Raw genomic sequence first — 60,948 nt, 5'->3', positions numbered from 1 at the left:
TTCTAAGCACTTCCTCTTTCTTCCCAGGCAACAGGGAACACAGTGTTGTGGTTACCATGGTAACCAGCCTAGGTCGCAGCATTGGGTGGGGATGATGCTTGATTTGTATGGGCATTTTGCTAACTGAATTAAAGGGAATATTTTTGGAGCCTGATGCTTCCAACCCCTGGTAGGATGCCTGCTGGCACCCAGGTGGGAAAGACTTCTTTTCTCTGGGGCTGTTGCTTAGTGACCCAAGTTTTTTCCTGGATTTTTTAGGGGTAAAGGGATGAACAGTTAATTTCCTAGACTAAGACCTTGTGTCAAATGAAAGATGAAGGTAAGTATAGAATAGTAATAGCTTGTTAGGGTTAAGCAAAGGTCAGGAGGCTGCATTCTCCTGAGTTGGCTGTTGGAGAGTTTAGGGCCGTCCAGGCCTGCTTATCAGTAAGGGCAGACATGCTGTCTCTCCTGCTCAGTGCCTGACTTCTGAGGTACCTTATATGGTCGATTAGCAGGGGTCCCTTTCTTGTTGGAAGTCCTGTCAATAAGGATAATTGTGGGGGACTAGGTTTATGTAGATTTGACTATGAGGACAAAGGTTTGGTTGAGTGAATGCTTTCACCCCAGGGCCTCACAGTGTGGGAGAAGGTCATCCAGTTTCAGTACAGGAAAAGTCAGGTTTAAAGAATGATTTATTGGCTGCTGGGATATTTCAGGATGAATCCCATTATGGAAGGGAGAAAAGCCGTGGCTTTGCAAGATTTCCACAGAATTGACAACCACTGTTCAAAAGACAGGTGTTCCCAAAGCTCTGCAAATCGGGGTTCCTGGTAGATTTGTCTGTGTGTACAGATTATACTCCTGTGGGTTTGTCTATGGACCTGTAAACTGTACTTTTATTGTATAATGCTTGCGGCTCACATCACTGTGTTATCCCAAGCGCTTCCCTGCTCCTGCATCATCCCAAAAGCCTTCCAGACCACTGCAGCCTTCCCTGGTTTCTGTTGAGAGTCTCTGGTTACTCTGATAGGCCTAGGCCTGTCTCTGCTATGTGGCTGTTTCTCTCTAGCCACAGTTTCTATAACTTTGTTTTCAGTAGTGGGTTAATTATGACATAATGAGAGGAAGTTCTTTTTTGGTCTTATCTGTGTTCTAAATGCCTCCAGTATCAACATAGGCACATTTATTTATTTATTTATTTATTTATTTATTTATTCTAATTTAAAGAAGTTTCTTCTGTGGCTTCATTTAAAATGTTTGCTATTCCTTTAGAGGGGAATTCGTTTTCATGATGTGGTTGTTGTATTCTGTGTGTTGTACAAGTCCTGTCCACACCTCTTGACAATTCATCTCTGTCTTTATTTGGAATGTCCAACTTCCTCACCTTGTCTTCAAGGCCATCTCCTCCCCTTGATCTATCCTATTGGTGAAGCTTTACACAATTTTTTTTCAAATTATTTTTATTGAGCTATATCTTTTTCTCTGCTTCCCTCCCCTTCTACCCTCTCTCATGATCCCTATGCTCCCAATTTACTCAGGAGATCTTGTCTTTTTCTACTTCCCATGTAGATTAGATCCATGTATGTCTCTCTTAGGGTCCTCTTTGTCTAGGTTCTCTGGGATTGTAAGTTTTAGGCTGGGTTTTCTTTGCTTTATGTCTGCTTATGAGTGAGTACATATTATATTTGTCTTTCTGAATTAGGGTGACCTCACTCAATATGATGTTTTCTAGATCTGTCCATCCATTTGCCTGCAAATTTCAAGATGTCATTATTTTTTTTCTTCTGAGTAGTACTCCATGGTGTAAATGTACCTCATTTCCCTTATCTATTCTTTGGTTGAGGGGCAATTATGTCATTTCCAGGTTCTGGCCATGACAATCAATGCTGCTATGAACAGAGTTGACCACATGTCCTTGTGGTATGACTGAGCATCCTTTGGGTATATACCCAATAGTGGTATTGTTGGGTCTTGAGGTAGGTTGTTTCCTAATTTTTTGAGAAATCACCATATTATTATCCAAAGGGGTGTACCAGTTTGCACTCCCACCAGCAATGCAGAAGTGTTCTCTTTACCCCACATCCTCTCCAGCATAAGTTGTCATCAGTGTTTTTGATCTTGACCATTTTTACAGGTGTAAGATAGAATCTCAGAGTTGTTTTGATTTTCATTTCTCTGATGGCTAAGAATGTTGAGCATTTCCTTAAGTGTCTTTCAGCTATTTTAGATTATATAACTAATATAATTGAGGGTTCTCTGTTTAGGTCTGTACCCCATTTTTTAATTGGATTATTTGGTTTTTTGATGACCATTTTCTTGAGTTCTTTGTATATTTTAGAGATCAATCCTCTGTCTGATGTGGGATTGGTGAAGAACTTTTCCCATTCTGTAGGCTGCCGTTTTGTCTTGTTGACCATGTCCTTTGCCTTTCAGTTTTAGGAGGTCCCATTATTAATTGTTTCTCTCAGTGTCTGTGCTGCTGGGGTTATATTTAGGAAGTGGTCTCCTGTGCCAATGCATTCAAGTGTACTTTTCACTTTCTCTTCTATGCGGTTCAGTGTGGTTGGTTTTATGTTGAGGTCTTTGGTCCATTTGGACTTGAGTTTTGTGCATGACAATAGATATGGATCTATTTTTGTTCTACATGTTGATATCCAGTTATGCCAGCACCATTTGTTAAATGCTTTCTTTTTTTCAATTTTATGGTTTTTTGCTTCTTTGTCAAAAATCGGGTGTTTGGATTAATATCTGGGTCTTCGATACTGTTCCATTGGCCCTCCTGTCTGTTTTTATGCCAATACCAAGGTGTTTTCAGTACTGTAGCTCTGTAATAAAATCTGAAGTCAGGGATTGTGATGCCTCTAAAAGTTCCTTTATTTTACAGAACTGTTTTGGCTATCCTAGGGTTTTTTGGGTTTTTTGTTTTTTTTTGTTTTTTTTTTTTGCTTTTCCATATGGAGTTGAGTACCGTTCTTTCAAGGTGTGTGAAGAATTTTGCTGATATTTTGATGGGCATTGCATTGAATCTGTAGATTGATTTTGGTAAGATTACCATTTTTACTATGTTAATTCTACCTACCCAAGAACATAAGAGATCTTTCCACTTTCTGGTGTCTTCTTCAATTTCTTTCTTCAAAGATTTAAAGTTCTTATCATACAAGTTTTCCACTTGTTTGGTTAGAGTTACTCCGAGATATTTTATGTTATTTGTGGCTATTACGAAAGGTGATAATTCTCTGATTTCTTTCTCAGCCCATTTATCATCTGTGTAAAGGAGGGCTGCTGTTTTTTTTTTTAAGTTAACCTTGTATCCTGTTACATTATTGAAGGTGTTTATGAGTTGTAGAAGTTCCTTGGTAGAATTTTTGGGTCACTTATGTAAACTATCATATCATCAGCAAATAGTGAGAATTTGACTTCTTTTCTGATTTGTATCCCCTTGATCTCCTTTTGTTGTCCTATTGCTCTAGCTAGAGTCTCAAGTACTATTTTGAATAGATACAGAGAGATGGACAACCTTATCTTGTTCCTGATTTCAATGGGATCACTTTTGAGTTTCTCTTCATTTAGTTTGATGTTGACTGTTGGCTTGCTGTATATTGCCTTTATTATGTTTAGGTATGTTCCTTGTATGCCTGCTTTCTCCAAGACCTTTATCATGAAGAGATGTTGTATATTTACACAAATTTATTTGACTTTTTCTATTTTGGTTTGGTTCCCAGCTTCCTTTTGAGTTTCTCTTCCACAATGGACACTAACTTTCCTATTTCATTCAGTGTTGTATTTTCTTGGGGTACTTTTAAGAGCTTTACTTTTTATTACTTGAATATATTTATAATCCTTACTTTAGGTTCTTTTTCTGGAATTCCGTCTAACTCATTAGCATTGGAGGCTATTTCTGTAGGATTAATTTCAGAAGGAGTTGGATTTCCTTGATTTTTCTTTATTCTTTGTCTTCATGAAAGGAGGAACCAGGTCATTTGTTGAATTTATTGTGTTTTATTTCTGATTTTTATTCTTTCAGAGCAAGTATTTAAACTGTTGCTAATGCCCTAGGTTATCGTTGTCCCTGGAGGGAAGGTAGGAAGGGGCAGTGGATCTTGGGGGCCTACTAAACTCACCTGGGCAATGGGTGGGACTAGAGCCTCTTAGGTACTCTGTTCTTACTGGAGTGATGGGGGGCACTGAAGCATCCTGGACACATTAACCTCACAGGGTTACTGGGACGGCTGTGCTCTTCCAGGCAGTATATGTGGCAGGGTCTGAAGTCCCGACAGCACTGGGGGCAACGGTTTGGACTTAAGCTTTCTAGATACACTGTGCTCATCAGAGCGCTTGAGGCTGCAGCCTCTTGAACACACCTCATTGCATTGACACATGGGGTAGAGACAACCTTGGGCAGGCAGGACTTGAGACACACAGATGTACAGCCCTCACCTGGGTAACAGGTGGGGCTCAGCCCTCTCAGGCATGGAGTCTCCTCGGGAGAATGGGCAAGTGAATGGGTGGCCCTATGTATTACTGAAGTCTCAGTCCGCCATGGGAGATGGCATCCCATCTAGGAGTTAGCCACATAGATGGAAGTCCTGGAAATCTTGTGAATTAATAGTTCTTGTTAATTTAAATTCTTCAACCACCAAAACTAAGTTTGGCATTAATTACTTTTGAAAAGTCGTCTTGGTGTAAACCAGTTTTTATAACAAATGCTCTCTTCCAGAATTCATCTGGATTCTTCTATAGCTCTAGTCAAGTTCGTAACATTATACAGCAAAGATTTGAGAAAATATTTTACTGAATATGAAATTTCAGAGTTAATCCAGAAATCTCAGGGCTAATCCAAAAATCTAAGCCTAAACTAGGTTTGAAAAAAGTAAAGGCTTTGGTATGACTTGGCCATACAATGTCTCCCATAGGTTAATGTGTTTGAGTAGTGGGTTTTCAGCTCAAGGCATGGTTATAGGAGGTTATGGAACTTTTAAGCGTTTGTACTTTGAACTGTGAGGTAGTGGTGTATGCCTTTAATCCCAACACTAGAGAGGAATATAAGGCAGGAACTCTCTTTCAGTCTGAAGATTTCATAGAGGTAAGAGCTCTCTAGTGACTTGGCTGTTTTGCTTTTCTGATCTTCAGGTTGAACCCCAATATCTGTCTCTGAGTTTTTATTATTTGTGTTACATGCAATAGCTAATTTCTCATTAAAAAAACATCGGGTCTATTATATTTTTTGAGACAAGGTCTTACTCCATCGCCCAAATTTTCCAGGAGCCAGCATACTGTACTCTAGAGTGACTTTAACTCAGTAATCCCCCTGCCTCAGCTTCCTCTGTGCTGGGATTGCATTCTGCCTAGCCTTTTAAAGACAAAGTTGTAATGTGACAATCCCACCCACAGCTTAAAATAATGAAGGGGGCTCTTTAAAATGTCCACCCTCCCGCTAAACTCTAGCCCTCATTCACTCCAAGTTCCTTCTACCTCCACCCCATCCTCTTGCCTTCCTAATTCTCCTGCCCAACCCTTTTCTGCCTTGGGATGTGAGTGGCTTCGATCAGACTTTGAGCATGCCTATTGAGGCTACCTTCATGCTGGGGCCTGTGATCTTCATCGTGTTGGAGACTGCAGCCTCTGACGACAAATGGCAGATGGTGATCCTCCTTCCGCTCCTGAGATGAAGTGGCCACTTCCTCCACCTGGGAAGACACTGTAAAGGTACCCGGGGTATTGGGAATCAGTGTCATACATACCCCCAGTGTATGGTGTAGTATGGTTTATCATATTTATGATATTTATGTATTAGTAGTTATGGTAGAGTATTTATAGTACAGCAGAGTATACTGTTACACTGTACAGTAAGTAGTGTCTAGTAGACTGCTTGTCTGATTGCTATTCAGTTTTCCTTGTAAGTGACGAACTTCTTAGTTTAACTTGGTATATAAATACTGCATTAATAATGTCACATAGCATCCCACTGCTTGTTGAAATGAATTAGAAATCTAAGATTCATCACTAAAATATCACTTTATTGGTAAAAATAATCCCCAAATAATAGACAACTTGGAATACCACATAGGCTCACATTTTTAGCTTCTTTGAGCCAAATAAGAAAAATTGTAACATGTTTTAGCATAAAAATCAATTTATTATACAACAATCACACAGAATTCTTTTTATCTAAAAGAAAAATGGCTTCTGCCTCCCTTTCTCCCCAGTCATGATACTGTGTTCTTTAGATGCAGTACTTTCAAAGGAAAACAAAAAGGAAAACCCTCAATTTTCAAAGTGCATGTACTTTTGTTCTCATGAATAAAAGGTAATTTACTTGGGAAAACCATTTTATCAGATTACAGAGATAGACATTTTTATACTTCTATTTTAGAAAATTCGCACTAAAAATAAATGGGTTAAAATATTTATCAGATCCCATTTTGCAGCTTAGGTTTCTTAGCTCTGCATGTCTTGCTGGCCCTTGAGTGGTTTAAGGCTTAGTGTTGTACGGAGCTTTGTTCTGGAAGGATTAAAGCTGGCTGGTTCTTTGAGCTGCCGTTATTGAAGTGCTGTACAGAGATGGTGTCCTCTGTGCTACACAGATGAAGCTGTGCAGACATCTCAGCCGCAGGTGTGATGCACAGTGAGACTTCAGTGCCTCACTCGCAAGTAAGAGCAACATGGGTGCAAGGACCAGTGACACCTCTTCTGCCTCATTTTTACCCAGAATTCATTTCGGTAACAGATTTGGAACCACGTTTGAGAAGTAAAACTGAACTTCAGTTTCACCATGGAGGTTGCTCCTTTGATTAACTTGTGTCTTGTCACAGAACAGTCCCATACTCAGCTGACCCTTTAAATGAATTCTTAGGAAAGAAGAATATGCTTGTTTAAGTCTAAGTCACTGGAAATGGTCGTTAAGCACCTGGGAGTTTGGGAAAATGAAAATCCCGTAAAAATACATTGACAGGAAGAATCTGATCAACAGGATGGCAATAGTGGATGCACAGGACTGTGGTGCTCACCAAAATACACCACTGAGAAGGGCGTGTACTTATGAGTTTAAAAAGTCAGCACAGTTTTTATATAGGGAAAAGTTAAAATGGGTGCTTGCCCAGGAAGGGAAGACAGGGGTGGGCAGGCACTATCGTTGGCACTTAAGAAAAGCCTACCATGTGCTAGATGCCAGAGCCATGACCCAAGTACATATTTGCTAAAATGGAGAGATCATAGAGTCCAAGTTACTAAGTCATGTTTTGTGTAAGCTTTAGAAAATGTACTGTTTCATGCTTGGTACAGTTTAACTGTGGTGCTCGGTCCATCAGCTGTAGGATGACCTGAAGGAAATGACCTGGGCCTTGGTCTGCCTCTGTACTGGCTTCTCAGCAGAGACCATGGTTCTGATCAGAGAAAGCATGTGCTTGGCCAGACACATTTTCACTGTGCCTTATTCCCAGCCCACAGGAGCTTTCCAAATGACTACATCCTTTTCTGTTTTCTGAAACGTAAACTTAGGAAGATTATATATAGCAACTACTTGGGATAATATTCATGAGTAGGTTCAGAAGCAACGGTTGACAAATGTGAGGTCTCTTTTGTCCCTGGGGCCCTGCTGATTATGATTTATAAGTAGTCCAGTTGCATTTCTGTGCCAGGGAGAGCTGTACTTGGACTCCAGCCTTTGTTTAGAAAAAGCCTGGCAGCTTTTGATATGTAACTCTATGAATCCAGACTAGCAAGGGAGATAGACAGGAATGTATGAATGACGAAGTGAATTGAAACAGAGCTAGCTCCTGCTGAAAGCCCCTGAGTTATGACCATTTGGCAAAAAGGATTTTTTTTATGGTTAAGACAGGGTCTTCTTGTGCCCATGTAGCCCAGGCTATCTCAATACCCAAACACTTGGAATCACAGGTATATGCTACCACACCCAGCTCAAGTTGTTTACAGAATGAGTAATCTTTAAACTGTGTTGATGATGAATCTCAGTACGACATCACTAAATTTAGACTCAGAGTGGTTAAAAACTGTAGCAGACTCCCTGACTAGAGAGGAGAGGTGATGCTAGATTCTGTCCTTTGCTAAGGATCCCATTTAAACGCTTCCTAGGGTTGATGCCTTAAGGAGCAAGTGGATTGATTATCAATTTATGCACTGACAGTTATTGCTTGACATGGACTAGAGCAGACCCTGGCGTTTATAATATAATTAACATTTTATTTTACATATTTAATCTAAAGAAAATTAACTCTGAAGACTTGCTGTGAAAACAAAGCCCATGTCTCCTGGTTTTCTGCGTGAATAAGGCATTACGAAGAGCTCAGGAGAGGGGGTGCTGCACCTGTTCTGAGGTTTGTAGAGGTCGGCATCGTTTCAATTAATAGAGTAACCTAATAGCAATATATTATAATACATTCTTGGTACAAATGATTTACAAACTCAAAAGGAATTAGTTTATGCTAAAACATACAACTTTCAATTCAGTCTTTGCTCTAAAACAAGCTCATCTATCCGGCGGGCTGCTGCACTGTGTGCGTCTCCCATCTCTTCATTGCACCTTCTTGTCTCTCACACCGTTAGCCGCAGTCAAGAGGGCTTTGGGCAAACCGTTCTTCACCTCTTTCCCTGAAGGTTGCTCGTGCATCTCTTTCTTCACTGGCTTTTTCCGGTATGTCTGTCAGAGTGTAGACAGGAGAAAAAGCAGAGAAGATGTTTTGATAACGCAATGTCTCCAACTCTCTGATGTAGCATGCAGTTAAAAAGCACTACACAGTTTTCCTTGGCACTGGGCCTTCTAATAATAATTTGTTTTTAAGCCTCTTGCTATAAAGCTCAGGCAAAAAACAAGGCAAATACATGAATGTCAGTATAAGTCATTTCACTTTATCTGTGTTACACCATAATTTGCTTAGCATTCAAAGCAGCTTATATTATTCACTTGGAAAATATAACTTCCTTTAAAATTCAAGATAAAAGGAGCTGTTATTTTGAGATTGTAATTACAACATCACCTGGTTCTGGCAGGGTTTTTAAATGTCCTCTGTTGTGCTGAAGATGTATATTAAAATGTCATCTGTCACAGAACTCCAGCCCTGTATGGTCCTCTCTTTCATTCTGATGAAAAACCTGATCTGTCATTCTGTCATCTTTCTTCCTTCCTTCCTTCCTCCTATCTATCTATCTATCTATCTATCTATCTATCTATCTATCTATCAAGACAGGATCTCACTCAGCCCATCCATCCATCCATCCATCCCTATATGGTCCTCTCTTTCATTCTGATGAAAAACCTGATCTGTCATCTCCTTTCTTCCTTTCTTCTCCCCCCCCCCCCCCCCCCGTCTCTATCTATCGAGACAGGATCTCACTCAGCCTGCCTGCCTGCCTGCCTATCTATCTATCTATCTAATCTAAATAATCTATCAAGACAAGATCACACTATCTATCTACCACAGGACAAGATCTCTCTCAGCCCAGGCTGGTCTCCAACTTGCTATATAGATCACAATCACCTTGAACTCTTGATCTTCCTGTCTCTACCCCTTCAGTGCTGGCATAACAGCATTTTCTCTTTTTAAAAAGCAATAATGGCATTAACAAGAGTCAAGACTAGAACAGTGTAAAGTCAGAGCTAAGATTCAGTCTCAACCAGTATATAGAGATAGTTTTCATAGCCCTTGCCTACCACTGCTGGGCTACCCTGAGCCCATGCCATTCCTTTCGAGTCCTGGTGTGCATGTACGGATCAACGGTTTGGTTCCACCAATGTGTCTTTCTTTAGACATCCTCGAAGGAAACTGATCTTTTACAAGGAGCAGAGGCCAGCAGTCCAGTTCAGAAACACACACTCTGCAGAGCTGTCACAGGCCCCGTTCCCACAGCGAGCCTTCACATCAAACCACTATCAACAAAAACTTAAAAATGAGAGCAATTATCTGGAGAAGAAAATACAGTTGAATAGAATTTCAAAAGTATGGCTTGAATATAAATGATGGTTTTTCTTTTTTGTGTGAAGCAGCCTTTCTACTTCCCTGGCCCTGCCATTTAAAATGTACAACCATCTGAGACTTTGCTGCCACAGCCTACACAGGCTCTTAAAGTCACTGTGAAGGACTCTCTCATTGAAATTGTTAATTGAAAGGAGAATATCATTTGCTTGACAAAGAGCGAGCCAGCATGCCCTGTCCATGCTGGGTTTGCCTTAAAAGAATTTCCTCAAATGAACACTGTCTCCATATGTCAGAGCAACTAATGGAGGCTTACTAAATACATTATTAAACACTAACCACTATTGTTCCTAAGTTTTTCTCCACACAAGCTCCCTGGGTCTGTGCTACTACACCTGTTCAGCTTTCTGACGTCAGATTTGGGTGGCCATGGGGCAAATACACATGTAGATATAATGTAACTCAGTCTTTCAGAGCGAGCTCTCAGCAAAGATCACCTGGACTGTGAGCTGGCTGTTCTTGGAGGAGGATGTGGGGGAAGGGTTAGGAACTTGCCCTTTACTTCCTCCTCTGCATACTGTTATCTTGAAGGCACAGTGAGTGCACTGGGGCAGCTAGTCACTTACCCCTGAACGTCTGCATCTTACATACCTGAACATAGAAGTTTAGGAACAGGATAACCAGTGTCATCATATAGGAAGACTGGAAGATGAGACAGCCAAAGGGGAAGCCGCAGGGCTTGACCACAGCACTGAGTGTGTGCGTGATGGTGAGCACAAACTGCACCTGAAAGGCAGAGGCCGCAGGTGAGAACAGGTCCTGCGGGAGGTGGGCCCCATGGCTCTGCAACATGGCTACTGTCTCTTGCTATATTCTGCAGAAGTGAACCAAGAAAAATGCCTCAGTAGTCCACTACCCCGCTCAGAGACTTTATTTGAAGTTATGTAAATATAGAAATTTGTCTATTTTCTCATTGAAAAGTAGCAGTTAGATTTTGATAAAAAAATGATCGAATTTGTACATTAACCAAAAACTGTTTATGTATATTTCAAACCAGAAAATTTCCATTTAGAAGCTAATTGCAAACACACAGATGCTATAATGGCAAAGTATGATTCTTCAAGGCCACGTTAAGATAAGTCAGACTAGTCACAGAGCCTGAGCTGCCTATTCCTTCCCTGTCAGAGCCACGTGGAGAAGCAAAGAAAGAACAGCATACCAGTTGAGCCTGTGTGAGGTATTTCTTCCACCAGAGGTACTTGTGCATGGACGGGAACACAGAGAGGCCGTAGTAGGAGTACATGAGGATGTGAATGAAGCTGTTCAGGGTTGGGCCAAAGAAGCCTAGGACAGTGGAGTGTATGAGTTAGTTCTCCCAGAAAGTGAGGCTCTCATCGTTATGTGATGGTCTCTGTCCTGACTGAAAAGTGCTAACGGGTATAGACAATCACGCAACAGCATCACATGGAGAGATCCCCAGCTGCTACCATCATTCCAGGATTCAGTACAACCTCCTCCACAGAGGTGTAAACCCAGAGAGATGTTCAGCCAATCAAACCAGCTACTCCGTATTGCAAAGGGCTTACTGTCACTACAGTGGTTGTTCTTCCCAGCTAATCAGGGAGGCAGAGAGAGGTGAACTTGAGTCTGGCTGCAGAATCCCACTAAAGGAGAACTGACTTTTCCTTCCCTAAACCTTGATTAAACCATACTGGTGACAGAGCCTCCTGTGGCCGGAGGAGCAGCACCACCTTTGCCTAGTAGTTTATGTTGTCTTGAATGTGCTGTGCAAGCTATCTTCTCATTTGAACCCACTGGAAGCTGTGGTGGAATTGAATGTACTGTGCATGAACTAAAGAACACTACCTACTACGTCTCAGTCAATTTAGCCTCCATCTCACTCTACGTTAGTAACCTAGATAACTGGGAAACAAAAGGAACAGCGTGATGCATACAGTAAGTTTTCAGCAAATACTGGCCAGTATGTGCTAGGACGCTTGGGTTTCTATGGAAACAAACACTTTGAAGTACTCAGCAGTGCAAGATGAGTGACATTTAATGCTCATCTGGGTTCTCATTTCTGAGTAGCTCTGTACTTATAATTTGTCATCATCTTGGAGATATGGCCCACAAATATTCACAGGACCATCTCTGAATTGTGCAATTGAATTTTAAATGTCTAATGAAACTATTAACACTGAAAAAAATCCTCAAACGCCTGCTCCTCTGACACTCACTCATCTTCCTCCACGTCCACAGGGAGCCTGTCATGAGTCAAAGGCCATCTGTCTTCTGTGCAGTTTCTTCCCTTGCACTACAGTTTTCACTTGACAGCCAGGGATAGCATGCAACTCAGTGATGGGTCTACTTCAAGATCTTTCAACTTAACGACAGGATCAAATGATAGACATTTGGCGGAAGCCATACTTTGAGCCTTGACTGCTGGCCTCTAGTAGCAGTGGTCTAGCGCTCTCTCTGGATGGTGGGTGACATAGGGCACCCAGGAGATGAGGCCACTTCGCACATGTCCTGTACTGCGGCTGTGGGGTGCTCAGCAGGCTAAGCACATCACATAAGCCCAACTCCTAAGAAAAATACAGTGTGTGCCACCACACCCATTTTAAGCTTTCTCCGAGTCACTCAATTGGACCTGGTTTTGGGGTACCAGTGACGGAGCGTCCTTGTACATACTAAGCCAGTGCTCTACTGGTGATTACACACTCAACTCTAAAATCCTTTTCTCCTGTTTTGTCCTAATCTTTGCTTTTTTTTTTTTTGAGACCGGATTTCACCATAGTTTTAGAGCCTGTCCTGGAACTAGCTCTTGTAGACCAGGCTGGCCTCAAACTCAGAGATCACCACCACCACCCAGCTTGTCCTAATTTTTCATAGAATATTTTCAAATTCATGGGTACATGGTTTAAATAAAAGCACTGTTCTCTTTAGTTCACACGGGAGCATCCTACCCACTCACTATGGGCTGTGGAGTCAATGTAAGCAGAGGTCATCAACTGCTTATAGTCATCATAAAGCAGGGTCAAAACAAGACAGCACAGTGTTCCAGCAAAGCCAGGGTCAACACAACCCACAGAGCTGCAGCTCCATCCAAAGTATGTGGTATCAATGAGCACACTAGTTTATTCCATGTATCATGTATATGGTGTACACAGGCAGACATGAACGTGTGCTCTAAGACAGGAGGATCCAGCCATGCTGCAGCTCCTCCTACACCAGTCTGCTAAGTGCCAGGACTACAGGTGTGCACATCACATCTGGTTTAAAATCTCTTTCTTTCTGGAGTTCTCATTTCTAAAAAAGGCGAAAGCTGTTTGCTTTGGTGCAGAGAGCGCTTAGTTTTCAGAACGTGAAGTCGAGACTCCCTAAGAGCTGAAATGATGGATGTGTATTACGTGAGGTGGTGGCTGTGGCAGGTGCTGTCTGAAGTGGCAAGGGTTGCCTTCTATGAAGTCAGGTGGCTCTGGCCAAGGCCTGTGCCTCTCTGCCCATCTGACAATTGGTGCAATTAAAAAAAATATTTTTTTTTAATTTAAGGTCTTGCTCAGATTTTTCCAACATAAAAATCCAGAAACCAAATAAGCTACCGGCAAATGTGCTTTCTGTGGTGCCAAGGGCACCACTTTAGGGGTCCCCATCGCTCCTAATCAGCGCATACTGGGTAGACTAAGAGGTGCAGCGGTGCTCTTGTGGGACTCGTATCACAGAACCATGAGTTAGCAAAAGACTTACTTTGACCACAAGGTATCCAGTTCAGAACACACCACCAGATGTTAAACATCGAGGCGTGGTGATAGACATGAAGAAAGGTGATCTGACTGGTCTTTTTTCGAAGAACAAAGAAAATCGTGTCCAGGAACTCCACTAGTTTGGAGAAGTAGTACCACCACAAGACCTTGGCTACCTACAACAAATTCAAGAGGGAAAAGGTGACAGTGTCCCCTACCCGGGGTACCCCCGCTCTGCCCCTTGCACAGCATCCTGCCTCCCCCTGTGCTTCCTTCAGACTGCAGAGTGCTGCTTCTCTGCTCTCTCCCTCCAGTTTCTTCTCATTCCATGCAATCTACCCTCTCAGCTGAAAGACGGGGTACTGTTCCCAAACATGCGTCCAATCGTGGTTCTGTTCATCATTCCCCACCTAAGGACAGGCTCTTCTGCTCCTTTCCATCAGCATCCTGTAGGGCTTCTATGTACCCTAAAAGCGGTCTCTTCAGCCTGTGTGGGCACTGAATCTCCCTCCTGCCTATGTCAAACACTCATCCTGCCTCGGATCACATTTTAAATGTGCCTCGGATGGCACATTTTAGTGCATGGTGTGAATCACAAGTGGATGCTCTCTTGCTCAGGTGACGTTTTACAAAGAGATACATCTTGTCTCTGATTCTACTGTGATTTACATATTTTTCTCTGGTAGGGAATTTTCCCTCCTTGTGTATTTGGAAATTCACATAGAAAGACATGTTTAATTATTTTCCTTAATTTCTGCAGTGACTTGGTGCAGCAACCTTTGAAAGGGAGCAGTGAGACTCCTTTTCTTTTTAAGATATAATCTCCCGTCATCCTTTTAAAACCTGCACTCCGTGTGTTTCTGCTCATTGCAGGCAGTGTTCTTTCTGTGTCCTGGATAGTCAGTGAGAGGGAGTCTTTCAAGGTGGTTCCTGTAACCACGTATAACCCCAATAGTCATGCATAGCTCCTTTGCTGAGGGCCACAGCTTCATCCTAAACACACTCCCTATCCCTTATCGGGAGCTGGCCTTGCCCCTGAGAACCCTCCTCCCTTCTGGTAGATAGCAACTCTGTAAAGTCAAGCTCAGCATCCTGGGCTGTCACAGACTAAAGGGGCCTTTTCTACAGGTAAGACAGATGAAATAGGGTCTCTTCCATAAGGTTCATCATGACATTTCTAATTTACATCTATGATTACTGGGTTTAATTTTCACTACTTTGTGCCTCACTGATAAAAGGTACCAAGCCACATAGCTAACACAGACATTATGGGCTAATATAAGTTAAAAGTGTTAATAAGAAACCTGAGCTAATAAGCCAACCAGTTTATAATTAATGTAGACCCCTGTGTGTTTCTTTAGGGCTGAACAGCTGTGGGACCAGGTGGGACAGGAACCTCTGTCAATGAATGGTGTCAACGTGGACAACTACATCCGCATAAACCTGAGAGAACTTGGGGAGTAATTCTAGACACAAAATAACAGAGTAAGCATGGCTTCTTGGTAGCATTTTCTCAGGTGGGATCTTATTGCAAATGCACCTAATTTAAGAGAGGCTTCCTGATTCAGCTTTAGAAGCAAAAACCTTACAGCTCTTTTAAGAGGCCCCACCACCAAACACTTAAATAGTGTTTATGAGTAGCCAACAGCAGGCTTCTTGACGTGTCTGTCACTAAGGCTTTCCATCAGACCCAGAAGCTCTCTATGTAATCCCAGATTCTAGCTGTACAGGGGAAGGAAACATGTCTCAGGACTCACCCGGATGTCACCTTCTCCTGCACTGTCCAGATTCTGACACTGCAGGTTGTAGCCTCCTTCCCAGCTGGAGAGGATGAGCTGCCAAAGCATGGAAGAAGGGAAAGAAAATCAACACAAGAATGTGACAGTGTTCAACAGTCTGACCAGCTTCTGCTCAGAGTGGGGGCAGAAGTGCCCAGGATCTGACTGTTTGTCCTCAAGCGTCAGCGAGGGGCTAGCTCCTGCTGCTGCACAGAAGCCAGGCTCCTGTCCCTCCACACACTGCGCTTCTAACCATTCAGACCAGAGCTTCCATAACTTTAGTACAAATTAGTGAGCTGTCTTAGAATTATAAACAAATGGAGGAAAACTACACTAAAATATTGTCTCAATAAATTTATAAAACATGCATTATAATTTTATAGATGTTAAAGGGCGTCAGAAAGTTCTTAAAACATGCTCTTCACTGTATCTGTGCTACTTGATAATCAAACTGTGTGATTGACACCTACCTTCCCCATTATTCTCTAATAAAGAGCTGCCACTTTTTAAAAGCCCATCATCTAGCCACCCTTGTCCCACTCCCAGGCGGTCCGAGCACCAGTAGTCCCTGATGAGTGGCTGCTGCTCCGGCTGCACAGCTAAGGAGTGGTGGCATCGTCACTACAACTCAGAGCTCCTGACTCATTCTTTTCTAGTCTTTCTATGACAAGAGAAAACAAAACTATTAAATTCCTCATTGAAAATTCCTCTAAAGTGGCTCTCTCCCTGCAACAATGTAAAATTCTAGAATATAAGGTTTTTCCAGGCAAATGCCTAGAACTTACTTCTGCCCTTACAATACTGATAACTAATGTTTGGAAGCTTGGGTTCCTCTTCACAGTTCTGATGAAGTTCGAGTATTTCTTGTCTAACAACACCAGCTTTAGGTAATGTAAATATAACTGAAGGTTCTGAGGACAAATGAGTCCAGTGAAAGCAGAACATTTGGGATTTCCCAATGTACTCCTGTCTTGAGTCAGGTCTCAGCAGCCTCCTGGGCTTTACGTTCCTGTCCTAAGCTCCCCACTTGTGGCATTTTGGGGGGGGAGGGGTGCTGGTACATTTTTTTTAGACTAAGAAAGATATGTTGCCCATAAATACAACTGAATACATCTGCAGGATAAAAGCTGTACTTGATGGGTTAAGCATATATTTTCTATAGTAACAGTACAACTGTGGGGTAACCCCTTAGTGAACAGGGTAGACTCTGTTTGCCCAGGGCATGTCCTGTATTAAGCACATTTTTCAGGCTGTCGCCAGTTCTGTGGTACCTATCTAACCACATAGTAACTGTGTAGCAGAATTAAGCAGCAAGCCTTAGAAAGCTGCCTTCTGGTCTATTCATAATCCTCTAACTGGGTTACATACCAAAGCCATCTAACCTTTGTACTGAAGGAATTAAACAAGGTTGTCAGTAAGATTAACGTGAAGCTACTGTGGACTGAATAACTCTAAAGCTCACTTAGAATCCACCTAACCCAGCTACTTGCAGCTGCAGCCCGTGAAGCTGTGCGCTCAGTCTCCTGGGACACTGATTCCAGCCTTGCTCCTCATCAACAAAGGTCTTTTTCCTTTCAGTCTTGTGAAGAAGCTAAATCTAACTGAGTGTGGTTACACACATCTTTAATCCCAGTACTTGGGAGGTGAATGGATCTCTGTGAGTTCATGGCCAAACTGGTGAGTTCCAGGATGTCAGAGCTACATAAAGAAAGCCTGTCTCAAGAAAAAAAGAAACTAAACCCATGCTTTATCTGGCCAGCTCACACCTAGCATGCTAAGCACACTTTAGTGAAGAACCTAGAACTGTCTTTTAGTGTCAGAAAACTTAGTGTGTCACCTGTGATGTGATGCTGAAACTTTACATGGCATTCCTCATCACAAATCCTTCCCATCAACGCTTTGTTTTGGTCACTATGGCAACAGCTAATGGCCATTATTAAAATGGTGCATACTAGCTAACACATGAATTAAAGTCAGGGTAAGAAAGCAACATTTTTAGATAAAGATTTGCAGTCTTTTAAAATTTAAAAACAGCAGGAAAAAAGTCCTGCTTATGTCATTACTAGCCATTTGTAACCTTTATGGATGGTTTTATCCTAATTTTCCCTTAAAATAATTGTTTTTGTCCCTTTTATTCCTTTATTTTTGCCAAAGGGAGTTGAATACTACTCTAGATTTCTCTTTGTATTATGACAGGAACTTTTGGTTGTTTTAGGCAAAGCAACCATTTTACTTCTTCCTGTGGTTCAGTGCTTCAAAGGGTTGAGTCAAAAACCTGGTAGGCAGTTAGAGCCAACACATGTCAACTCAGGCTTTCTAGCAGTCTAGACTGGGTGGGACTCTCCCAAGGAACATCCGCATCTCTGTACACTAACTGCATGGAAATCATTTAATGCATTTAAGTCAGGATCATAAGGTATGAAAGAGAAGAAAAGTATGCGACACGGTCTTCAAAAGGCCTTTCAAACTAAATCATGGTTATAGCTTTAATTTGGCTAAGAACTACAGAAACAGGCCTGCATTCAAGTCAGAAACAAGCACTTTGGCCTCTTTGGAAAGGAAAAGGAAGAGGACCAATGTGTGAACAGCTTTCTCGGGTTCTTACAGAGGGTTCCATGGTGGACACAGGTCTGGAAAGCTGCACCTGACCAGTTCTCAAATCAAACACTCACAGCAATACACACTCACCTCCACCAGCATATATGCAGAAAGAAGTGTGATTCCGAGGTTATACAAGGTAAGGATTCCCCTGAGAGAAAGAGCAGGCCTGTTCTTCATGTATTTGTTACCCAGCCATATTGAGAGCAGGTATATAATGGTAAGAATGAAGGTTGGGAGATAAGAGTCCAACAGGAACCACCCTCGAACTCGAGAATCTGGAAAGAAATGCATAAGGTGAGGATCCCGAGGGGCAAGGCTCCCATGTTAGCAACACTGACACATGCTCGTCCATGGCGGCAGGTTCCAGGGTCCCCGGTGGATAGTGGTTTCCTGTCCTCACTCACCATTTGAGATGCATTCACATACCAGCTCAAGCATCTTCTCCCTAAGCAAATCCACAGACACCCTGGTTCTTTCTCTAGACCTCAGCAACCTCAGCATTGGGATTTTTCTGACTAAGTTGGGAACAACCACCTTTTCACTTAAAGGAGGAAGTTTATGGTTTTCTTTTCAGTAACCAAATTGCCAGTACCATTGCTCTTGCATCTAAGTAAAGCTTTGATACAAAGCCCTATGCTACTGCATAGTTTCCATAACCAGAGAGATAGCAAATGACTAACGGTTGGGTAGATACACATGGAAATACTGGACAAAGGGAAAATCCAAGTTCCAGACAGGACAGAGAGTTCATCATTCTACTCAAAACAGTATATAATTTTAAACACACAAATAGTTACTTCTGGAATTTTCCATTTAATTTTTGGGACTTTAGTAGATTGTGGGTATCAGAAACTACAAGAACAAAACCTCAGATATGATGCTGAGTTAAGCACCTATAATCTTTATTGTTTGTCATGCTGCCATCCATACATGATCATAACTGCTGCAACTAAAACATGGGATCAAGTGTTCCTGTATTGTTTCTTTGGTACCTGAATAAATAGTGTTACTCTTCGTCTGTGTCTGGCATATCCCACAGGCTACCGATAGGACGATAATAAGATCAGAAAAGGTTAGGGATGCTGCTGAGATCACTAGTTGTGACAGTCACTGTAAGTGTAGGTGGCCTTTAGGAAGGGACAAGGATCTTGATGGGACTGTAGTAAACCGATTCAGTGGTCAGAGTGTTGGTTTTCTAATCTCGCTGCTACAAAGGGAGGATCCACTAGATGGCTGCACACGGTGAACAACTGCAATCTCCCCGTAACCAATCCCATGTGTCTACATTCATTCCAGCTCCCACTAACCTACTGACAGCAAAGTTTAGTGTGAACTTAGTTCACGGAGATCAAAGTTTAACTCTCTGCTGAGAGAAACAGAAAGCCGTGGTCCCCAAGAATTCACGGCTCCAATGGCATCCCGCCTAAGAAAGAGGCCATGCCCTCTACTCTGGGCCAGTTCTTCCTCACCTCAATAGAGTTGTAAGTAGGGAATGCAGAGATTATGGACAGACACTGCTAGCCCACCACAAAGGTCCTCAAGGGGAAAGAAAGGAGAACTCCACCCAAACTGCAGTTCCTATTAAAATAACAGAAGTCACCATTCACTTAGACTAGGTCTCAGAGTCTCAGTGAAAACTGGGAAGAGATCCAAATAATGTCCAAATTTATGTAAAGGCTGTGAGAAGTGGGAAGATCGCAGTCCCTCCTTCCTGTCTTTAGTTTTGAGAAAACCGCTTGTAGAAACCAAGGATTTCCCACAGGCCTGTCAAACAATCAGGCTCAAGTGAAGTAAAATATTTGTCCTATCTAGTGAGAATATCAGTCCTCTGTCCCCAGAGCTGTTTGTGCCCTGTGACAGTCGGCAAACAGGATCATGGCTCCTGCTTTTAAGAGACAAGCAGCCATAGGAAGCCTGTGCAGGACAGAAATGGGGAGACTAGAGTAACGAGGTGCAATAGAGAGGAAACCACCCAAGAGAGCCCACAGCTGGTGTCTCCAAGCGAAGGAGCTGACCAGAGAAGAAAGAGGAGGACATAGCAGAAAGAAATTCCAGGCATAGGGAAATGGCAAACAAAACAAATTTACATGAGGAGTCAAAAGATGTCTGCAGTGGCTGTGTCCATGTGAGTAAGGAAGACGAGCTTTGGCTAGAGGCTGACAGGTGATGGAGAAAGCAAAGGGACCACTAGGGTTCATAGCTGATACCTTGGAGAAAATTTACATTTCACCTGCCCCTCCAGCCCAGGAGACACAGCGAGGCAGACGAAATGAAGTCTGTTATTCAGGGAAAGGGGCACCTTGTGCAAGGCAGTTTACAGTCCATAAGGACAGATGGCACACACTGTTTCCAGAACCCCAGAGACAGCAATCCTTTCCTACAAGCAAATGGTATTCTTCCTGCATGTTCCCAAGCAGGCCACTTACCTCGTGGTCCAAACATGTTGTCCAAGAAAGCATTAACTTCATTATCAAAGGCCTTCAGATGCTCCTAAAAGAGAGGGGATAGATTAAGCAGGTTTTTCCTTTTTTAAACTCTCAAGCCACCATCACCAACCTGTAGCTGCTAAATGGGTGGGGGCCTCAGCTTGCGGGAATATGACTACAGACTTTAGAGTGGCCAGGGAGCACAGCCTTGTCGTACCCAGCTTGCAAAGACTGTGGAGGAAACAACCCCTCTTGTGTCTCTTCAGATAAGAAGAGTCCCAAAACAGATGGTGGATTCAGACGGGGTCACACGCCTCAATTCCAGTCACCTCTAGAATGCTTACTGGCCAACCTGTTCCCTAAGCAGCTACCGGGGTTGTCATGAAAGCTGCTGCAGGGAATGGGGAGTCTGTGTCTATAGGACATAAACAGTTCTCAGCAGGGACTCAGCAGATCTCTACTTAGCTTTTAAGGAGGCTTGCTTTTCCAGTCTGGACAGAAAGTGAACATTATATGGAGCTGTTTTCTATTCCCTTTATGTTTGCACATCAGCACCAATTAACAGTAAAGAATGTTACCTGGGTGTCCTGGGTTAGTTCTTGTCATACAAACTCAGACTGGGGCAAGCTGTTGCTAGGCATCCTATCGTGAACACATTGGCTACCACCATCCTGCCCTGCCCCTGCCCTTGCCTGTCTGCCCAGAACAGTCTCCTACCCCTACACAAAGTCTGGAACACCTTTTCAAGCAATGGGGGAGGGGTGAAGACTGAGCAGGATCCAGGATTCTGGGCAGGAATTTCAGGTGAAGACTTTGGTGACTGCAAGTGTGATGGCCTCACGACAGCCTCATGTAGAATGAGCTCCAGATGCATAGTGGAGTGTCATGACCCCCATAGCACCTCCTGCTCAGACTCTCTGACAGGCCAGGCTCAGGAGAACTGAGGCTCTGGCATCTGAGGCTTGGGCTGTTGACACCTAGTACTATTCACTCTTTGATCCTAAAATTTCGAGACAAAAGATGGGTCTTTAGTACCTTGAGGAAGCTTGGGAGGGAGGCTGGGGAGTAGATGGCACTCATGAGCAACCCACTCTAGCCAGCCAGTGAGTTAGGGACTTTATCTTTCTGATTTCATAACATCCCTGTAAAAAGTGTTTTGCTAAGTCAAGCCTGACTCTGGAGACCACTGTTTTATCTTTAGCTTCCATGTGGGGCATCTCAGAACTCCAGACTTGAGAAAGGGCAGTGGCGTGACATCTTGGAGGAACAGAATGTCAGCTGTATGGCTGTTGATGCGCAGGTCTGTGCCAGACACCCCATTCTCCAACAGATAAGAATATTAACCTCACTGTCACTAAGACAAAAAGACAACCCACTGACTGGGAGAAGATCTTCACCAACCCTGCAACTGACAAAGGTTTGATCTCCAAAATATATAAAGAACTCAAGAAACTAGACCGTAAAAGGCTAATCAACCCAATTATAAAATGGGGCACTGATCTGAACAGAGAATTCTCAACAGAAGAACTTCAAATGGCCAAAAGACACTTAAGGTCATGCTCAACTTCCTTATCGATCAGGGAAATGCAAATCAAGACAACTTTAAGATACCACCTTACACCTGTCAGAATGGCTAAAATAAAAAACACCAATGATAGCCTTTGCTGGAGAGGTTGTGGAGAAAGGGGTACACTCACCCATTGCTGGTGGGAATGCAAACTTGTGCAACCACTCTGGAAAGCAGTGTTTCGGTTTCTCAGGAAATTCGGGATCAACCTACCCCTGGATCCAGCAATACCACTCTTGGGAATATACCCAAGAGAGGCCCTATCATACAACAAAAGTATATGCTCAACTATGTTCATGGCAGCATTGTTTGTAATAGCCAGAACCTGGAAACAACCTAGATGCCCTTCAACGGAAGAATGGATGAAGAAAGTATGGAATATATACATATTAGAGTATTACTCAGCAGTAAAAAACAAGGACTTCTTGAATTTTGCATACAAATGGATGGAAATAGAAAACACTATCCTGAGTGAGGTAAGCCAGACCCAAAAAGAGGAACATGGGATGTACTCACTCATATTTGGTTTCTAGCCATAAATAAAGGACATTGAGCCTATAATTCATGTTCCTAGAGAAGCTAAATAAGGTGAATCCAAAGACAAACACATAGGCATCCTCAGGAATATTAACCTTCATCAGGCGATGAAAGGAGACAGAGACAGAGACCCACACGGGAGCACCGGACAGAAATCTCAAGGTCCAAATCAGGAGCAGAAGGAGACGGAGCACGAGCAAGGAACTCAGGACCACGAGGGGTGCACCCACACACTAAGACAATGGGGATGTTCTATTGGGATCTCACCAAGGCCAGCTGGCCTAGGTCTGAAAAAGCATGGGATAAATCCGGACTAGCTGAACATAGCGGACAATGAGGAATAGTGAGAATTCAAGAACAATTGCAGTGGGTTTTTGATCCTACTGCACGTACTGGCTTTGTGGGAGCCTAGGCAGTTTGAATGCTCACCTTACGAGACCTGGATAGAGGTGGGCAGTCCTTGGGCTTCCCACAGGTCAGGGAACCCTGATTGCTCTTCGAGCAGATGGGGGGGGGGGACTTGATCGGGGGAGGGGGAGGGAAATGGGAAGTGGTTGTGGGGACGAGACAGAAATCCTTAATAAATAAATAAATTTAAAAAATAAAAATAAAAAAAAATGAAAAAAAATAAAAAAGCGGTCACTTCCCTCTCCTCTCTCTCTTCACTTCCTGCTCCGCCTGCGACTAGACTCCTTTCCTGGTTGCGTAGAGGGCTGTTGCCTGGGACAGTGATCTGTAAGTTTTTTCCCCTTTAAATAAATACCACCCTAATAATCAAAAAAAAAAAAAAAAGAATATTAACCTCACAGACGGACTCAAGGCGGTTGCCACACCATGAACAAATTTGAACTTTTTTGGTTTGTTTGCTCAGGTTCAAAATCCATTAAATCTAGAGAGCTAAGAAAGCTCTGATTGGTAGGCTACAAACTCATTACTGCTGTGAAGTTGCAGAAATGTACTTACAACGTGAAAACAAAACACAGGAAGACAGGAAGAGAGAGTAGAGAAAGAAAAGGAATAAAAGGGAGCCCAGTCTTTCATTCCTTGCCATTCACTGAACACTGACGCCAGTGCTATGTTAGATGCCAAGTTCAAAGTCAGCCGTACACAGTCCTCATCTGCATAGAGTTCTCAGTTGAGAGAGTGCTCAGAATTCCAGGGCTAAAAACATTATGAGGCTCTCAGAGCTGGACTGGAAAATAGCGAAGGTTTGAATTTAGATATCCGTGAGAAACACCAGAAAGAGATGGGCCTCCTGCTGAATTCTGACCCTCAGGAGAGATAGGCATTCAGGAGAGTCACAGATGCAAGCACACCCAGGTATGGCTCATCCAGGAAACAGTGACAGCCAAGGTCTCTAGGGACTCAAATGGTAGAAATGCAGGTCATGCTGGGAAAATAAACTACAGTGGTAGAAAGCAGATCGGGTTTGCTTGAGGATTGCAGGAAAAAGGTACCCTTCAAAAACCAGGGCTAAATGAGGACACTTGCACATTCACATAAAGAAAATCCACAGCCAGCAAGACTGCTTCAGAAGATACTGAAGATGTCTTCAGGCTAAAGGAAAATGATATTATATGGAAAGTAGGGTTGGAGGAAGCCACAGGCACCACAAGTGATTCTAACTAAAGAGCACGCTCAGCAACCTGGGTTGCCCACCCAGTCATGTCTACCATTAACACAGCACCCCCTGTGCCACCTCTACCACCATATTCACCTCCGTGAGCAGCTAGGGGCAGCACTGCCTAACGCCTGCTTCTACTTGGCCAGCAGCTCCACCACACAGGTTACAGAAATTTAGTAACTTTCTTGGGACATGCCCTCAGCCTAGCCCCTGGCTTCTGTCAGCACTTGGGGAACAAGAAAGAGTAAACTTAGTGTTTTGCCACTGTGGTGCCAAATGAATGCCCACCCATCCCTAACTGCGCCAATTAGGGGGTCAAGTCAAACCAGGCTATCTCAAATGGAGGCTCTTTTCTGGTCTGTTCCAGAAAGCTACTGTTTCTGGAAATAGTGCCACATCTCGAGCACCTCACTGGCCTGGGTTTGCCTCCAAAAAGGCTTCATTACATTTGGCTGCTACCATGACAATAAAGAGCCATTCTGTAGAAGCAGAGGCAGAAGGCCAGGAGAGATGAGCCCCATCCTGCCCTGTGAATACAAGACTGGAGATCTTTCCTGCCTCTCCTTCCTCTTCATTCTATTTCCCCTTCGTCTTCCTCTTCCATACTTCTGTCTGTTGTCTTAGGCATTTTACAGGTGTGTACTGTGTATGTGCATGCATGTACACACACACCCATACACACACAGACATGTATGCGGATGACAGAGGGACAGAGGACAACTTGTAGAAATCAGGTGGTTCTCTCTTTCTACCAGACAGGGCCCAGCTATCAAACTCAGGTTGTCAGGCCTGGCAGTAAGCACCTTTGCCTGCTAAGCCATCTCACTGGCTCTATTTTGTAGATTTTAGCTTTTTCTTACGGTAGCATTATATTATATTTTAAAAAGTGACTCAGAATCTTGGTGGGTTTTTTATTAGCAGAATTTTTAAAGATGGTTTAAAGATAAGCATTTTTACCAGAAGTTCACTGCTTTTCAAAACAAGTACATTAAGACACAAAACAGATGGTTACATTTGAGTGTAACACCGTAAAAAATCTTTACTTTTCTTTTTTTTTTCAAATACAGTAATGCCAAAAAATACAGTGACAGCAAACCTGGAAGTGGGATGTGACTCCAGAGCCAGAAAGTTCCCAAGAGCCTCAAGTCAGAGCTAAGCTATAGGTAACTCAGGAGGAAGAGATGTGCCCTCAGGGACAAGGGGCTGTGGAGCATATCTTTACCTAGTATCTAGGGCTCTGGACGACTATCAAGTACAGCCTGTCGGCTAACTCCTAGAGATTATTCTTACCCATCTCCCACTCAGTGGACTAAGCAATGTAAACCAAGGGCTATTGTATGCAAATAACGCCGACCCCTTGACATCCTGCTGGCCATTCCAAGAGGTTTTGGTGGTGCCCTGCCATACAGACCAGGCTGACCTGGAACTTGGAGTTCCCTCACCTCTGTGTCCTGAGAACAGTGACCTGCACTGTCACACTTGGCTCGGGAACTAGCATTCTTACTTGGCATAAAATGTGGAGAATTTTAGAAAGTCAAATAATTACTATTAACTTCTCTGGCTGCCTGGTCCAGATTCAGTGACCTCCAGCATTTCTCAGCCTCCCCGTGACCATGTCCTCATGTGCACTCTGCTCCAGGCGAGCCTCACTAAGGAGTGAGCCTGCTGCACCTCACGCTTCCCGGTGCCATGCCTGGACTCTGCTTGCCTGGATGTCTCTTGAGTGCATCTTGTTTTCTCTGTATCCCTCTCCCAAACTATTCAAAAGCCTCTTTGTCTGGAACACACTAGAGGTTCCATAGTACTTGAGAATTTTTCTCTTAATGAATGAGTTCTCCAGTCACCCTAGGACTGGGGTTAGCAAACGCTATGGCTCCACTTCTGCCCTTTCCCCTTTGACAACACTCTCATCCAGGTTGGACCGCAGAAGGACTGGACTTTAGGAATTTGTCTTTGGCAAGTGAAGAGTGGGTCAGAGAGGAGAGATGCACCGCAGGATCTCCAGCCAAGCATCAGAGCAGCAGGCTGTGTTAAATTAAGGAATGGAAACTGCCAACGAAGCAAGCTCTGAACAAACAAAAATGTATTTCCAGGATCAGGAACTGAACCCAGGGTTTTCTAGATTCGTGGCAAGCTCTCTACTATTCAATAATGTCTACGGCTCCCTGTCTTTTTACTCTAGATGTTATAGCCATCAATGTTCAGCATAATCTCAATAATGGGCTTTAAAGAACAATCTAGAGGCGTGTGACCAGGCATGTATGCATCCCTCCATCTGCTTCTGTCTGCATGTGTTAGAGTGGGAAGACTGGCTCTCTCTTGCTGTCAGCAAGCTCTGTGAACAGGTAGGACAGTGCACTTTACACAAGAACCCAAGCAATGTTCTAAAATGTATTCAGTCCAGAGAGGTTGACTGATGGAGTGGCCAGACACTGCCCTCTGAGTGTAGAACACAGGACGCCAAGTAGTCATGTCAAGGGTAGCAAGGCTCTGTTTCCCAGAATCCCCATACCTGCTCCTCTGGGAGCATGAGCAGAGAGAAAACAGTACTCAAGAAGAGAAGGAGACCTAGAAGAGTGCAGCATGTTCAAAGCCCCAGCACCGGAGCAGCCGAGGAAGGAGGATAGTCAAGTGTAAGGCCAGCCTAAGCTACATAGCAAAACTCTGCCCAAAGGAGGAAAAGAAAATAATGTACTTATATTTACAAAGACACTGAGTTTGCAAGAAAGGAATATTTTACAATCTAAGAACAACAACAACAAAAAAAAGGATGCAGGCTTTTTTCTCAACCTCCATAGAACACTGCAAGCCATTTGTTATCGAGGACTCTAGAACCAGTGCCCAGAAGACTCAGGAGCACTGGGCAGGGTAACAGCTTGTCAACACAGCAGAATGCAGCACCAAACAGCATCCATAGATGGAGGAGACTGTGGACATGGTGCCTGCCCAGCAAAGGGTGTCGGAGCAAGAGAAGATGTCACAAAGCATCAGGCCAAAGTCAGCCAAGCCTAACCTTTGTGGCCTCCTTCAAAGAACTGATCTGGTACATGTGCCTCTGGGCACAGAGTACTGGAGGAAATTTTTGAAAGCTGGGGGTAAGAACAGGTGAAACCTAAATTACACACACCTAGGGTCACAAGTTCACACCAAGAGGCTATCCATGGAGTGCAGGATGGCGCTTGATTATCACAGGCACACTAAGTTGAGCTTACTAATGTACTTAGTGCTACTCGGGGCATCATGTACAGTGGGTGAGCGCTCTTCCACCAAGCAACAGCCCTAGCCAAAAGCAGACTTCAAAATATATTCATAAGGCAGAAATGATTTATGCATTAACTCAGCAGTTAAAGGTATTTTATAAAATATATGTCATAAAAATGAATATACTATATTAGTTTCTTTTTAGTCAATTTAAAAGTCCTGGTCTACAAGAGCTAGTTCCAGGACAGGAACCAAAAGCTACGGAGAAACCCTGTCTCGAAAAATCAAAAAAAAAAAAAAAAAAAAAAAAAAAGTCATGGCTCTTTACCGGCTATCAGAGAAATACGAATTAGAGCTAAGGTGGCGCTCCTCCTCACCCGAGTCAGAATGGTCTTTAAGAAAATCACAGATGCTGGTGAGGCTACACTGTTGACGGGTGTAAACTAGTTCAGCCACTGTGGGAGTCAGTATGGTGATTTCTCCGCAAAACAAAACTAGAGCCACCAAATGACCCAGCTTCAAGACTTCCGGAACTTCCAAGCCAGCATTGTCACAGAGATCCAGGCACACAGTGTTCACTGCAGTACTACTCACACGGCTGAGTTATAGAAGCCATCTTGGTGTCCAACAACAGAAGAGAGAACTTAAAAACACGTAGAATATGTGTAGAATGACCTTTTCTAGCAATAATAAAGAACAAAGTTGTTTGCAAAGAAATGAATGTAACCGGAGATAACAATCATATTAAGTGAACAAACCCAAACTTGGAAAACCAAAAATTAATGTTTTCTTGTTATGGTAGATTTTACATACATATGTAAAACTGTTTATACACACATGATAAAAAAACAGAGGTGAGACTCTAGGAAAAGAAGGCAATTAGAAGAAGGAGGAGGTGAGCTGAGATGGGAGAACAGGGAGGATGAGGGGGACACTCAATGTATGATGTATGCATGTATGAAAATGTCCTTATGTATCACAGTACTATGCTCAGTGAATATAAACAATGAAATCAATTTAAATAATTAGAAAATGCATATAATTGAAAAAAGTTAAGGTCTTCCCTCCAAGAGAATGGGTAAAAAACATTTTTCTTATTAAACAATATTAAATAAATCCCCTTAATGTTAATTGTGTAAAATGAAATCCACTACACATTAAACAAGGAGCCCCAGTTGCACAATCAGCAATTCTATTAGGTCAAAATCTCTGTCACAGCCATCACGACTTCTGCTTCCACAGGAAGTGTAAGCTAATATAAAACTCCTGCAGATCAAGCCAAAGCCAGACTCTGTCCTCAGAACAGTCAGGACAACTGCAGTTCCGTGTCTTAGGGACACGGAAGAATGAGGCTCTTTCACAAGCAGCAGCACGATGAAAGGGAATTGTGTTCGCATGTGCTCTGGTTGTCAAGTGCCGAGCAGAGGGGAAGCAGGTCGGTGCTTCTCATGGACAAGTGCTATCCCTTTGAGTATGAAACAAAGCAAAGCTTCTAATGATTTCATGGGAAAATATGGGCCAGATTTTATTCCTAATTTTCCAAACAAAGGTTTGCATTATTTCCAGATAGAGCTATATATTATAAAGATATCTACAGCATTTCAATATTTTTTAATAAAGTAAGATGTATTTTAACTGCTACTTCCTACAAGAGAATGCAAGAGCCATGTGGTTGATCTAGTTGGTATTTTCCCTTAAGCTGTGAGACCAACTCATAAAGGGCTCTGTTGAGGAATAGGTTCTAGCCGTGCTGAATGAAACCCTTAGACACATTCTTCTGTTGGCAGTGTATCATCACTAGAGTGGCAGCTGACCCCAAGCTGCCGTCTTTGCTAGGAGGTGAAGGAGTGGTACACCTCTCCCTTAGCTTTTCCAGTAGCAGGTGAGAGCCATTAATGGTTATTAAGAGGACTGCAGACCATCAAAAGGCAGAATGAGCTTGGGCTGTGGGTGCAAAGACTGGGAATTTCATTCTCTTTGGCCTCTGTGACAGAGACTGCAAGCTAGCTTCAGGTACTCAGCTCCCACCTATTTAAGCATCATAAGGATGTTAACAGTTCACGTTCATTTGTTCAATCCTAGTAAATCATTAGGCAATGAGGCCAATGGACATGCCCTTTAGGGAAGAGAAGGGAAGGAAGTGGTGTCAAAGTGTCTGTCTATAGATGTTGGGAGCAGAAGACAGAAGTATTATGAGCTGCACACAGTAACAAAGCCAATGCCTTTGCTAACATATAGTCAAAATAATATAAATACAAGACTTTGATCCTTGTTTTCAGAATTCAGCAACATCAGAAATTCTGTTTTGGTTTCCTCTTGGCTCCTATTCCAATGAAACCTTACTACCCCTTTTCTTACTATCAATATTTCTATCATTAGGCAGTAGAAATCACTTTTAGTACAAAATGATCCCAATTAAATGCAATCATTTTATACCTCTTATTCAGTCTCTGGAGGCTACTTTTTAAAATTACTGTTCAAAAGTTATTAAGTGTTATGAGTAAATGCTCTCTGAGGCCCTCTGAGGCTTGAAGTTTTAAAGAGACAATCTAATAAGGGTTTGTTCTCCCATCCTCTTGTTCTTTCTTCTTTTCCAGGCTCAAAATTGGTAGGAAGAGTGCCAGATTCATACAAAAAGAACTCTGAGATACTGCTGACCAAATATTGGCAAGCTGCAAGCATGAAATTATCATGGATTTTGAAACAAAAATACAAAACTCACAAAAGGAACCTTGACCTAATTAATGATTTATGTGGAGAGAGGCTGGTTAACATGAAATGCCTGATAAATTTGTTCCCCAATCCCACAGGCAAATGTTTCAATTTCCCACCTAGATATTCCAGAAGTATCAATACATGGCCTTCCTCTGTACCTGCACCTTAGAAATTCAGAGAAGAGAGGGCCTCCCACCGTGGGAAGAGAGAAGACTTCTGTGGTCAGCAACAACAGATGTTTTTGCAGACTTTCAGTGGCCTGCATAGATCCCATCACACTCCCTCCTTCACCAATCACAAGGGAAAGTCTGTATGTTCTAATTTTCTTCAAAGTGCTAAGTAAAAACAGCTTTATAATAAAAGTCTAGCTGTTCAAAGCCACATGTATGAGAGTACAACCAAACTCCTTTTTTAAAGTGTGTGCCTCAATATGTTCCCTAAAGAAACTACTAAAAACTATCTGATTTCTACAAAATAAATATTATACTAATTGATATATCATGATTTTTTGGTCTTGAAAATATTTTCTAGGCAGAATTCTTTATCTAATTTTTCAACTCTCAAAACTTACTTTTCAAGTATCTATCAGTTACAGCATGAGATTACTGCGGTTAACACAGCTATGAAAGCTTTGTAGTGTTTTTTCTTCACCTTGTAAAAGAGAAAATAGAATAAACCCAGCGATGTCAACAGGTGGTGGTGACAGACCTGGGAGGGAGGAGGGAGAACCTTGCCTGACTCTTCCTTCAGCAGAAATACTTTCAGGACTGGGAGCTTTTTGGTGACAATTTAGTCTGATCAATGTTCTAGTTTTTTCTCCAATAGAGTAAAATTAGTCTCTGGAGAAGCAAGGACTGGAAGTTTCCATCTGACTGGGTAATAAAAATGTGTGTGGGGTTTAGGCATGTTAGAAAAGTCACAGAAAGAGATGTTAGAATGAATGCGTTCTCAAATCACTGCTGGTGTAGAAAGAGAAATCTAACTTACTTATGTAGCTTTAAAGCAGCCTGAGGGGTGGAAATGTAGGTGGCTGTGGCAGCCAGCATCAAGCCTGGCAGAGACGTCGGGGTGAAGCTTGGTTGGAGTTGCAATGGTCCACCGTGGGTATCTGGAATCTGATTTTAAGTAGGGAGCCTCCTTTGCTGTACTGACAAACAGGCACTGTGAGAAGATGCAGCTGTCTACTGCACTGTTGACATGCCCACAGTGTCTCTAGTACTTGGGTCCTCTGTCTACTAAAAGACTTAGGAAGAAAGCCCTGGCAACAGCCACAGAAGACAGCCATGCAGTGCTTACTTAGAGTCGCTCTTCACCAAATTGTTCATCTTATTCTGCTGTTCTCTAGGTCATAGACTCCTCTAATGGAGGAACCACTCAACTTCAAAGAAAGTCACCTGACCATGCCAACCATGGTTACTTCTCCCCAGGTAACATCATTCAGAGTAAAGCCTATCTATATTAAACCCAGAAGACTCTCAGCTCACACACACTTAATGGAAAGTCAGGATGCAAAAGGCTGCAATGTCTCATATATTAAATAAAATCATACTTAGTCACATAGCCTTTCCCAATTCCGCAGAAACCTTACAGACGGATGCTTCACTATGACACTGATGATCACTGCAACAAGGCAGGGAGCACCAGCGCAGGACCCAGGAGACCCAGGCTCTTCTCTGGATGCTCACGAATGAAAGTTGTGTGGCCTTGGGCTTCAGTTATCTATGCCACCTTCCTGTGGCAGTGGAAGTAGCTGCTGCTAAAATATTTCTCACCAGAACAGGATTTTTTATTAAGAGTTCATGAACACTAATGTACATCACAACACCCACCTCCACCTTACAGTCACTAAGGGAAGGACACGTGTGTGCTGTCATTCACACCAACTTCTAACATTGCTGGTGGACCCATCACACCTGTCCAGAAATGAAAACTCAAATGACAGGATTATCACCAGTCTGCAGACATCGGGGCATTCCAAGTGAACTTTACATGTAGTATTACCACTAGAGCTAAAATTTACATCCCTACATTCAGTTTTGTACTTTGAATTAATTTATAATCAATAAATAAAAATTGTATGTTAAGAGTGTGTGACATGCTTTGAAATATACATACACTTTTTAAGAGGCCAAGTCAAATCAACTTATACATTCTCTTACCACTTTTTTGTGGTGCAAACACCTAAAATCTCTATTTTAGGAATTCCCAAGTACATAATTATTAACTACCATGAATGCGTCATTCGGCAATCTCTTAAGTCCTACACTTTACATTGCTCACCTTATAACAACAAAGACATTTGTCGGTAACAAGCCAAAACTGAGAAATTTTTGGTATGAATGCTTAAGCATTTCTTAAACTTTCCTTTCAAAAATATATTTTTGAAATGTAACTTTAAAAATATGAAAATGTCAATTTTATTATACTTTCTCTTTTCATACAAATCCATAATTTGGGCCTACGAATTAGCTGTGAAACATATAGTTTTGTTATGAATAGAACGAGCTCACAAAGGAGGGATTTATGAATAACGTTGTCACTGACTTATGTTGTATATGCACAGGCCAGAGGATGGCTTACTGGGGTCAGTTCTCTCCTTCCTCGTGGGCTCCAGGGATCCTGCTCATGTTGTCAAGGTTGACAGCAAGTGTCATAACTTGCTGAGCTATCTCACTGGCCCTGGGATGATGTTTTTAAATGCCAGACGGAAATGGAAACTGCTTATAGACAGTTACAATTCACAGACATCTAATTCAGCTTCCCACCCGAAGCTGGAAATGACTGCGTTTCCACCAAAGCTGACGGTAATCTCCCTAACTCAGGAAAACTCCAGGAGCACATTCCCTTTCCAGGGTTTCTTAGCCACCAAGAGCTGCAGCGCTCCTCTCTCCTCTTCTGTCATGACTTGTACATCCCATTCTTCTTGCTGGAGTCACACAAACAGCACTTTTCTTCCACATGGGGGCCACTGGGCTGTTTGGAGAGGAGGCGGTTCAGCTTAGTTCCTGCCTTTGCAGCTAATCAGCTCCAAAAGTTCTGCCTCCCTCCCTCCGGCCCCTCCCCTCTCGACTTCTCAGTGATCCATCCAGCTTTCCTTCCTTCCAACTTCCACAGATGTGGAGATCACTGAGTGTGAGATTTCAGACACATGCCTGCCGTTGCAGTAGTCTCAAGACCACCTCACCTTCTGCAGACCTGTGGGTCTCAACCCCCTTGGGGTCGCATATCAGACATTTACATCATGATTCACAACAGTAGCAAGATTACAGTTAGGAAGTGGCAGCAAAACAATTTTATGGTTGGGTGTCACCCCAACATGAGGAACTGTATTAAAGGGTCTCAGCGTTAGGAAGGCTGAGAACCGCTGCTCTAGAACATTCTCTTCAGTTTTTTTTTTTTTTTTAGACAAGATCCACGGCACTCCTCTGTGGTGCTAGAACAAAAACAGCTTGCCTGGGGATCAGAGTGTGGAGCAAGCCACTAGTTAGCCTTAGAGGCCAGACAGTGGTGGCACACACCTTTAATCCCAGCACTCAGGAGGCAGAGGCAGGATCTCTGAGTTAAAGGCCACACTAGGCTACACTAGATTGATCCAGTCTCAAAGAGAAACAGAGTCAGGCTGTGGTAGCTTACACTTTTAATATCAGTATTTAGGAGTCACACGCCTTTAATCCAGCACTAGGGAGGTGGAGACAGGAAAGGGTGTGGCTGGGAGGAGAGAATGTAAGGCTGGAAGGAGACAGGAGGAGCTCACATTCAGTCTGAGGACTTTGTAGGGACAGGATACCCCATTCAGTCTGAGAATTTCGTAGAGGTAAGAACTTGTGGCTGGCTTCTCTGCTTCTCTGATCTTTCAGTTTTCACCCACTAATAGTTGACTCTGGGTTTTTATTATTAAGACCAATTAGAATTCATGCTACACTCCTCTCTACAGCTTACCTCAGTTTCCCTATTACTAACCAACTCCCAGCGTGCTGTGGAAGTGAGTGCTGGCAAGGATGGCTCTTATTGCTGAGAAGATGAGGCTAGCTGCTCGTGTACCTGGTCACTCTCTTTCCATACAGGGACCACCAGCTTATTCTTTTCCTCACTGTTGGTAATGCCCTTCAGTTTCTAAAGTGTGCCTTCAGATGTTGATTCAACTAAGAGACCAGATTGGGGTCCAAGGAAACAAAAGGCAGCCTCCTGGTTCTGACTCATCCTTCTCAGATATGCTCATGCAGGGCAAACCTTGGACCTTAGACACTAATACAGATCCTAAATTTAAACTTGGCAGGGTCTAAATTTAAATTTTAACTTGGCAGAAATATATAAATGTATTAAAATGTAGAGAATAAAATATATCAAGGCTGGGGCAATAGTTCAGTCAGTAAAGTGACCAGGTGTGGTAGGGCCCACTTGTAATCCCAGCACTAGGGAAGTGAGGCAGGCAGATCTCTGAACTTGCTGGTCAGTCAGACTGGCCTGCTTGGTATATTCCAGGCCATAGAGGGACCATATCTCAAAAACAAAAGTAAACAGCTCCCGAGGAACCACACTTGAAGTTGATCTCTGATCTCCACACATGCATGCACACACATGGACATGCATGCATACGTACACAGAACATATCCACAAAATATATCTCAAGCATGTGATTAAATTCTGTCATATTTGCTTCAAATCTCTTAACATTAATTCAGCAACTGTTTGAGTCTCTCTGATAGGCTAAGCATAAAGATAGGAACACAAGTAATTCCTTCTCCTCAACTCCCCAACCTGGATCCCTGTGACAGACCTGATGTGACAGTCACACCCTGTAATAGGTCATCATACCTTTTTCTGCAGCTTGTTCTATCATTCAGTATTTCGTGGGGTCTGTTCATGGGGAAACCTAGTTAATTCATCCACAGGCTGGATTTTACCATAGGAATCTAATACATTACATATTTCCTGATGGATATATTAGGTTTTTCCCAATTTTTGGTTACTATAAAAAATGCTGCTTTATGTACAATCTCTAATGCCTATAAATAAAAGCTTATCTGGGGAAAGCCTAGTAGAGAAATTGCTATGTTGTTTAGGAAATGCATTTTAAAACCTTTTCTGTGAAAACTACCACATTGCTCTAAAATATTTATGAAACTTGCTACTGTCTGTTTTTAATCTTTGTTAAATTCATGGGTGTGACATGGTCTCAGTTTGCATTTCCACATTACCATGGGAGCTATGCATGTCTTTAACATGTTTATCAGCATACTATGAAAGCCTCCTCTTCGGAGCAGTTGTTCCCATGCTTCTCATGGGCTGCCTGTCCTCTTGCTTTAATGTCCTCATGCATCCTTCATGCTGCCTTTTTGTTATATTCACTGCAATTCTTTCTAGTTATCCTCATTTTTTTTAAAGTGTGGCCTCTGGCATCTTCTCACCCATGCCAAGCACACTCTACCGTCAAGCTACAGCCCCAGTCTACACACCATATATTATGGCTTGTGCCAATAAATGACCCAAGCTTGCTACTCTATTTTTCAGTAGTTTTAAATTTTCACTTTCCTTTAGCCTTTTTAAATGATCTAGAATTCACAGAGTGTCAGGAGGAGATTTAATTGTCTTGGCTCAATTCCGTGCTCCCTGTGACACCACCCTTATCAAGATCAACACCTGCACCATCTTTCCCCTTCTTCTTGCCTCATCTGGTGGTCCACTTAAAATTTTCCATGCTGCTAAAACAAAATCAAGGATACTCTTCCCTGTGATACTGATGACCTATCAGGTCTGTTTGTCAGTGTGCTAGAGATGTCCCCATCCCTGTGCTCTGGCTTGGCCATGGCAGTGGGTGTATGCACTTGTCCACCTGCTCCTTACAGGAGGTCTGAGCCGTGAAGGCATGTGAAGGTCCTAAGAAAAGTTTCTCACTAATCCATTAAAGCCACAGAACTTTGCCTCCCATAACTAATTTTCACATCTCTACACAGTGCTTCCCAAGTATTGAAAAGTGGGTTTGCACAGTACACAAAAATCTAGTGTTAAACTATTTTCTATGGTGTACATCAAGGCTCAGGAATTTCAAGTTTATATAATATAAAACATCCCACAAATGATTGCAAAGTGTACAGTTTTAAGATACCCCTCCTGCTAGTGAGCTGGCCTACTTTAGCACTTTGTTTAGGAAAGGACTTTGCTAACATGCAGGTAAAATACTCAGATTAACTTCTGGAAGAAAGAATATGTGCCTACAAAATTTCTCCATGAAATTTTTTTCATTTTATTTCTGTAAGTCCATTAAAATATTGGACATCTATGATAGATATACACATAATTCAAATTTAAAAACCTAAAAAGGGGCTGAAGAGATGGCTCAATAGTTAAAAAGAATGCGTATTACTCTTGCAAAGACTCAGGTTCAGGACCTAGCATCCACATCAGGTGGCACACATCACCTGCAACTCCAGCTCTAGAGGATCCAACACCCTCTTCTGGGCTCCTTGAGTGCCTGCACGTACATGAATACACTCCTTCCTATCTCCATACACACATATGTAATTTTAAAAATTTTTAAATGAGCCGGGCGATGGTGGCGCACGCCTTTAATCCCAGCACTCGGGAGGCAGAGGCAGGTGGATCTCTGTGAGTTCGAGGCCAGCCTGGTCTACAAGAGCTAGTTCCAGGACAGGAACCAAAAGGCTACAGAGAAACCCTGTCTCAAAAATCAAAAAAAAAATTTTTTTAAATGAATAAAATCAAATATCGAATGTTCCAAAATGCTAAAATGAAAGCTAAGTTTTAGCGCAGTGAATTTTGCTTTTTGTTACACTTTTCTGAAGTTACTATATTCTTTTGAAGTGATTTAAACTAAGGAATCACTATTGCAGGATGTAGGAAATCTAGAACCATGTTGCATGTCCCAAATAAATGCATTATAATGTGTGTATATGCATGTGCAACACTTGGTTCTATGTTCCTCAAGGTGGTGTGTATAGTATTTTCAGCTACTAAAAATCCAATTACTACAAAAAATTCTACGTGAAGAACTCTACCAAATAAAAAGCTAAAATCTGACACATAATTAAAAAATTCTCTAAATACCTCTTCTCTAATTATATATGGTTCAAAAATACACAGTTCCTAGTCACACTAACTCTTCCCTCTGTCCACAGCATGCCTGTTGTCTCATCCTGCTCTACAGTTTTCCCCATAGTGCATCTACCACTAGTATGCTGTTTATTGTACTCTTTATTTAGATCCATATTTATTGTCTGGTACCTTCCTATAGATCACAAGCATGAATTGACACACCCATTGTGTGATTAAATATAAAACAAATAATTATCATACATATTTGACACATAAATGAATTCCAAGGAAATAGTATCAAATGGAAAATAGTATTAAATTAGTTGAAGGAAATTCAGAATTTCTTTACAAATATGTTAAATCAAGCCAGGTGTGTGGCGCATGCTTGAAATCCTAGCACTTGGGAGGTGCTGGCAAGAGGTCACTCCCTCAACTACCTAGTGAATTTAAGGCCAGCCTGGATTATTCTGTCTCAAAAATAAAACAAACAAACATGATACCCTCCTTCCCACATCAACCTGGTTTAAGGAAAACTGAGTTTGAGAACTTTTAATGCAATGCTTGTCGAACAAACAAACTGAATATGCATGTGCAACATGCAACTCCTCGTCAGGGTAACGAGAAAAGTAGATATATACAATGCCACAAGCAATTGTCTGTAGAAGAAACACAGGCATAACGTGGGTTTGAGTACCCAGTCTACCACTTGCTAGTTACAAATTACAAATTACAAAACAGTTTCCAAGATACCCTTCCCGCTAGCAAGCAAGGCTACTTTAGCACTTTGTTTTTAAGATTCTGAATTTGTAACCCGACTCAAGTCTTGGTATCCTCAAACATGGAAAAACAACAGATCCATTTATCAAACAGTTATTCTCTATGTGTCTCCTGTGTGCAGGCTCCATTGTGGTCTGGAGTCAGCAGGAGAGATGGCAGGGGTGATGCACACCCTTATAGACTGGGTGGTGGAGAGAGACTGAAAACAGCAGGCATAACAAACAAGCTATCAGCTGAACAGATGATGCTAAGGTGTTTCTGTACACTAACATATAGAACAAACGTATGGTGCTGTAATTTCATGTTTAGGGCTGGGCTGATCACAAACAGAAACAGGGTGTGTGCATGTGACGCGTTTTACTTGAAAGTGGGTGAACAGAGAGTCAAGCCATGACAGACTGAGTCACCCCACCAAGTAGTGAAGCACTATGCAGGGCAGTGAGGACTTTGTCCAGAGACCCAGAAACTTCAGGTTGCCTGGTTCAAAGTCCCGCCAAGCCTGTCTTCCACCAGTCCCTTCCATAGTAACTTCACTCCAGCCAGGCCAGGTCCCAGTACTTGCAAACCCCATATCCAGTGATCCCTCCAAGAGAGCATAGTCTTTCATTCTCTGCTTATTTTGTTCTCACTCATATTCTTAAATGTCTCACCACTTTTCATTACCTCTAAACTGACAAGAGAAGCCGTATACTCTAACACACACAAATCCAATAATTTGCCATGCTTGGATTTAATAATGGAAAGACTGAGGATGCGGGGGGAAGGCAGATAACAGAAGAAATATTTTCTAGTAGGGTGGTTTTCGGGGTTAAGGCCTTAAGCTAAGCACCGTTAAGAAGCTCAAGTCAGGCAATTTGATGTGGGTGGCTGAGCAAATGGCTGTGGCTTAATCTGATTACAGGAGGCTCTCTGGATTGCTTAAAGCTGTTATTCAAATCCATGGCAGTTTTCAGAAAGCAGGCAGTTTGCTATGACACGAGTGCATCTACAGGGAGAACCACTCAATAAGAAATGGTTTTTAAAAAAGCGCACACGAGCGGTCTTTCAGGTTTTCCTTTTCATCAATTACTTTAATAGAATTCTTGTAGCCTCAGGGATCTGAGGATGAGACAATGAAACCTTGCCACATTTTCATTCCTCCCGGGGTGGGGCAAGGGGAGAAATCCTGAATATTAAATTTAATATTTCCTTCATAGGGATATAGGTTTTTAAAATGTAAATGTGTTTAGATAAATCAAGACGTTGAAAACCTCTCCAGTCCACGAATACAGGAAGTCACAGCTGTAAAGACGGGTACGCCTGAGCTTCTGTAAGCAATTGCCATCTCCCTGTTGGGAGGGCTTTACATACACTGTCTAATCTGATCCAGTCTTTACTATGTATGACAGTCTAGGAATGAGAAAACTGGGCTTCACATGGCTAAACAACTTGGGAGACACAGAGATCAGGGAACTAGACCCAAGAGTGTGTAACTAAAGGGAGAATTTTTAAAAACTGAACCATGAAAACTAGTGGAAAGAATCAACATCTTAGCTAAGCCCCTACATCACCCATGTCCAGTAGGTAACTTTCTACACACAACACAGCCTCCTCCTGCACATCCAATCCTTCTCTACCTCCTTCAAAGTCTTAACTAGAACCCCTACTCTCAAGTTTAACACTTGTCCAAACCTGGCCCGAGCCATCTCTGGCTGTCACAAAGCTCAGTGTCCACATTAAAGCATCCACAGAGTTGTCCTCGCATGGACTGGGATCTGTGAAGTCAGCCTTGTCCACGAAGGATGATGCTTCCCAAATCCATTATCTTCTGAAGCCTTACTGGCTATTTCCTCTCCCTGTGAGGTTCTGGTCGGTTCTACATCACTGATTTCACGCACACCCAAACAGACCCAGCTACTATCCAGGGTGGATCCCAACTCCTTGAGGCACACACGCAACAGTTTTACAAGTCCCCCTCTTTCTTTAGCTGCAGAGCACTAGATTTCAACGTTGTGTCCACTTGATTCCTGGCCTGAAGAGCCCAGGCTCTTCCCCCAGGAGACAAGGTATTTGTATGTTTCTTTAAAGAGTAAGTTACTCAATACAGAGAGTGGATTCCATTTCTTCAAAGGAAGCGCAAAAGCAAACTATTCATTCCAAAGTCTGAGCTGAGGACTGTTACAAAGGCTTGTTCTGCCTATAGGAGGCAAGTGCTGATAAGATTAGCGTTGTCTGCAGAAAGTCCTAACCCAGGGACAGTTCCACTCAATTCTCACACTGAAAGAGGAAAGAAACTTAGGAGCCAGTTAACCTAATGGGCAATATGAACTTAGCAGTATCTAGCAGCGGGGGTAGAACTTTCCAAGTGGCTGGTGTCTGAGCATGCTACAGTTTAGTAAGAAACGTGGTCACAAAAATCACTGGGGCTTAGGTTGCTTTTTGCTTCGCATTTGAAACAGACTTCAGGTTGTGAATTGTCAAATGACTTGTGATGAATGCCATTTATTTTTAGGAATCAGAACACACACACACACACACACACACACACACACACACACGCCAGAAAAGGAGTTGAATATCTTGATGATACAAAGGAGTAACAACTGCCCAGCCTCTGGAGCAGGGTGTGAGAGAGCCCCCCAGAAACAATTTAGATAGGATGTCCTAGTTAGTGGCATTTCTCCAGAGCCGAAAGCACCCTCCCTCCCAAACTAAATTCACCACTGACTTTCCAAGGGCTAAGAAATCTGATTTCTAAGCCAAAAAATTTGTGGGTCAGTTTAAAGAAGGCCTTAAGCACAGAGCAGAAGGGCTCAGGCACAGGATGCTCCTTTTTCCAGACACAGAGAGGAAAGCCAGCTTGAAGGGAACTCTGAAAACAGCTTGCCAGCCAGTGTGCACACCTGTTATCCCAGTGCTTGCACTCAGGAGGCTGAGGTAGAAGGGCAAGGTACAGGCCAGCCTGGCTTATAAAGTGAGACCCTGCCTCAAAACAGAACAGAGCAAAACATATAAGTACTGTTTCTGCAATACAGACACATTCATCTTTAAAGGCACAGTGTTCTGAGCCTGCCACCTAAATAAGAGTCTCCAAGTAGTCCTAATGCCTATGGAATTCACATCATCCTAGGGATGCGCGCTGAGACTGTGCTCCCTCCCATGTTTGGAGACAGGGCCTCTCACTGAATCTGGAGCTTTCCAATGTGCCTAGACTGGCTGGCCAGCAAGCCCAGGGATCTTCTCATCTCTGCCCCCCAACCCCTAAATACTGGGGTTACAGTGCTCAGTACCATGCCTAGCTTTGGGGTAATGCCAGGAGTCTGGAGTCAGGTCCTCATGCTGGCACACCATCTCTTTACTGACCACCCTCTCTCCAACCTGCAGTGTGTTTAAGTTATAATAGCCAACTACTATAAATGTATATGAAGTGAAAAGTTACCCAGAAAATTCATGGATCATAGCTTTGCCTATATTAAGAAAAATATTCATTTTTAATTTCAGTATGAAAATAACACTATAAATTTTATTATGTATAAATAAGAACGTAACCTGGCTTCTTTTACACAGTACAGTAGATTCAGTTACAGAAAGATATGTTTTGGTTTTAGTAAGAATTTATGATTAAATGATAGATTTTGGGTTTTAAAGCAATTGTATGATTACAAACATGGCCATGAAATGCAAATGCAGCTCCAGTTATACAGAGGCCTGGCTGCACTGTGGTAGAGCAATCGCTGCTGAACCCTATGACGTGCCACTGGCTGGAGGAGTGTGTAATTAGCCCTTAACATACCCCTACAGATAAGTGGAGGAAAAAAAGCAGTGTGGTGGGACTCGGGTGTTCTGACCTTCAAATTCTCAACATGCAACAATGTTAGTGCCTATGATAGACTAGCATCATCCCTAGGGTGATCACCTAATATTGAAATACATATTGAGAACACAGACAATGCTGGTCCTTGGGAAGTCTGAATTCAGTGAGAGATACAAAGGCAAAAGACACCATTACTAAGTACAGGATCAGAAGGGGCCGAGAGTACTTGAGTGAACTAGGTAGTCGTGCTGATGCCTGAGAGTCTGGTGTGTTTGGAAAAGGGAGGCAGGCTCCAGCTTTCAGTGCCGTGGTTATGTGAGATCTAATCACAGTGGTGGTAAGAGACAGATACACAACTCCCCGGGGAAGAGCCCTGGCTGAGTCCCATCTGATGCCAACAAAATAATTGTATGCAAAAGATTAACCCCACTTAGCAAGTGGGTAAACTGTGTGTTAGAGTGACCCGCCCAGAGGGCAGGACTGGTGGTAATCCAGCCAGCACTAAAAGCTGGGTTTTCTGACCACCTGTCCAATACCTTTGTTCACAGGTGCAGAGGAGAGCCCTCTGCTTCTCACCATGCATCAGACAGTGAGAGGTCACCACTGTCATGGTCTCTGCTATTACTATTAATTGGAGCCATGATGTCTCTTGAAAGATTAAATGAAGCTCCATGTGCAAAAAATGCTTTTAAGGTTCTAAGATCAATTTTAGTTTTTCTTTCTGTGAATTATTTTCCTTTTCTTTTCTTAGATGGATCATTTTAATGCCAAGCTGTCATTTAAAGTAATTATTACTTTTTGAATATTAGAAATGAGCTATAAAATAAAAACCATTATGATTAAACATGAGAAAGGACTGAGGAAAGAAAAGGGAGATGTGGAGTCCAATGATTCAGAGAACATTATTTCTCAGCAGAGGCAAGAAGTTAAAAATCAAGAGAGCAAAGAGGTAGAAGCCTTGCAGGAAGGGCAAACATGGCAGAAACTGAGCCGGAGTAGAGGTGAGAAAATGCCAAAAAAAATATTTTTTTTTCAAACAAAACCCTTAGGCTATTGGACAAAAACCAACATGAAAGAAGAAAATGCACCAAGAATCAGGTGTCTGACACAGTAACCTAGAGAGCTGGTGGAATTACCAGCAGCCTGACAGAGGCTGAAAGGTGAGCGGCTTTCTTTGCCTAGTGTTGGGTCTAAGGTGGCAGCATGCTTCTCATGAGTGGAAAGGGTCTCAGAGATAAGAGACAAGTTTGGATGTGCGTGCTACAGAGAGCTATTTGTTCAATATGATGACCTCCAAAGCAAGAGCAACTAAAATACAGCCACCCTGAACTAGCATGTGCTAAAAGTAAAAACACACTAAAATTTAGGGAAAAACTGGGAGGTTTCTTTGTTTTAGGTAGAATCCTTTTTACAGCACAGGGAAGGCTTGAACTCACAATCCTTCTACCCCATTCTCCAAGTGTTGTCATTGCAAGAATGCACCACCATATCCTGGACATGGTTTTGAAGATTTTGTGTGGAAAGGATGAGTAAAATTCCTTATCTTTTTGTGTCGGTTGCATGTGGATGTAACACTTGCCTAGAATAGGTTAAATGCTAACATTGCTTGCCAGAGTCTCTGCTTTTTCAAGTGTGCCTACTAGAAACTGAAAGCCATGCATAAGCTTTATATATTTCTATTAGACTCATAAAGTACATGATCTTATTTATTCCTCCCCCCAATTTTATAATATCGTATCTTGAAACAGTCACTATTGCTCTAGCTGGTCCTGTGGCTAAGCCAGGCTGGTCTCAATCTCCAGGCCCTCCTACTTTGGTTTCCCACATACTAGAAACACATGCATGCACTTCAATGTCCTGCCATAGTATCACTTTCTATGGAAGAAAATCCTGACATCACATAGTTAAATGTGGAGCTGAGATTCGAACTCATGAATGACACCAGATCACATCAACTTCAAAACAAGTCATGCTCTTACATCACCAAACAGCTAGATTTCAGATTTTAAACAGCAAAAGTAATGATTTATTAGAATAACCTTGTCAGAATTAGTGATGGCCTAATCTTATTATTCATAATTAAAAACAAAAATAGGTAAATGTGTGACTTCCGAGGTGTGATGAATTACCAATGATGTTCACACAGTTTCACTCTCCTGGGCTAACAAAGTCTCCACGGCAACTTCATTCCTTAGTGAGCACCTGCTCATAGCAATTGCACACCCTCCAACAAGTTAGACGGCCCATGTCTGATTGCCCAGCAGAGGAAACCCATCATCAACATAACCCAGAACAGAAGGACCCTGCTTTCTGAGCACAACTCAAATACATGGCACAGATGAGCTTAACACATTTCCAGCAATCTTCCAAACCACAATGCATTTCATTCAACCCTTTACCAAAGAATCAAAATGTTGAGCTTACCCAGTTGGATAATTTAAAAATACATTGTGTCTGGTATGGTGGTTCCATCCTGTAACCCTAGCACTCAGGAGGTGGAGGCAGGAGGACTGAGATCTTGAAGCTAGCCTGAACTAAGAGATTCTGTCTCAAAAAAAAAAAAAAATTCAAGAAGCAAAATCTTATTTTCTTACTTTCTGCTAGAATTCTAACAGTAAAATCTCCTGCAATGCAAACTGAAATAAAAAATGAAGCATCATTAATTTATGTTTAGTTCATGGGTTTAATTGCGAAAACAAAGCTGCAGCTTCTACTACCTGGACAAGACTAGCTGAGGACCACCAGCTGTTTAATCTTAACTCCGTTATGTTCAAATCTTCTCATGCCAATGCCACTGGCAGTTTGTCTCTGATTATGATAAACACACTTTCCTAGACCAACGGCAGATCACCGGCATACATTTACACTGTGCAAATGAGGGGAAAGGAGCTTGAATAGCATTCTTTGCAGTAAGACTGATTGGCAGAGACATCTTTGGCTTGGATGTATAAGCGTCTATCAACTGACCCACTTACTTATGAACGCTACCCCCACCCTTTCCCCTCTACCCCATTTCTCAGAAGTGAAACTGCTCGATTTGGACACAGATTTGAAAATGCCCATTGAAAAGGGGCTCAAACAATACAGAAACAAAGATTTTTAAGACTTTTCCTTGACGTTGGCCCAATGACTGCTTCATTGAGTTCAATATTCCTGGAAGCTTTCCCTAACTAAAACCTATATACTTTGGAACAAAGGTTCAGAACCGAGGGGGGGGGGGTTAGCACTAAAAATGCTCTCTCCACTCAGAAGACTCAAGTGGCAGAGGCGGTCACCAATATTCTAATCGGTGAGTGTCTCCTGTCCAACAGCAGAGTGTGTCTCCCTTTAGATTCTTATCACCTCTGTCAAGTGAACAGTTCTTGTAGTGATTCACTTCAAGGACGCTACTGTCTCCCGCTTAGCAAAGCACAAAGTACTTTGCTGATTTTGTTTGTTTGCTTGCTTGTTTTTGTTTTAAATAAATGGTGTGTGCCACGAACTGTTGACAAAGACTGTTCACCAAAAACTTGCATTTTAGTGAGGGAGACATTCAATACACTAAATAAAGCAACAGATTATACCATGCTTAATAGAGAAAATGAAGGAGGTACGGAGAATAAGTGACGGGTGTGCCGGATTTTTAGTGCTAAGGCTTGACCATTCAATCAAGTAGAGAGTATGCGGGAGGAAGGGGACAATCTAGGGCTGACTGGTATCAGGTGGGGCAAGAAAAGCGGACAGGCGCTTCACAAATTTAGCAAACCCTGAGGTGGAGGCGAAAAGACAAAGACCAATGAAGACAAATGCGGATTTGAAGACAAACACAGGATTTACGGACTTCTTTTCTTTAGCGGGGAGGTGGTTTTTTTGAGACAGGGTGTCTCACCGTGGCCCAGGCTGGCCTCGAACTCGCGGCAATCCTCCTGCCTCAGCTTCCCTAGGGATGGGGTCGCTGCCTGCCCTGGACCGGCTCCCTCCGAGCCCAGCAGCACACAATCTCCGTCTTTGTGCCCAGGCGCCTGGCTTCGCGGGAGACCCTCGGCGAGCGGCTCGGGGAGAGCGTTGGGCCGCGGCTGCAGCGCCGACACGCCCCCGCGCCCCGTTACCCGCCGGGCGCCCGAGACCCCGCGCTCGCACACACCCCCCCTCGGGCCCCAACGTCCGCCGCCCGCCCGGACGAGGCGCGCGGCCCCACTCACTCACCATGGCCGCGCGGCCGCGATGCGCTGTCCAGGGTAGCCGCCTTCCTCTGCGCCACGCCGCGCGCCGCCCGCGCTAGTCACTCGCCCCCGCCCCCGTCCCCGCGCGCCGCCCGCCTCTCCGCCCCCTCGGGCGCGCGCCGCGCCCTGCCCGCTCCGGGCCGTTTCCTCCGCCCCGCGCCGCTCGCCCTCCGGGGGGACCACGCGGGGGAGGAGCCCGGGCACGGGCAGCGAGACCGTGGCCCCAGAGGCCTGCGCGGCCCCGCTCCGCGCGCGCCCCCGCCGACGCGGCGCCCCCTGCCGACCGGGCGGGGATTTGCAAGTCCAGCTAGCGTCATTGGCTTGTGCTTAGGCGCATCTTGGACCAGGCCCCTGGAGGAGCCACCTGCAGTTCCTCCACTCTCCATGACCGGGTCTCCGAGGAGGGGCAGGGCGAGGCTAAGCGTAAATGCCAGGTGATTTAAATTGGGCACGCAGGTTTGCCCGATACAGAGGACTAGTGGGGTGCACGGCTGCAATCCCAGCACGTGGGGAGCAGAGACAGGAGGCGTGGGAAAGAGTTCAAGGCCGGCCTTAGCTTCTTAGTTCAGCACCGGGCTGAACTTCATGAGACCCTGTTTCAAATAAGTAAATAAAAAAAGACAAATGATAAGTCGTATACTTTTTGGGTGTCATCAGGATATTGGCACCAATATTCATTCTAAACTGGCCTTTTCAGAAGATCTTACTTCAGTGTCGGGGGCTCAGGCGGCTTATTCAGTGCTTCGTTAATAGTGAATAGAATTAGATCCCAGGCCTTTGTGCATCACATGACCGCTTTTCATTTTTGACTTCAGAATGAGCTCGCACTTTTCTTTGATGGCTGATGTGATAAACTTGAAACACATGCACAGGTGTTAGGTACCTCTTTCGGCAAAGAGGTGGTGATCATAAAAATGCTAAGAATCCTAAGCCTGACCACCAGAACCTGAATTTCTCATCAACAACTTGTTTTCCTCTGCTCTGAGCAGCCTGCAGCTGCTCTGAGCACAAGACCCTGATGGCAGGGCAGTGGATTCTGATGAGTCTGCAGCTGAAAGATCCCGAGAGCTGGGGCGTGGCCAGAGCCCTATAGAAGCTGCCCCTGAGCACAATAAAGAGGGCGTTCTTGGCGCTCTTGTATCAACGATGTTCCCGTGGCCCTGTCTGTCTCTGTCTGTATGTGTGTGTTTTTAAATTTTCAGCCTAGTTCCCATAGCTCGCGGCGAGTAGAGCGCAGAACGGAACAGGTGTAGTTTTACACCAGTCCTTTTTCTTTGTATATTTTATGTTTCCCGTATGGAAAGTGCATCTGAGAGAAGTCAGAGGACTGGCAGCTAATAGTGACAGCACAAAACCACAAGTCCCCGAAATCTTGAACCAGTATTCATGTGCTCGCCATGGCCACCCAGTACCCGCCATGATCAGAAGTGGGAAGTATAGGCAGTGGCGGGCATCCTGTGTGTGTGTGCGCGCGCGTGCGTGTTATCTGAAGATCTCTTCTTTCGACACCTCCTGTGATGGTTCATCTTTACCGTCAGTTTGACAGGATTTAGAACCAACTAGGAGACACAGCCCTGGGCATGTCTGTGAAGATGCTTCCAGAGAGTTTCCAATGAGGTGGAAAGACAAACTCTGAATGTGGACTGAACCATCACATGGATGTAGAGAAAGTGATCTAAAGACTAATATTTGTTTTCCCCTGCTTCCTAACTGTGCACATAATGAGATCAACTGCCTCACAATCTCACTACCATGATTTTTCAACCATGATGAACCATGAGCCAAAGTAAACCTTTGGTTCCTGTCTTACTTGGGGTTTCTATTGTTGTGATAAAACTCCATAGCCATTATCAACTGGGGGGGGGGGGTTTATTTTGCTTACAATTCCTTGTCACAGTCCACCATCAAAGGCAATCAGGACAGAAACCTGGAGTCAGGAACCGAAGCAGAAGCCACATGGGTGTGTTGCTTACTGACCGACTTCTCATGTTTGTTCAGCCTGCTTCCATACAGCGGTTAGGACCACTACCCCAGGGTTGGTACTACCCAAAGGGAGATGGATGTTTGTACCACAATCATCAGTCAATAAAGGAAATGCCCATAGGCTTGCTGCAGCCTAGTCTGGTGGGGGCATGTTCTCAATTGAGGTTTCTTCTTCCCAAAGGACTCAAGTTTATGCCAATCTGACATAAAACCAACCAGCACAGAGGTAAATAAAATGAGATTGGTCTCGGTGTAAGTAATTAACATTTCTATTGTCCAATAAATTAGTGAAGATAAAGATGAAAAATGCAATGGTGTTCAATGGTTTGAAAAGCCTTGGTGGTTTGCCACAGGAACCACGATAAAAATACATCACATACTGTTGTAGTATATTATTTTAAGGTGTGTTACTTTTGTTTATACCGTGGAACATTTGTTTAATCATGTAAAGATGTGTTGCTTTTGTTTATGCTAACTTTGTTTAACTCTGTGAGGCTGTGATTCTTTGCCTGTCTAAAACACCTGAAGGTCTAATAAAGAGCTGCATGGCCAATAGTGAGGCAGGAGCAAGGATAGGCAGGGCTGGCTGGCAGAGGGTATAAATAGAAGGAGAAACGAAAGAGAGGAGCAAGATAAAACAAGGACAGGAGGGCATCAGGCCAGTAGCCTGCCACACAGCCAGCCACCAGAGTAAGAGTGAAAGTATGGTATACAGAAATAGAGAAAGATAAAAGCCCAGAGGCAAATGGTAGAAGAGATAAGATGAGAAAAGCTGGTAAGAAACAAGCTAAAGTCAGGCATTTATACTTAAGAATAAGTCTGCTTGTTTCTGATTTATTTGGGAGCTGGGTGGCAGGCCCCATAATAACAAAGAGCCAAAAGGGCAAAAGAGTAAAAAACCAAACAACTACATTTTGACGTACCAACATGAGGCTCAAATTTCCACGAAGAGCCCAAGAAAGCTTAAAAAACAAGAACAAAAACCCGATATTGCTCCTTTAAGAAACCCTGCTATACAGCAGAGCTCCTCAAGTAAATGCTTTGTTATAAGAGTTGCCGTGGTCATGGCATCTCTTCACAGCAATAGAAACCCTAAGACACCATCTTCAAGGATTGGCAACTTATGACTAACCTTGTATTATCTAGATCTCCATCTACTTCCCTTGCATTATTTGAAGCAAAAAAAAGATATAATATCTTAACTGTAAGTATTTTAGTATGTCCCGAAAGATAAAAATAATTTTTACAAAATCACAGTTAAAATAATACTATGCGATGTCTTAAAAATTGGTCATAACTGCTTAACGTCATTAAACATAGACTAGGCACGCACAACTTTCCAGTTACTTTATGTCCCCTTTCCTCATGCTGCTTTCAGTTTTTCTGTTTCCAAATCTCTTTTAACCTCATTTCTCCTCATCCGTCTCTTCATTTTCTTCTCAGTGGATAAGCTATCAATGCAATCATCTGGACTAAAGAGTGTCCAGCAGTTTGGATTTTGTTGCCAGCATCTTACTCATATGAGCTCATGAGCTCGGTGATTTTTGGCATAGCTATTATAACAAAAGTTTGGTCAGGCTCAGGTTAGGTTTTTGACAGGAGTTCTTGATGAGGTAGTGCCCCCCCCCCCCATCAGGAAAGTAAAAAACAAAAACAACGAACCAACCAACCAAACATTACAAACCAAAAACCTGATTGTCACGCTTCTTGTGTTTAGGTAACAGTAAATGGCCACACTACTGACTCCTTAGTGCTACAACTGAAGTATTCTATTAGCCCTACACTCCTTTTCCATGTGCTAGCTAGGATTCTTGGAAAAGAAACACCTTCTCATATACCCTTCAGTGACCTAAGGAATACAATGTGTGTAGGAACACAAGGTAAGTGCCAGGTATAAAATGAAAAGTGGATTTACTAATTGCAAAAAATGTGAATGGCAAGTCCAAAACTGAGCTGTGAAGGCAGTCCAAGGATAAAGAGTTTTCATCCTAGCTGGGAGTGGTGGCATGCCTGAAATCCCAGCCTTTGAGACGCTAAGGCAAGAAGATCACCGGTTTGGGACTAATTGGTGATTGCATAGCAAGATTCTGCCTCAGAAGAGAAAAAAAATAGAGAAGAATAAATAGTATTTGGAAATACTTGCCCATATCAACACTGCCACGTCAGCTGCCGTTGCTCAACTTGTTTTCACTCCTTTTCTGATCGTTCCGAAAACAGAGTGACTCTTTCAATGAATGCGTGAGGAAAACCCCAGAAGAGCTCACGTGTGCAGTGCTTCTAAAGGGGACGGGTCAGAATGCGGGAGAGTCCGTCATGAAGAGGGCTTTATTTATTTTAGTTTTTAATGAAATCTTGGGCTGCCTCTCTCTCTAAAGCATGTGGATGATAGAACTCCTGGAACAAAATACAATCTAACATCAAAGCAAAATTAGTTCTGCTACAGGGAAATTTGTAATGGATTTTTCAGATGCTTTAGGTTAGTTTCATAGACATGGTCTTTGTTATTTCTGTTCACCCCATGCCACCCAAGGTTACTATGACAGTCTAAAAATTGGGCTCAGAGATCTTCCAAAACTATACTAATTTTTATTTATTATTAGAAATATAGTTCCTTAAAAAACCCTACTAACTCAATGATGCCATTTACATGGATGAGATGAAATAAATGTGGCTATTCCTCCTTCAAGGTCTGCATGATACAGAAAGGACACATTTACAGACAATAGCTGGATGCATGCCTCCAGTTATCACAATGACATGAGATGTGCATTAAACAGTTAAGTCACACAAAAGCAAAAATTACTGTCTGAGTTATTAAGCACATTTGTAGTTTGTGTTTTCCAAGCTTCAACACTCTCTCAAATGTAGTACCAGCAGTGAGGAAACCAGTGCCACCCGGCGCCTAGAGGGCCTGCCCAGGTCTGGCAATAGCTGTAATTCACTGTGCAAGAGACTACATTCTAGGAAGCGCACATATATGAAGGTTAGCTAGCAAGTGTGGGGCCAAGTCATCAATTCTGTTCCTGGCCCTTTGATGTTCATATACCTCGTAGGTATCTGTCTCAATCATTTGCACTGATGTGAAACTGGGTGAAGCCTGGTGATGTTGCCAGATGATTTGGGCTCAGATACTCTAAGGATGATGCCTCATGCTTCAAAGGCAACAGGACATTCCTAAATGAAGTTTAGTAGTCCCTGACCTTTGATACAGAACAGTCTTTTTAGGGGCCCAGCATTTATAGTTGTCACGTTTATTATGCAACTTTGAATGCACCCAGTTCTCCTAATGCTCATTCCACCTCCTGTCTCCCTAGCAAACATTGCCTAGCTTTTGGACTTTGCTAGGTGAACATCTGACTAAATACACAATTTTATCTCCTGCTTTAAGCTCTGCTCAGTGGCCAGACAATCTCTTGGACGTGTTTTCCAATAACATTTCTCGGAAAGTACAACATACTCATAAGTGCAAATGTCTAGCCACATTCTGAATTCTTCATACAAACAATTAAACACTACCTTAGATCCTTTAAGGAACAGGTAAACAGCCCTTATTCAAGTAAAAAGGCAAAGGTAAAAACAAAAAGCAAACACACCCATGTTTAATTTTTGTGCTTATGCTTTGATTAATTTTGAGATTGTCTTGCTATCCAGCGCTGGGTGGCCCGGGACTGGTTGTATAACCCAGCTTGTCCTCAAGTTTGTAAGCAGTCCTCTTGCCTCAGCCTCCCAAGTACTGGAATTATTGGTGTGAGCCACCAGCCTGGCATCCACCTGCTGTGGGACAAAGGTTTTACTTTGTAAAGATTTGTTTCTTGTACTTGTTTAATAAAATGCGGATTGATCAGTAGCCAGGCAGGAAGTAGAGGTGGGGCAATGAGAACAGGAGAATTCTGGGAAGAGGATTCAGTCTGCAACTGTCACCCAGCTGCAGAGGAAGCAAGATGCGACTGCTTCCTCTTGGTACCTTGGGAAAGGTACCAAGCCATGTGGCTAACACAGACAAGAATTATGGGCTAATATAAGTTATAAGAATTAATAAGAAGCCTGAGCTAATAGGCTAACCAGTTTGTGATTAATGTAAACCTCTGTGTGTTTCTTTGGGACTTAACAGCTGTGGGAACAAGCAGGACAAAAACCTCGATCAACATCCACCTGTGTTTTTATTGAGATTAGTTTAAATCTTTATTTCTCCAGAAAGTAAGTTGTAAATGAAAATTCTAAACGTGAAATGATAGCCTGGTGTGGTGGGGCACGCTAATAATCTCAGCACTTGAAAGGGAGAGGAAGAAAGACAAGGACTTTAAGGCAAACCTCAGTTACATAACAAGTGCAAGACTACGCTGGGATTTATTTGACCCCTTGTCTCTAAAAAAGTGGAAGAGAAGGCTGGTAGATGCACCAATGGGTAAATGCTTGCTGTGCAAGTGTGGAGGATCCGTGTTCGGATGCCCAGAACCCATGTAGAGCCAGACACAACAGTGGCCACCTGTAATCCCAGCACTCTTGTGGTGTGATGGCTGGAGAAAAGGGGAGAACCCCTATAAGCTCTCAGTCTAGTTAGCCTGGACCATGAGCAGTGAAACATAAGAGACTGTCCCAAACAAGAGAGAAAGCGAGGACCAACACCCAAGTTTGCCCTCTGACCTCTACACTCACACCTTGACATGTGCACACCCTTATGGCTTGTCAACTTGTTTACAGTCTGTTAGGTCTTCCATCTACTTGAGTTGCCCTAACTTGTATTTAATCCTAATCTATTTTTAAGTAATATCAAACTTCTTCTCAATTAGTAAAATAACTCTAAAAGCCAGATGTGGGGAAATGAACCTAATAACCTGGTGCCTGAGAAAGTGAGGCAGGCTGATTGTGAGTGAGAGAATAATTTGGACCCTATGGAGAACATGTCTCCAAAACTAACCAACTAGCTGGCATGGTGATACATGTCTACCATCCCAGCCCTTTGAAGGTAGAAGGCAGAAGAAAAATAGTTCAAAATTAGCTTAGACCATGTAAAACCCTGTTTCAAAACCAACCAACCAGAGATGTATGGTATCAATTTCTTTTCTTCCTAAAGCACGTCAAGAGGTAGACTCTATTTCCCCTCTCCTTAAGCCTGGTCTGACATTGTGATTTGACATGACCAATAAATTAGGCAGAAATCTCCATGCATTCACCAATGTTGTGTCTAGACTTCTGAGTGTGCCAGCAGCTTCTGTCTTTGCTTGAGGAAGTCAGAAATTTGAATTATGGGGCATAGTATAGAAAGAGGAGTCCCGGTGTGAAGAAAGATCAGATGTAAATCTTGTGAGCAAGACTTTCTTGGACCTTCCATTGCACTCCATGTGCCCACTAAATTCAGTTGAGGCAGTGACCTTCGCTGATTTTCTGAAGAGCTGAACCCTGCCCAAATTCCTAATCTCATCACACGAGACAAGAAAAATCAGTCAAAATGTTCCATCTATTATAAAACACCCTCCAGAAAATACCCATTGGTCTAGAGCCAACTGAGCTGTGTTCCCATCTCGTGATATCCCAGTGTGTAAGCGTGTGACAGTCAATTCTCACTGTCAACTTGACTGGATGTAGGGTCACTTAGGAGACCAGTGGGGCACATCTCTGGGTGTGTCTGTCTGTAAGGGCATTTCCTAAGAGGGTTAACAAAAAGTGAAACACTCAGCCTGAGTGGTGCCATCCCATGGGCTGGAGTTCTGGACAATAAAGAGGAGAAGGGGACAAATGGCAGACACTGGCATGTTCACGCTCTCTGTTTTCTGGCCTCCGTGGTAACTCTTCTGATAACTGGACAGAGCACTCTAAAACCAAGAGCTCAAATAAAGTTTTTCTGTCCAGCATTTACACCATAACTATGAGAAAAAGTAACCAATACAGATGGAAAAACTTAAAACCATATGGGATTGGTCTCACTGTTAGTAGAAATACAGGGTTATTCAGGATCTAGACGTTGAATGTGTAGACTAACAATAATAATTTTTCAATGTGCATTTGAATGTCATTTGAGTGTCATGAAATAATTTTGTTTCAGGAATTCTTGCCGAGGCTTCAGATACTGAGACTCTATAAGCATTTCAACTGAATAAAAACTTTATTTTTTTTTCACATTGGAAATTTAAAAACAAAACCCTGTATGCCATGGTGAAGGGAATGCTCCTGAAGTACCGGCCGACACTGAATCCCCACCTTTTGGCTGGAAGCCTTTCTCTGGAGAGGTACACAGACGGCTCTGGGCTCCACAAGCCGAGACTGTGTTGTGTGATGGAATTGGAGGCCTGCCATTCAGACCCAGGAGGAAACAGTTGGATGGGATGATGTGTTAATTAATGTGGCTGTCGAGGAATTTTCAGTGTTTTTCTTTACTTCCTCTAGCTTCCTCTCAAAGGTGGCTTAAAGAGAAAATTACTCATAACCAAGCTTTGCTAATAGGCTTTCTGTTGCTGCAGAAAAACATCTGGGGTTCAGTCCAAGGGGGGTTGGCTCGGTTGCCTTTGGATTTGTGGCGAGGGGCATCATATCAGCGAGAACATGGTGCAGCACAGCAGTTCACCTCTGGCCAGGAAGTGAGAGGAAGAAATTAAGGCCCCACAAACCTCCCCTTGAGGGCATGACTCCCATGACCCCAAACCTCCCATTAGGTCCCACCTTTTAAAGATTCCACCACCTCCCCAGAGTGCCAGGCTGATGATAAAGTCCCTACCACATGAGCCTTTGGGAAACACTCAAGAATCCCAGACATGCTTTCTTGTGATACCAGTACCAACAGATAGATGGAAGAGTGAAGAAAAAGATGACTTCCTTAAGTATGTAAAACACTGAAATGCCTGCTGGGGCTCAGGGATGACTCAGTAAAGTGTATGGTGTACGAGATGAAGACCCCTGAGTTCCAACCCATGAACCCATGTAAAGAAGTTTAGCATGGTGGTGTGTGCCTACAGTACCAGCATTGCATGGTGGTGTGAGCCTGTATTACCATCACTGCGTGGTGGTGCGTGCCTGTAATATCAGCACTGCATGGTGGTGTGAGCCTGCAATACCAGCACTGCATGGTGGTGTGAGCCTGCAATACCAGCACTGCATGGTGGTGTGAGCCTGCAATACCAGCACTGCATGGTGGTGTGAGCCTGCAATACCAGCACTGCATGGTGATGTGAGCCTGCAATGCCAGCACAAGTAGTCGATGCTGAGGTTGATGTCTGTCCCCCATAAGCACATGCACACAAATGCACACACACACACAAACACACATCATACACACGCGCATGCACAAAGAGAAAAATTCCTTCTTCAGGCCTTCCTCATTAAAGATATCTAAAAGTCCGGTTTCTTGCTACTGAACGATAGTCATCACTACTCATTATCATTTTATTTCCCCGTTTCAGAGAGCCAGGTGTGTTTGCCCCAGGGAGTTGTCCTAGGCTCAAGCAAACCCCTGTTCTAGGCCTCACTGCTTCTCTTCTGACATTGTGCCCACAGGCTCATGCGGGAGCAGAAAGTACAGACAGGGTCACTTGTTCTAGTTCTGATGGCTTTTCAGGGGATGGAATGGTTCCATTGCCCAGCTCTCTCTCTCTCTCTCTCTCTCTCTCTCTCTCTCTCTCTCTCTCTCTCTCTCATACACACATATATTCAGAGGGAGGGAAGAAGAGAAATATGCTCTCCCTTATAGCAGTTGTTTTTCATCTGCTTCCCAAAGGAAATCAGCCACAGTAAATACATCTGATTGGGTGTGTCCCTCCTAAATCCATTTTGTTGAAACTAATCCTCAAGGTGATAGGGTTAGGTGGACTCCTTGGGAGCTAAATGGGTGCTAAGTAGATGTGTTAGCTAATTTCCACTTGGTTGTGACAAAAGCCTTGAGAGAGCTACTTAAGGAAGGACAGCTTTGATTTGGTCAACATTTGAAGGGTAGAGGAAGTGTAGTGGAGTGAGAGGCTGTACCTGTGGCTGCAGGAGCGTGAGACAGCTGATCACCTGACTGCTGGTCACACTGCTATGCAGCCTTGAAGCAGGAAGAGATGGATGTCGATGTCCGCCTCCTCCTTTCCCTCTTTTTATTAAGACCTGGACCCATCTCCAAGGGTTGGAGCCATCTCCATTCAGGACAGGTCTTCCCTCTTGGGAATGCCTGCACAGACATATCCAGAGTGTCTCCTAGGGGATTCCAGAGCCCACCTGCACAGACACATCCAGAGTGTCTCCTAGGGGATTCCAGAGCCAGCTCAGCTGACAACAAAGAGGAACTATCACAAGAATACTGCACCATATTTGGGATCAATGTTTACATAAAACAGATCCCTATAGAGTCTCCTGACCATCTATCTACCCGAGAAGATACAGCAAAGCAATGCATTCTATTGGGCCCAGTGAGGCGGTTCTTTAGATGAAATGGCTTGTACTACACACTGGACAATCTGAGTCCAATCCACAGAACCCATGTGAGAAAGAGAGAACTGACTCCCAAAAGTTGTTCTCTTACCTTCCCATATGCACCATGACACATGTACGTGCACACAAGAGCACACATACACACACACACACACTTCAAACAATACACACACAACACACACTACATACATACACAATACTTATAACATTTATAAATACATAAAAAAGAAATGTGGTCTGTGGATTGGAAAGGGGGCCCCCATTATGTACCAAATTCACTGGTGCTTCAATTTTAAAACTTCCTCATTTCCAGAATTTCCAGGCAGCTATTTCTGTTGTTTATAAACCACTCCTCTTGGGATGTTTTATTATACTTATAGCACAAAGGGACTGAGTATCAACTCAACAGCAAGTCTTGATTCATGTAAACACTTCATCATTTAACCTTCCTTGTCCTATATTAGCTTAAAACAAATCCCATGCTATAAATTTTAAATCTGTGAGCATACCAGGCCGTTTCTTCCCTCCTGTCAACACTTAAAGACTCTTTGAGGAAATACATGATCAGGGTTTAAATAGAATCTGTGTAGCAGGTAAGTGTCCCTGTTGCCCAAGCTTGACAACCCAAGTCAAACCCCAGTTGCTTTTTTAGAAATTTTTATTTTGTGATTGTGTGTGTGTGTGTGTGTGTGTGTGTGTGTGTGTGTGAGAGAGAGAGAGAGAGAGAGAGAGAGAGAGAGAGAGAAAGAGAGAGAGGGAAAATGCATGAGTATATGCACCACATACAGACAGGTACCCATGGAAACAGAAAAGGGCCTTTGAACCTCTGGAACTGGAGTCACAGGAAGCTGTGAGCCAGATGTGGGTGATGGGAACTGAACTTTCATTCTCTGCAAGAGCAGCAAGTAGCCACTGAGCCATCTCTCTACCCATCCAGGTCTTTTAAATTAATTAATTGATCAATCAGTTAATTATTCAGTGGTGCTGGGGATGGAACCTGGGACCTTATGCATGCTAGAGAAGATCTCATCCCCAGACCCCAAACTTTTCTTTTATAAAACTTTGATTTCTATGCGGTTCTTATGTTTTAAGTTAGCCATAATTCTTTATACCATTGGCCAGTACTTAACTCATTTGCATCGGTATCTAATGAAGTCTCATACACTGGAAAGGACTGGTATGTCTTTCATTTCCTTTTGATCTATACTTTCTGTCTCTTTCTCCTTCATTAGACAGTCTTTATACAATATGCTTTTTTCATTATTGCACTTTAGGTCTCAGTCATATGAATGTAAACATGGTACAATAATGGTTGTTTTGAGGTATTTGTATGAGCCAGGCATTTTTGGAAGTACTTTGCATATACTTTCTCATCTTGACTCTTTTTCAGGGCTGAGAATCGAACCCAGGGCTTCCTGTTTTCTAAGCATGCACCTGGCCATGGAGTTGCCTACTTAGCCTCTCCTATCTCATTTAATCTAGACCAGAACCCACTGAGCTGGTTGTCAATTTCATCTTATAGACAGAAAGCCAAGGGTTAACGAAGTGAATTCAGTTCCCTAGGAACACATAGTTAATAAGAAGCCAAGCAGAGTTTGAAGACCACATCATTCCTACTCCAAAGTCCATGCCCTTAACCTGCAGCCTCTACATCAGAGAAAACGCATCCCGAGAGGTTAATACAGTGCTACATTATTCTCGGCATTTCAGGGGCGTTTTTGAAATATTTCTTAAGTTAACAAGGGAAACCGGATGTTATCATAAAACAGCCACCCTGTCAAGCTAAATCAACAGAGACCTATTGATCAGCCGGTCTGTGGAACTGGGTGGGAGTTGGGTAAAATTGGCAGGTAAGCCAGGTATGGTCACTGTCTCCCACTCACCACCCAGAGACTGCAGACAGAAGACTCTGCTGAGGTGAGTTAGAGCAGGCAGCAGGCTCTCCCTGCATGTGAGGAGATCCCTAAGTAGGGTGTTAATAGACTTTGAAGCTCACTGCAACTTCTATTCCTTCCAGAACCCAATGGCATGTCATGTAGGCAGATGAGCGCCCAGGCCTTACCATGCCCTGGCTGTCTTTCTTGGCAGAACCCCAGTGGGAAGCACATTGTCCAAACATAGAAACTGCCAGCATCTCTTCGCCAATGCCTTTATTTAAAAATCCAGTATTGTCTTTGAATCAGTAGTAGCTATGGTTCCTTTGACTCCTGTTGGCTCTCCGTCGCTAACACATGGATATAAGGCATCCTTCAGCTTTGTTCTGGTCAGGTTCTGTCTTGGCAGGAGGGCCTAGGTTCCCAAGAAGACCAGCCCGGAACTTCTCTGCTTACTGGGATTACAGTCCAGTGTTGCAGGGACCGAGATCACTGCAGGAGGCCCATAGCCTGTGGTTAGCTGCAAACCCATCTTAGAGTCCCCTCAAGTCTATTAAGGTAAGAGATCATATACTCTTTTTCCAGACCGTGGGAGAAAGAGCTACTGACTTCCACGCTTGCTACTCTGCTTTTATAACCCTAAGGGAGAAGTGTGGTCGAGCATTGATGTTTTGTTTCTATTTAGTCCCGTCTGCAGCAGAAACTCAACCCTCGGGCTGTTGACCCTCTGCTCTAAGCCTAGTGTTCTTTTTGTTTCCTTGTGTACCCCGAAATGACAGTGTTCTTAAGAAAGCCAAATAGCTCTGAACATGACTTAGAACAGCGATTCTCTACCTTCCCAATGCTGCAACCCTTTAATACGGTTCCTCATGTTATGATAACCCCAACCATATGATTATTTTTGTTGCTACTTCATAACTATAATTTTGCTACTGTTGTGAATTGTGCTATAAATATCTGTGTTTTTTGATGTTCAAATGACCGTGAAAAGGTTATTTGGTCCCCAAAGGGATTGTGACACCCTCAGGTTGAAAAACCACTGAATTAGAGAAATGCCTAAACTGAGAAATAAACTACCACTTATTTCAGCCCATAAACTGTACACAGCAACAGATTAAAAAGCCAAAACCAAGATGCATTCATTTTCCACGTTAGCAAAACTCATCACCAGGCAACAACATGTAGGTGATAGGTATAGCCCACAGGTGCTAATTTTGAAGATGCTAGGATAATTCCAAAGGCAGTTTTGCGCTTCTGCCTCTGATGACATTAAACATTGTCAGCTGTTTCTTGTGATGGATCAGTGTACAGTATAGTATGTGGTAGTTGTGACTGTGATGCTTCGGATGCCTCTGGCTCTCCTTCCAGAAGCACAGTAGAGCTGCAGTTCCGGAGCTCTGGAAGGACGTGTGATTTGCTTTAAGACACCAGGAATTGGGATCCAGCTCTATTGGTAGAGTGCTTGACCAGCGAGACCCAGGCTAGTCTTGGGTAAATGAGACCATGCCTCAAGATTAGGGAGCAGGGATTAGCGAGCTGGGAGATGGCTCAGGGTAAAGTGAGGATCTGAGTCGGTCCTGAGCACCCATATAAAAAGTTAGGCACATGTAAAAGGGAACTTTAGTTCTACGACCTTATATTCTACAAAACTGGACACATATTTGCTGTAGGAACTTGAAGCTGAACCGGTGTCTCTAGTATTCAGAAAAGGGATGTGGCGCCTCACGGTGCCAAAGTAGTGTTTGAGCACCCTCTGCTGGATGAATTAGGTATGTCTCAGGTAAATACAAGCGACTACGGTCAATATGATTTGGGGGTGGAGTTGGGGGCACAACTTTTTAAATATAAGCTCCGGAGAAGATTTCATCTAAAATCTGCACCAAAAGAGGTGTGTTCTTTAAACAAATACCTGCTGACTCAGCATCCATGTACCAGAAGAGTTTTGTCTTTTACAGACCCCAAAGAAAATGAAATTTAGAAAAAAAAAAATGATGGGCTTGCAAGTGATGCTGGGCGGTGGTGGCGCACGCCTTTAATCCCAGCACTCGGGAGGCAGAGGCAGGCGGATCTCTGTGAGTTCAAGGCCAGCCTGGTCTACAAGAGCTAGTACCAGGAAAGGCTCCAAAGTTACACAGAGAAACCCTGCCTCAAAAACCAAAAGAAAAAGAAAAGAAAATGAAATTTAGCAGCATAGTCCTTAACAGACATACAGTTCACATATTAAAATATCTAAGACACATTGGAAAATTAGGAGATTATAATACTATGCTTTTCTCCTTCACAACACCCCTGCTACCCAATGCAAATATATAATCGGACTGTACTTTCTCTACAATGTCTTCCAATTTATCTGCCAAATCTCAGTCCAGATTCTGCCAGCCCTATTCATTCACACAAAAAGCCAAGCTACAGACACAGTGTGAGTAACAGGAAGTCTGTTTTATCACCATAAGTATCATCTCCATCTTCAGGGAGCCTATAGACTGCCACCCAGGGAAGAAATCAGGAAGTGTTTGGCTGTGAACTGTGAAAAGAAGTGATTCTCTGTGAAGATGTGACCTCATTGGGAAGGTAATCGGAAAGCAGGGCTGGCATGCTCAGTGGTTTGCAACACCGGCACTTGGGACACTGAGGAAGGAAGACACCAAGCCCAAAGTCCTGTTAGGATGTAAAGTGAGTTGCTGGGTTACACAATAAGATTCTGATGCAGCAAAGAAGGGAAGGGAAGAGAAGAGAAGTGGAGGAAAGGAAAAGGAGGGGAAG

At 43.2% G+C, this 60,948-nt stretch overlaps 1 protein-coding gene across 1 annotated transcript; it reads right to left on the bottom strand.

Annotated features, from left to right (window-relative positions):
* Positions 1–5,978: 5,978 nt before the first annotated feature.
* Elovl2 (ELOVL fatty acid elongase 2) lies at positions 5,979–45,975 on the bottom strand. The gene is made up of 8 exons (XM_041632764.1): positions 45,912–45,975; positions 20,460–20,523; positions 18,121–18,308; positions 15,412–15,489; positions 13,659–13,830; positions 11,131–11,255; positions 10,563–10,697; positions 5,979–8,638 (listed from the first exon to the last, which is right to left on the bottom strand). Exons 1-8 carry the CDS (start codon positions 45,912–45,914, stop codon positions 8,513–8,515), a joined length of 891 nt encoding a protein of 296 aa, XP_041488698.1. The 5' UTR covers positions 45,915–45,975; the 3' UTR covers positions 5,979–8,512.
* Between the last annotated feature and the right edge of the window lie 14,973 nt (positions 45,976–60,948).

This window comes from Microtus oregoni, unplaced genomic scaffold, assembly GCF_018167655.1.
Source record: "Microtus oregoni isolate MIOR12 unplaced genomic scaffold, Mior012 000042F_ref0000377, whole genome shotgun sequence".
In the NCBI taxonomy this organism is placed as follows: Eukaryota; Metazoa; Chordata; class Mammalia; order Rodentia; family Cricetidae; genus Microtus; species Microtus oregoni.
The sequence above is the reverse complement of the archived record's forward strand: the minus strand, read 5'-3'. Positions and strand labels throughout refer to the sequence as shown.

Excerpts from the sequence above, each read along its gene's own strand:
- Elovl2 (XM_041632764.1), bottom strand. Across the intron at positions 13,831-15,411 it reads CAGGAGAAGGTGACATCCGG|GTAGCCAAGGTCTTGTGGTG; the intron begins GTGAGTCCTGAG and ends AATTTGTTGTAG. Across the intron at positions 11,256-13,658 it reads CTGGATACCTTGTGGTCAAA|GCTTCTTTGGCCCAACCCTG; the intron begins GTAAGTCTTTTG and ends CCACTGTCCTAG.